The sequence below is a fragment of the Adiantum capillus-veneris genome, chromosome 13, assembly GCF_014529385.1.
Source record: "Adiantum capillus-veneris isolate H3 chromosome 13, ASM1452938v2, whole genome shotgun sequence".
Taxonomy (NCBI): Eukaryota; Viridiplantae; Streptophyta; class Polypodiopsida; order Polypodiales; family Pteridaceae; genus Adiantum; species Adiantum capillus-veneris.
The window spans coordinates 3,441,223-3,513,311 of NC_140943.1; the positions used below are offsets into that span (position 1 = coordinate 3,441,223).

Sequence of the window (72,089 nt, forward strand, 5' to 3'; positions counted from 1 at the left end):
TCATTTCTATATGCAATTGATGAACCAGTTGCATTCTTTCATGTACTAAAGGGAGAGAGCGGACTTCAAGGTTTTACAGAGCATCAAAAGCAACCAAGACTTGGCCCAAGACATTCTTGACAAGCCCCCGCAATCGAGCGCCATTGAAAATTGCAATATTAATATTTAGACAAATTTAAAGTGAATGATTTGTTGCAACAGATGAAGTACATAAATTTTTTAATGATTATGATTTTGGAATAAGCTTATATATTAATAATTGAAAAAATATATAATCAGTTTAGAAAATAGATGATTAAAATTTAACGTTATGAGAAAGTAGTCCAATTGTGTGAGTTAAAAACTCTAACACAAGTGTGGACAATACTAAACACAGAACTCTAGAAGTTTACATCACACAAAAGTAGTCCATTGAACTACAAAAAGTGTACGTTATGTATAAATAGCCCAACTTTGTGAGCTAATAGCTCTAACACAAGAGTGGTCACTATTATTTAATTGATTAAAAAATTAAATAATCAATCTGGTCACTATTGAAGTGTGAGAAAATCTCTAACACAATGCTACATTCAAATCATTAATCATCACATCTTGAAAAAGGCTATCTGTCATAGTTACAAAGAACACGTAGAGAGTATATCTATGTGAACTTTTCATTACCTATTGCAAGTACCAGACAATGATGAAAAGAGAAGCAAAGCTTCAACTTAGCACTCTCTATCTGGGACTATTGCTTAGGTGAGTTGGATACGTAAAACGAAATCATAAACAAAATTGCAAACAAAATATAAACATTGATACATTTGTAGATGAAGAGAAAGTTAAACTCAACTCTTCACTCTTCTAATTGTTGGAAATAGGGTTGCATTGAAACACACACAACTTACAGAAGATGACGAAGCTCAAGGCATACAACAGAGAGTATATTACTTAGTGCACAATGGAAAGATAAGTTAGCCCTAGAGTGATGGGTGTATATACAATGCACGGGGACAAAAACTCCTAGTGAGGGAAAGAATGCCTCGACAGTCCTAAGTGTGTTTTCACACATCACTACCACATATGTATGGTAACACAACCTACTCATGCAGGGGAAAGACCATATGACCATAACTTTCAAGAATGTTATTATCTTGATCTCCTTGCATAAACTCCTTAGAACGGCTCTTAAAGTCATCATAAGAGCTTGTGACAACATGCACCTGATCAAATAAACCATAAGTAGAGACACAGTCTTCAAGTATAAAAACATCTTGCATACCCTTGATGTCTTCATTGGCATGGAAAGAACCATCTTTGCATCATAAAACTCATCTTTATACTTCAAAGCATCATATTTAGCACAATGGTCTTTGGCATAAGCAACATCAATGGACATGCCATCAAACAAGCCATTTGTGGAAACATCACCTTCAAGAAGAATCACATCATGTGTACCAAAAGGCTTCTCAAAGACGTCAAGGGTATCAAATTCAACATAAAAAATCTCAAAAAAATATTCAGAAGACCTTGTAATAATTCCATGCAATGCATCTTCTTGCATACTTTCACATGTTATACCCTTCTCGTCAAACAAGCCATATATAGGGACATAATATTTATCCATCTTAATATAATTCATACAAATGGCTTCACATCATGCTCAAGATCATCCTTATTATCAAGAGGATAAACAATCAATTAATTTTCATCATTCAAAGGTACATGGCAAGTATCGATAGCATTTATGGAATCATCCTCCTCAGCATCATATGTAGCTTTAATCTGACACTTCAGTTCTTGGTACATAAGCCTACCTCAAGATTCCGTAATGCATACTCTACCATAGGAATACCCGCATGATCTTCTTCACATTGAAAGGTTAGTTTCACGATTTGCATAACCTCAACCCTTTTGCATGTGCTATCGAACCTAAGTTGCATTATACATTCAACAGAAAACAAATAATATGCATTAAATGCCCGTTTTAGATGATGACTTATATAAAATGGGCATATTATACAGTGCCACGTCAGATATTTGGTCGTTTTGTATAGTTTTTTTGTTTTTTGATCGAGAAACATTTTTCATCGAAAACCTTTTTGATTGGAAAACATTTCGGACGAAATTTTTTTTTGTTGAAAAATGTTGTTATATATTCCACCGCAGCAACACTATTCCCACAAACTCACTCATTTCATATTTTGAATTCATCCCAAGCTAAAGTGTCTAGAAGGTGATTTGTCAACTTAAAACTATTAAAAAAATTAGAGTTATTGAAATGATTTTTTTTTAAAATTATAAATTTGAATAGGTTAAATTATTGTCTTTCTATTTTGTGTTTTGCAGCATAACCTCACACTTAAAGAGAGACATTAAGAACTAAATAGAGGTTGTCTACCATTGTGTGGAGTGAAAGCTACTATCTAGCTACTATCTATCATTGTGTAGAGAGTAAACTCACACTTGGGAGATTATTTAGGTTTAATTTAATTTAAATATTACCTATTAATGTGTAGAGTTATTATCTCACACTTAGAGGTAATTTAAAGTTCATTTGTGATTTATTTATTCAAATTTTTTGTGTATAGTCTATGACTCACACTCCAAATTGAATATAGAAATAGAGTTTCTCTCCACGTCTCTGTGTTGGACCCATGGTCTCACACTTGGATAGAGATTTATAATGAGGTAAATGTTGCTTTGCATGAGAAACATTGTGCAAAGCGATAAATTAATACTTCAAAAATAATTTCTAATATGCTGTGGTTGAGTGTGAGAATATGCTCACACTTTGTATCGAATTGACATATCTATTCTATTGTGTTAGAGTACAAGCTCACACTTCAGCACGATAGTCATGAATTTTAACAAAATATTCAACAAAGCAAGGCTATCGACCTCTTTATTGGGGTAAACACAAGAAGCTCGTCAGAGTTTAAAATTGTGGTCCTTAGACCAAAATTCTTGCCTAAATCAACATGAGTTCGATAGCTTTGCTTTGCAAAAGCCAAGTTGTTAATAACTTAAAAATTGCAACATGTAAGATAGTAAATTGAATACGTTAGGTATTCAATAAGAACAAAAATTGTATTTATGATTACATGTCATTTGTTGTTCTTGCTCATCATGGTGAAAGGACCCGAGTGGAGTTACGTAAATGAGATGGTGGAGGGGAAAATACAATCACGCTTAAGATGTACATCCTGTGTGTATGTTTTAGCACGAATGCAAGTAGAGTAAAAGAAGATATATTTAAAGTGCTTGGAAATGTTGCATCTTGTAAGCATCCACAAAGATTTCTCGAAGATGCCAAGAAGACGGAGGCAATCATAGCGAGTAAAGGAAAGGGTGCGTCCAAGGGTGTGTCTCCATCAATGGTTGTGGAAGTGGAGGCTTCTCTTAGAAATGAAGAGAAGCGACCAATGAGTAATAAATGTTCACCATCAATGAGTCAAAACAATGTACACCTTGTTGGAGCATCGAGATCTACCCAGGTATCTCCATCAACATCAACATTTCCACATGGATCTATAAGAGTGTCAGGTAGTGGTGGTGCACAAATGCTACACCAAGCGTTCAATAAATAGTGGATGCCGGAGCTACATCTCAAGTGGATTCAAGTGTTTGTGGCATTCATGATTCCATTTAATGTATTACACAATCTAATTTTTTAAGATGCATTGATGAGCACTGCCAAAAAAGGGTTCATCATGCCAGATTATAATAAAATGCACATAGAATACCTTGACAAAGTGAAAGATAGTTGTGAGTCTATTGTTAAATGCACCATGCTGGATTTTTTACCACCATATGGTTATACAATAGCACTTTATGGATGGAAGTATTTTTAGAAGTAGCCATTGATCAACGTAATGTTGATTTTTCCTGAGGGAGACCATCTTTGTAGAGGCCATTGACACATCCTTGAAAGGGAAAACTAGAAATTTTCTATCAAGGATTTATGAGAGTACTGTGATAACAAAAGCTAGTGGTCCAAAAAATGTCACAACTATTGTTACAAACAATACGTATGACTATAAAGCAACTAGATATCAAATTTAGGTCAAATATCCCGAGATCACATGGGTTCCATGTGCGGTGCACACATTAAATTTGCTTCTAAAAAATATTGAAAAATTGAACTGTGTGAAACAAACTCTCCTAGATGCACATCACATAATGAAGTTTATTTAAGAGTATCAATTTTTGTATGCTCTGTTTAGAACAAAGTCTCCCAACAAGGCATTGCAACTTTTTTGTGCAACCAGATTTACGATAGCTTATTATGTGTTATCAACATTGCAAGATGTGAAGACCGCTCCGTGTGAAACAATTGCTGATTGTGAATGTGACAAAGTAAAGTATATTGGTATATACCTGAAGCCATTTGCAAAGTTACATAAAAAATTGGGTTGGTAGCAAGAAGATAAGGCATCGATTATTACTCTTGCGATGATGAAACGATGGGCACATATGCATACACCATTGCATAGTGATGGATCCAAAGTTTTAGTTACACCAATAAGCTACAAATAATGAAGCAATGAAATATTTTTAGAAAGTGTGTCAACAACTTCTGGATGAAGACGGTGGAAAGCTTGCATTCCATCAAAGAGCTGCATACGCTAACTGGGAGGGAATGTTTCAGGACCCTTGGCACATTGATGCAATTAATGTGATCAACGCCCCAATTTTTGGAAGGACTATGGTGGAGAGAAAGTGGAACTGCATCACATTGCATTGCAAGTGCTATCAGTTGCTATAAGCAGTGGTATTTGTGAACAAAATTGGTCAACTTTTGATTGCGTACACACCAAGAAACAAAACAGACTTCACACCAAGCGAGCATCTGATTGAGTGCACGTCATGTATAACATACGATTAATACATCAACCTATGAAGATTGCCACAAGAGCAACATACCAATGCTTTGGTATGTTGCAAATACATGACGCTATTGCAAATGAAATTAATAGTGGCAATGAGCCAGAGTGGGAGGTCACATCTCAATGTTCAGACATGAAAGATGTGGATGATATGGTCCTGATATTCAAGCGGGATGATGAGTAAGCAGCAAAGTGTAATCTTTAATCTTTAATATTTTATAATGAAATTATAGGATGTGCAATACATGTGCTATCAATTATATTTCGCAAACTCTGATGGTTCTAAGTATTGTAAATTTGTTTTCATTTCAATGTTTCCTGCATGTTATCAAATAAAAATTGAACTCTCTTTCCCTCTCTCTCTCTCTCTCTCTCTATGTGTGTGTGTGTGTGTGTGTGTGTGTGTTGTGCGAGTGTGGGGTGTTGATTGATCAAATGGATCGGATTATATTAAGATAAACAAACTTCAAAAGGTTTACATTTTTGTTTCAAAATGATATACAAAGTATCAATGTAGGTTGGAAACTAACATAAAGCATGATGTCTCATTTTAAGCTTTGAGAAAAGTTTCCCATGATGTTTGAGAGTCTAAATTCATCTGTCCCAAGCAAAGATCCACTAGGGCATGCTTTGAAGGTATGTGCTGCTGCATTGTCCTCCTTTGTCAAAACCCCGTACCGTGCAAAATAATGAGCAACCTTGTTTTCTAAAATTTGCAGCCATTTTTGTAGGTCTACAGTGGTTTCTTCAAGGCTTGTCACTATCTCACCTTGGCTTGCAATCTCTATACCTTGCATTTCCATGGTCTTGATCACTGCATGCTCTTCAAGATGTAAGACAATTGGACGTTTGCAAGGATGTTGGGGAGTGTTCTCCATTATGGCAACCACTTTGTCTGCAATTCAACCGCGACCAATGACGGCTGTGTGTGGATGATCATCCTAGTTCACTTGCCTTCTTAAGATGTACTGGACATAGCACCGTTGAACAAAGTAGATGGCTACTTGATTGTTGTTTGGTAACGATCGGTCTTGATGTATGAACTGGTGGTCAAGTCTTGAGAGCTACAATAAATTTCTTTTCTCAAAAGATGATTTGTGCTTTCTCATAATCTAATTATTCAACCATAATTGCAAAGCAAAAGAATGCATTCAAAATAGATTCTCTTTAGCACTTAAGTCAAGAACACCACACACATCACTTAATTCACTTGTACCACTAAATTCTCAAGTCATTAAAATCACTTTGTTTACTTCAATCACCCAATCACTCAAGTCATTGGTATCACCTAGTTCACTTGAATCACTTAATCACTCATCATAAAAAACACTTAATTCACTTGAATCACCTAATCACTCAAGTCATTAAAAACACTTAATTCACTTGAATCAATTAATGACTCAAGTCATTAAAACCATATGAATCACACAATCCACTTGCACCACTTAAATTTCATAATACACTGTAAAATATATGCGAAACATGAGATTGATATTCAATGATTGGCTGGTTGTAAAGCAGAATTGGGTACAATATCATAACCATGTCGATGGGCTCTAGACATACATAGAGATAGGTGAAATGTATTGAATCTACTCTCGGGAGCATAGCTTTTTCCGGAGATAAGGTGGCAATGTATATTTTTTACAAAAAGTTTTTTCAGGTTCTATAGGCTTTGGGAAACAATTTAGTATGCGACACAAAAAGTGTGGCATACATTTTATATATCAATTTCCCTAGAGAAAGGGGGAGGCTCGATTGATATGCATCCCGATGAGGGTAGTCTTTCTCCTGCTTCACCTTGACCTCAGGTGATAGGGATTTAAGCCTTGGGAATGTCTTGGTGGTGGGAAAAGTGGATGCCAACCCCCAATCACAGATGCTCACATAGATGCCTTTGTCTCCAAAACGCAACATTATGATGCAACCATGCAGATCATTTTGAAGGAAGTGATGGTGGTGGATAAACTTTACTATCTAGAAACTACATTGATGATGTGCAAAATATTGCTCTGGAATATTTCAATGGTGCCACATGTGTCCACATAGCCTCTGATAGCAAGTTTGGTACCATTTGAGTCGCACTCTTGGATCCACAGCTCAATATGGTCACCACTCTAGAGTTTGTATACAAGTGTAGGGCATAGACTGTGGAGAGATATGGCCATTGATAATATCATCCCTCGATGTTGGATGTCTACCACCGTGGCTTCTTCTAGAGCTCATTGCAGTGCCAACATACCATGAGGAAGGACTTTGAAACACTTCACTGCATAGATCGGCTCTGAGAAGTGAGGATTTTTTACTATAACCTACTTTACTACATCCCACCTACCCTCATCTAACTGCGACATCAAAAAATGAGAAATGGATTTGTCACAGGGAGAAGATACAACACTGGAGGCTGGGTGCTCATGTCAAGATTTTCTATCTCTAAAATAGAAAATTGTGGATTCATGGAAGTGATAGGATCCCTGTCTCCTCCAACTAGCATACTTGATGCTAGCTCATCTTTTGTACGCTTGTGTTTCAAAGAAGACCCAATCTTTTTCTTGGCCTTCAACTCTGCATGTAGCTGCTTCACAAATTGCATTCACTCTTGCATATCAAGAGGTGCTTAAATGGCCAAATCATGCAAACTATTGAAGTGTGGAAGGAGGTGGTTGGGTATGACTGCTGTAATTGGAAAAATGAGTGGTGGGGGATGTCTTGGATGAGACGGGTAAAATTTGCAGGCGTGGAAGGGTCAATATGACATCGTAGGTCATTCTCAGGCATCTGATGCAAAAAACCAATGCAACATCCCCCTATGTACTTGCGATGTGCTCACAAAATTTTTGTCACAGAGATGCCTATAAATACATAGTTGTGTCAATAACAAGCACGATAATAATAATAAAAAATGCTAGACATTAAAGATAGCCACATCAACTATCTTTAACGTCAGCACTATGTGAGACACAAAGAGCATGTAGTATAGACAAGCATGCTATTCATTTTTACAAGAAATAGAAATATACCAAAAGTGAGAGAGAGAGAGAGAGAGAGAGAGAGAGAGAGAGAGAGAGAGAGAGAGAGAGAGAGAGAGAGAGAGAGAGAGGAAGAAAAAAACATAGATACAAAAAGAAAACGAGAACAACATGTGTGCAATCCAATCGTGTGAGACGTTCGTCTCTGATACAAATATGGATGCTACAATGAAAGTGTTGATGGATTGTCTATCAATCAAGCCACTATTTGAGTGTGAGAACATGTCTCCAACACAAAGTAGCAATTGAATAATTTTGAAAATACAAATCTAGCATTTGGGATGCAAGTCAAATACGACAACTACGAGGATCTCAAAACGGAACACATATGTTGCATGTGATAACTCACACAAAGATTTGAGACAAAGAGATTTCAACTCAATGCTCATCTCATTGTTTAAGATATTAGATGAATAACATCTACACTTTGAGGCTACAATATCAGATATAGAGAGAAGATAAACTTCAACTCTATTCTTTTTACGTAGTTTGAGATAGAAGATGTATAACAAATGTGAATTGTTCTTTTGTCGCAAAGCGCTATGTTGTGCAAACTATTAATTGCAATCTAGAAATTTTAATCTAGTTTGTGAAGTGTGAGGAAAGCCTCCAACAGAGCACACACTAGACACCTACCTATGCCCATCTCTGAAATGTGAGGTCTTGCAAAGCCTCTAATATATCATTAGCTAAGCTCCATACCCACCCTGGAGCTCCCTAAAACCTCTTGCAAATGCAAATGCTAGAGTCTAACACAACACAAGATAGGGAGTCTATCCACCCCTCTAAACCCTGCCAAAAGTGTGACCCTAGAGGTCTAGCACAACGCAGGATAGGGCTCTAAGACTCCTAGCATTTGTACAATGTGACCATGGGTCTAACACAAGCTGTAAACCCTCTACCCACCTGCAAACCAACCTTGAAGGGCAAGGCATGCCTTTGCTCAGCAAGGCTAGCACCAAGACATACATTGCGTGAGATTAAAAAAATAATGGTGAGGCTAAAGTAGTTATCTAAATGCTACTAATATCGATAGGTAAACTACTATTATGCTATCTCTACTATCGCTACTAGTAGAACCTCTCCCACACAAGTCACAAGAATGAGCTTTGGATCGAAATCCCCTCCGTGTTTTATCAAAAAAATAAAATTGATCGAAATGTTTTTCATATAAAAGATTTTTCGATCGAAAAAATGTTTTGATCAAAATTCTTTTTGATAAAAAACAAACTTGAATTATACGGAAGGAACATGTATAATTTGGATAATCAATGATTAATCCCCATTTAAACATTTAGATTTTTTTATATGGCCGTATAAGTGCAACTTAATATCAAACACAATGTCTCCCTTATTCGACAAATATGCATACCCATCAGCATACTCTTCATTTCCATGTGAAAGGCCTTTGCTAAAATCCACAAGCATATCCTTTATCTTTGTCACACTAAAATTGTCTCATCCAAAACATACTTTTGAAGTGTCTGCAAGAACTGAAACCGCTAAGAAGAGCAAACCTGATTTCTTATCATCATTCAGCCCACATTTATCAAATACATGGTCACATGCATCCAAGTACTTCTTTAAGTGATCCAAGTCCTCCAAAATCATCTTAAAATGTAGACAACACAGGGCCTTGAGCTGGTCTGCAAATGGATGGAAATCTGTAGATCAACCCTGTCAAAAGGACTCTCTTCTCCCTAGTGGGGGCACCAATTGTGCGCTTATGTTGCACGTGTCAATGCAAGGAACTTGCCGATACACCGTGTGCGAGCCACAAATGGCTCCAAGCACACAACAAGCCTAAACTAGTAAGCTCAAAGAAGGTGATGGTGTGTCACTCACCGCCCTACTCTTGCTTCGTGGAGGATTCCTCGCCGCGAAGAAGAAGGAGCCGCCACTTCGCCACGCTCAACCGCTTCGCCGCCATCGTCGCAATGCTCGATTGCACATTCTCTCTCTCTCTCTCTCTCCCTCTCTCTCTCTCACATGCACACACACACAAGGAGATGAAGAAGAAGAAGATGGAGATGGAGCAAGAGCACTCTTCTATTGCACAAATGAGAGAATAAGTGAATTTTAGGTTTAGTTGACTTTGAATTAAATGTTTGATACTAAGCAAATGCGATGAATATTATGCTACCAATCATAATTAAAGCAAACAAACATGGATGCAAAAAAAGATAAGGGGCAATGCTAATGGACAAGAAACACCTGTTTGTGTTGATGGTCGTGCTTGATTTGAAGAGTGGATGAGAGAAAGATTCCATGAAGGTCCAAATCCTAACAACAGCAACATGCTCCTGTACACACTAGGAAACATAAGGAATACCTCTAGGAGGCACATCAATGGGAAAAGGTACCAACACTTATTGAACACAAAAAAAAAACCATAAGGAATCCTAACGTAATTATTTGCACTCCCCCTAGAGAGTCAAGGGAATAGGATATTGTAGAGATTGGGGGGAAACCCTAAGGCTAAACCCCTATCCTCGTCATCGAGATAAACAAAGTCATCATCCATGAGACCATATATGCCATCCGTGTAGTCATGTAAATCTTCTTCTTCATCATAGGTACCCATGTTTACTAAGAAAGTCACTAGACGCCTATAGTCATCTTGGTCAAAAGGATAGGCTTGTGCAATGGGAGAAACGCTCTCTACTAAGTATGGATCAGTCGTGGTCAAGAGATGTATCAACCATTCAAACTCCTCGAAGTTCCTCTCACATGCTAGCGTACTTACCAAATCCCATTCACATGCAAGCACCGGAAAGACCATGTGAAACATTTGTGAAAAGTAACGGTGGTACCTCTCACCCAAGGCAGGAGTGGATGACTCTAGAGTACTAGCCATATCTGTAAATGCAAATAGATGATGGTTAGAGTGCAAATATTACAAGGGTCGCGTTCTTGTGCATAATGTGTTTTTATGATTTTGTGTTATGGCTCTTGCTCTTTTACTTTTTTATCTTGTTTTTGTGAGTATAAGGATTTATATATACATTCCCTAAGATTGGAGATTAAGAGTTCAGGGAGAAAGGTTGAGAGGGAAGCAAGTGAATGATGGATGTCAACAAACACTCCCCCCTTCCTTGGGTAGATCATACCGTTTGAAATGATGTTGTCACCATTTGAAAACAGTTGTTCCAAGTTGTTATAGATGAAGGCTTTAACCAATAGTTTTCGACCTCTCTATGCGTTTCATCTAGTTTCAAGGGTGGTAAGGTACTCTCCCATGATTTTATTTTCCACATCGTTGTAGGTGGTGAACTTACAATGGGAGGTGTAAACTCTTTCTTGCTTGTATGGATATGTACAATGGTAGGTGGAGGTTGTGTCGAAGCTTCTATTTTCGTATAGGAACTACATGAAGAGAAAGAAGCTTCATTTGCTTTCCCTGTTCCCGAGCTAGGTGGAACAAATCGTTCTTTCTTTGGTACCCAAACTAGCTCTGGAGCGGGTGTGTCGCATTCCGTGATTTTTTCCTTTCCACGATCTTCAATTTGTTTTGGAGCCACACGATTGAGCTCACATGGACCCGGTGACAAGTAAGAGCACAATTTACGTTTTGGCACCCAGAGTTGATCATTTCCTTCATAGTAGCCTTGGGCTTCCAATAGTTTTTTAGGAATCCAACGCAACATTTCTTTACATTTCTTGGGGCGAATGGGAAGACTCTTACCACGCACCTGTCTTTTAGCATTGGCTATGGTTGCTAAAGAAGCTTTAGGGACCCACTTGTATGTTTTCTTTGTTATATTGGGATGGGTCTTATGTGTCTCAAGCTTTATTTCAGCTACATCAGTTGAAGCTCTAGAGACTTGGGCTATGGGGACATATGGTTCAACCTCTTGGAGATGCAATGTTTTGGGTTTTATTTCCTTAAGAGGCAATATCTCAGGGACTATGGCTTGCGTGGCAGGGCTAAGAGTTGGTTTCTGTGTTGTGACACCCCCTGTCCCCCAATCAATAGTGCATTTGGTGGCTATCATCCACGTGCGTCCTAGGTTTATATTACCCTCCATAGTTCCAACAGGCATGACCAAAAAGTATTGAGCTACAACCCCATTGTCATAACTGACAGAAGTGTGCCAAATTCCAAAAACTGCAGTTTTTTTCTTGTGGACACCCTTGACTTGGATAATACTCTCAGATAGAGGTGGCTTCCCTAACTGACACCACACCCCATATGATAGCATATTATATTTAGCACCCGTGTCCAATAAGGCGTTATATAACACTTTTCCATAGGTGTTTTTTAGCTCAATAGGGTATCGTAGAGGTGTGTCAGAGTCCAACCAATCCTCGTTGATTTCAACGTGGAATGCATGTGTGACTCCAAGGTTAGCCTCTCGTTTTCGTCTTATATGTTGGTGTCGCTCCTTAGCCTCAGCTTGAGCTTGTATCTTCTTCAATTCTATTTGTGCCTTGGCTTCCTTTTTTGTATGGATGGCACGCAACTCCTCTTGGCTTAAAGGATCATAGTATCTTTTAAATTTTCTCCCATTGAGGAATCCAATGGTTTCAACTCCATCAAGAGTCTCCACACGAATGGTTCCTTGTGGGGTGATCTCACATACTCTATATGGTCCTTTTCTCGTATATTTTAACTTTTTCTTTTCGTTACGCACACCATACATAAGGAATTTATCACCAAAATTGATATCTTTGTTCTTTAGATAATGGTCAAACCATTTCTTCCTCCTATCTTTCTCCACAAGTGCATTTTGCACAGCTAATTGCCTCTCTTCATCTAGCCTTTCAAGGATATATAATCGCTCAACTAAGGGGTTACCATCCCAACCTTCTTGAGAAGCTACTCGAAGACTAGGAACGACAAACTCCCATGGCATAACTGCTTCTTGGCCATACACCATCTTGAATGGTGTGCAGTTAATGGCAACTTTATACGCAGTATGATAAGCCCATAGAGCTGATGTAAGCTTTAAATCCCAATCTGTGCGATGAGCTTCCACCATTTTGGTTAAGATAGAGATTAAGGTCTTATTGGTGCTCTCAGCTTGGCCATTTGCTTGTGGATAATAAGGTGTGGATGTATGGTGAGCTATCATAAAGTTGGTAGTGAGTTCTTTTATTACTCCATTTATAAAATGAGTACCATTGTCACTCACAATCTCAAAGGGACAACCAAATCTTGTAATAATGTTCTCAAAGAGAAACTTGGCAGTTGACCTCGCATCGGCCTTACGTGTCGCCCTGGCTTCCGCCCACTTTGTCACATAGTCAGTGGCAACGATAATATATCGAGATTGAGTGCTTCGAGCTGCTGGACTAATTGGGCCTACAAAGTCTAAACCCCATTTTTCAAATGGTTGAGTCACTTTAACAGGATGTAAGGGCATCCTATCCTTTCGTTGTGTGATCTTGTAACGTTGGCATTCATCACATCCTTTTGCGAAAAGTGATGCATCCTTAAATAAGGTTGGCCACCAATAGCCTGATTGCAACACCTTTCTGGCAGTTAGTTCCCCTGAGAAATGTCCTCCGGCTATACCCATGTGGGCTTCTTGCAGTATGTATAAATACTCATCCTCACGGGCACAATGTCTAAGAATATCATCCTTCCCTAGCCTGTAGAGAGTTCCCGCAATGAGAGAGTAAGGTTCACATTCTTTTAACAGTTTTCGAGCTCTGTCTTTACGAAGCTCTTTGGGTGGAAAACCATTAACTAGAAAGTTCACAATCTTCTCACTCCATTCAGGTATGGTTTTGACTAGGAATAGAGAAGTATCAGGCAATTCATCATCGACTCCAGTAGGGGCTTCACCATTGGGTATGCGAGACAAATGATCAGCCATGACATGTCTTTTACCAGGTCTCACCACAATGGTAAAATCAAACTCAAGGAGAATTAACAACCATCGTGTAATTCTTCCCGTGGAACAAGGTTTATTTACTAGATACAACAAGGCTTGATGATCAACATAGAACACAAACTTGTTGGCCAGAAGGTAGTGGAAAAATTTCTTCACTGCATAAATCATACCTAAACCTTCTCGCTCTGTAGTGGTGTAGTTTCTTTCGGCATCATTCAACTGACAACTTGCAAAGCTAATGGGGTAGTCCAGTTTATGTTCTCCTGGTTGAGCTAGAACACACCCAATAGCAAAGTTCGATGCATCAATATGCACATGAAAAATTACATTCCAATCGGGCACTCGTAGAATAGGAGCACTATTCAAGGTCTTTTTCAATGACTCATAAGCATGGTTACGCTCCGCAGTCCATTGGAACTCAATAAGAAGCTTGTACAAAGGACGAGCTATCTCGGCAAAGTTTAAAATAAATCGTCGGTAATAACCAACATGGCCCATGAACCTTTGAACTCCTTTATAATTTGTAGGTGGTGGCAATTCAACAATGGCTTTAATGTTGCCCTCATCTGTGCAAATCCCATTTTTGGACACTATATGCCCTAAAATGACTCCATGTTTAACCCAAAATTGGCATTTGAAAGGGTTTAAGGAGATGGGATACTATCTACACTTCTCAAACACTTTTCGTAAGCATGATAGATGTTCTTTCCAAGAGAAATCAACACAAAGGTCATCTAAGAAAGCTTCACAAAACTCCCTCAAATATTCTCTAAAAGTAGTGTTTATTAATCTTTGAAAGGTAGCCAGGGCATTGGTTAAGCCAAAAGCCATAACATGAAATGCGAGCACTCCAAATTCGATTATAAAGGTTGTTTTAGCTTGTTCCTCTAGCGCAATTGTGATTTGATTGTAGCCAGAGTACCCATCTAAAAAGCTATAAGCTTCCTTCCCTGCAACTCTTTCAAGCACGTGTTCTGAATATGGCAAGGGGTAATGGTCCCTCCTAGTGGCAGCATTGAACTTCCTTAGATCCACGCACACTCTGAGTTTCCCATTCTTTTTTGGCACAATCACTATTGGAGACACCCATTCTGAGTGCTCAATAGGGTATATGAATCTGCATTCTACAAGATTTTCAATCTCTTCTTGAACGATTTTTGCATATTTAGGACTTATTGGGTAGGGTCGTTGCTGAACTGGTTTAGCCATGCTATTCATCGGGATTGTGTAATGCACCACGGAAGGTGGAACACCTTTCATGTCATGATATGTCCACGAAAATATATCCCTGAATTCCTTGAGAAGTTCTTTAAGTACACACTCCTCAGTCTCGGTCAGATCTTGGGCAATGAAAACGGGTTTAGACTCTTCTCCTGGGTCTGCTAACTCTATTTCCTTAACTATCGTTGGACCGTCATAGACTCCATTGCTCCCATCGATAGGTTTTCTTTGAGCCTTTGTATACAAAACCTTACGTTCCTCTGTGGTATAGGATTTGAAATGTTCAGGTGCAGGGTGTAAGTCTGTGGAGTCCTGTTGTTCTGTGGACTGTGATTTCACTTCTAATTCCTTTTGTTGTTGAGCTAACTCTCGATTTTGACGTCTCCTTACGGTACGGCTCAACTTTGGCTTCTCTGTAGCCTCTAGTTGTGGGATGTCAATGGGTTGTGGACTACACCACATAACCCTTTGAAGGTATTCACCCCAGTTATCTACCAACTTTCGATGAGCATCACATGCCCCTATATAATTAAGCCATTCTGCTCGATATCGTCGCCTCTTATATCTCTTACTCTTCTTGTTCAATTCTCGATTACGGCCGATCTCTAGTGAAGAGTCACTAGATGAATCACTACTTGTGTCTTTTGCTCCCTTGGATAGATTGTCATCTAGGTTACCATTGTACCCTGAATGGTTTGTCCCCACATTTGCACTAAGATTTAACTCAGATTCTTCGTCCTCAGAGTCAATTTCAATTGATGATTCTGTTAAGTATGGAGCCTGATTTACCATTAATCTTCTGTGGTAAAAGCGCACATTTGTAAGGCCCCCATTATGAGGAGAAGCCATCGTGCGTGAAGGAAAATCACTCTCCGAAAACCAAAAGTTTACTTTGTTTTCCTCGCCAAAATATTGCTTTTCGCCGGAATATTATGGCCGGACGGCGGCCGGAAAGTGGTCGGAAAACAACCGTCGGTTGGCCGGTGGTCGGAAGTCAATGGCCGGTGGCCGGTGGCCGAATTCAAAAGCGGACTTGTCTTCTCAAGGGCGAGGAGGCCATTTCAACACACATTTCATAGTGTGAAGTTGATGCAACAAGGTGGGTGTGAGGTGGTGAGAGTGAAGCAAGGCCGGAGCTCTATTAAGGGTATAATCCCTTTGTAAATTACTTCTTGTTTTGAAGTACTAAAGCCATTGAGTGGCTGCTTTTTCATGGATGTAGCTCACATTGGGTGAGCCACGTATATCGTGTGTACTCTCTCTCTCTACTCTATAATCTCGTGTATGTAAACCTGTCTCTCTCCATTAAGTAATCTACTCAATTATCTATTTAGCTACGTATTATTTCCTAACAACTAGTATCAGAGCAAGGTTTGCTCGTAGCTAAATTATCTCAAGGAAAGGATTCCTTGAATTGAGTGGGAGTTATGGGGGAGGAAGGGAAGCTCAAGATTGAGAAGTTCAATGGTAAAAACTACCAACATTGGAAGATGCAGATTGAAGACTATCTCTACCAAAAGGACCTCTATTTTCCACTAGGCGGTCTTGCAAAGAAGCCCGTAACGATGGAAGATGAAGCATGGATTGTCCTTGATCTAAAGGCACTAGGAACAATCCGATTAAGCTTGGCATCAACAGTGGCCTTCAATATTTCAGAGATGAAGACCACGGAGGACTTGATGAAGTCACCTGATGACTTCTACGAGAAACCATCGGCATCCAATAAGGTATTTCTTATGAAGCGCTTGTTCAATCTAAAGATGGCAGAGAATGGTTCAGTTGCAGAACACCTAAATGAATTTAACACAAACATAAGTCAACTTCGATCGGTGAAAATCAATTTCGATGATGAAGTGCGAGCTCTCCTTATACTATCATCTCTACCGGATAGTTGGGACAGCCTTGTGATGGCTGTAAGTAATTCTATTTCTGGCACAAATACTCTTAAGTTTGATGATGTTGTGGGTGTTATCCTAAGTGAGGAAATATGAAGGAGAAGCACATGAGAATCATCAAGTGCTGCATTGTCAGTGGAAACAAGAGGAAGGCCTAAGGAGAGGTTCAAAAACCAAAAGAGTCGTGATCGCTCAAGACGAAGCAAGTCACGCACAAAGTCAGTTCTTGAATGTTGGAACTGCGGCAAGAAGGGCCACATCAAGAAGGATTGCTGGTCCAAGAAGAAGAAGGAGACAGAGTCTCAAGACAAGAAGCCAACATCGGAGGCCAATGTGGCAGGTAAAGTAGATCAAGATGCTCTAATTCTCTCATTAGACAATGTGTCTAATTCCTGGATAGTAGATTCTGGGGCTTCATTCCATGCGACAACACACAAGCAACATTTCCAAGACTACACCAAAGGTAATTTTGGGTATGTATACTTGGGAGATGATGAAGCTTGTGAGATTGTTGGCAAAGGTACAGTTTCTATCAAAACTACTAACGGAGATGAATGGAAGCTTAAAGATGTTAGGCATGTTCCTTCTCTTCGTAAAAATTTGATCTCTACAGGACAATTGGACGATAAAGGTCACAACATTGCATTCGGAAACAAAGGGTGGAAGATCTCAAAGGGATCTTTGGTGGTTTCCAAGGGAGAAAAAGTCGGTACACTTTACTTGTGTACTGTTAGCACGCAACCTTCAGCTTGTGCAGCAACTACAGAAGTTGACAGTGCGGTGTGGCACTACCGACTTGGGCATATAAGTGCCAAAGGAATGCAAATCCTTCAAACAAAGAAGCTTCTACTAGGTTTGAAAGAAGTGGACTTAGATTTCTGTGAAGATTGTGTTTATGGTAAACAAAAGAGGGTAAATTTTCAAAAATCAGGAAATGAAAGAAAAAATAAAAAACTTGAGTTGGTTCATTCTAATGTTTTGGGGTCCTGCAAGTACACCATCACTTGGTGGCTCATTGTACTTTGTAACATTCATAGACGATGCGACTAGAAAAACATGGGTTTATGTCAAGAAGAATAAATACGATGTATTTTCCATATTTCAAAGGTGGAAAGCCTTTGTGGAGAATGAAACAGGTACCAAGGTTAAATGCCTCAGATCCGACAATGGAGGTGAATATTGCAGCCAAGCTTTTGAAAGCTTTTGTGCTAGCAATGGCATTCGGAGGCAAAGGACAACCCCAAGGACACCTCAACAAAATGGTATTTTGGAAAGGATGAACAGGACAATCATGGAGCGAGCACGAAGCATGCGGCTACATGCAGGCCTACCGCTTGAGCTTTGGGCGGAAGCTGTAAGTACGCCTGTGTACTTAATCAATCGGTCACCCTCAACGGCATTGGATGGGGGAGTTCCAGAAGAGGCATGGACAGGTAAACCGGGAATTATGCATTTCTCAAAGTGTTTGGGTGTGAGGCTTTCATGCACATAGATAGAAGCCTAAGATCAAATCTAGATGCAAAATCCAAAAAGTGTTTCTTCATTGGCTATGGAGAAGGTGACTTTGGGTATCGCCTATGGAATCCTGAAGATGGTAAAATCTTAAGGAGTAGGGATGTAATTTTTAACGAACAAAATATGTACAAAGATTACTTGGAAAGAAAACAAACAAAAGAAATAGGTGATGAGTACATGGAGCTTGAGGACGGTGAAGACTCAATGACTACAAACGGTGACAATGTTCAACAACGTCAACCAAATGAGGATCCTCAACCTATTCCCCGAAGATCTACAAGAGCAACTAGACCTCCAGAAAGGTTTGTTCCTTCCTTCAACCATCTCTTGATCTCAGATTCTGGTGAGCCAGAATCATACAAAGAAGCTATGCAACATGAATCCAAAGAAGAATGGACGAAGAGCATGCAACTGGAGATGGACTCACTACATCGCAACCAAACATGGGAGTTGGTTGAGTTGCCTAAAGGTAAGCAGGAACTTCAAAACAAATGGGTGTACAAGGTGAAGGAAGAAGAAGGTGGGAAGAAAAGGTACAAGTCTAGGCTTGTGGTAAAAGGTTTTTCTCAAAAGAAAGGTATTGACTTCAATGAAATATTTTCTCTTGTTGTAAAAATGAACTCAATTAGGCTTGTCTTAAGCCTTGTGGTTGCTCATGATCTAAATCTCGAGCAAATGGATGTAAATATGGCATTCCCTCACGGTGACTTAGAGGAGGAAATCTACATGCTTCAACCAAAGGGGTATGAAGTAAAAGGTAAGGAGAAAATGGTTTGCAAATAAAAGAAGAGCTTGTATGGTTTAAAGCAAGCATCAAGACAGTGGTACTTGAAGTTTGATTGATGGATGTTGGATCATGGATTCACAAGATGCAACTCGGATCAATGTGTCTACACGAAGAATTTGGGAGATGGGAAATTTATCATCCTAATGTTGTATGTTGATGACATGTTGATTGCAAGTGCTAACATGCAGGACATCAAAGACCTAAAAGAGGAGCTGTCTAAATCTTTTTCAATGAAAGATAAAAGATTTAGGTGCTGCAAAGAGGATACTTGGTATGAAAATATCAAGGGACAGGACTAAGAAGACAATAAAGCTATCTCAAGAAGATTACATCAAGAAGGTACTAGAAAGGTTTGCAATGCAAAATGCAAAACCAGTTTCTACACCTTTGGCTGGTCACTTTAAAGTAACAAAGGATATGTGTCCAAAGACACAAGAGGAGATAGCCTATATGTCTAAAGTTCCATATGCTGCAGCGGTAGGTTCTCTAATGTATGCTATGGTCTAGACAAGGCCAGACATTGCACATGCAGTGGGAGTTGTGAGTAGGTTCATGGACAACCCAGGTAAAGAGCATTGGCCAGCTGTGAAGTGGATACTTAGGTATCTAAAAGGGACAACAACAAATGCTTTGTATTTTGGAGGAAGTGATATTTTTCTAGAAGGGTATGCTGATGCAGATATGGCAGGTGACAAAGATACTCGAAGGAGCACTACTGGCTATGTGTTCACGGTTGGAGGCACAGCAGTAATCTGGGCTTCAAAGCTGCAGAAAGTGGTCTCTCTTTCTACCACGGAAGCAGAGTATGTAGCAATGACGGAGGCAAGCAAAGAAATTCTGTGGCTTCACAGATTCTTAGAAGAGCTTGGATTCAAACAAGACAATTGTGTCTTGTACAGTGATAGCCAAAGCGCTATCCATCTTGCAAAGAACTCAGCCTTTCATTCAAGGACAAAGCACATTGAGGTGAGATATCACTTCATACACACTCGTTTGGAAGAGGGACAACTAAAGCTAGGAAAGGTGCATACAAGTGAAAATCCTGCAGACATGTTTACAAAGGTGGTCAACAAGGAGAAGTTGAGCTTTTGCTCATCTTCAATTGACATTAAAGGATAAGAAGCCAGGATGGAAAGCAGTCACAGGTTTGGTTTTAAGATCAGTCTCTCCAAGTGGGAGATTGTTAAGTATGGAGCCTGATTTACCTTGTAATCTTCTGTGGTAAAAGGGCACATTTGTAAGGCCCCCATTATGAGGAGAAGCCATTGTGCGTGAAGGAAAATCACTCGCCGGAAACCAAAATTTTACTTTTTTTTCCTTTCCAGAATATTCCTTTTCGCCGGAATATTATGGCCGAACGGCGGACGGAAAGTGGTCGGAAAACAACCGTCGGTAGGCCGGTGGCCAGTAGTCAATGGCCGGTGGCCGGTGGCCGAATTCAAAAGCGGACTTGTCTTCTCAAGGGCGACCACACATGGGCGGATTGGAGGGTCCGATTCGGACTTATCTACACAAGGGCGGCTACACATGGCTGCCTCTCATGAGAGAGGGTAGTCCTTTTGGCCTATAACAGGAGGCCATTTCTACACACATTTCATAGTGTGAAGTTGATGCAACAAGGTGGGTGTGAGGTGGTGAGAGTGAAGCAAGGCCGGAGCTCTATTAAGGGTATAATCCCTTTGTAAATTACTTCTTGTTTTGAAGTACTAAAGCCATTGAGTGGCTGCTTTTTCATGGATGTAGCCCACATTGGGTGAACCACGTATATCGTGTGTACTCTCTCTCTCTACTCTATAATCTCGTGTATGTAAACCTGTCTCTCTCCATTAAGTAATCTACTCAATTATCTATTTAGCTACGTATTATTTCCTAATAGATTCTGACCCCAAATCGTGTGGGCTATAGTCTTATGAGGCGCTACTAGTTCCAATGCCAGTTAAACTTTCATCTTGTAGATCATCAGAAGCTATATGCATTGATTCTAGCATATTTAAGGGTACCAGTGGTGGTATTTCATCCCCCTCAAGTGTTACCCAGGTTGTCCCCCTATTTCCCCAAGTGTCTATGGTTGTTGCTAGGTGGAACCAATCCACATTGTCCGACTCAGTCATCCCAGGTAGTACATCCATATAAGGAGAATCTTCCCCAACATCAGTGTCCGCTTTACACGTGTAACAATACTACAACGGGGCTGAGTGAACTGTGGTGTCAGATCTATGATCAATTATAAACCTCTTTCCTAGAGAATGTGCTTGACCAGTCACAAGATCCACTCGAATGACAGAATCTTGGAACTACAAGTAGACATGGTTTTTAGACCAGTCATGCACCATTTTTGCTTCCCTCATGAAAGGACGTCCTAAGATCATCTCCGATGCCATAGTGTGTTTGGAGAAATCCATAACAATAAAGGTAATCCTTATTTTATGTCCAAAGACCTTGATCTTGAGATCTTCTAGCATCCTAATAGGTTTAACGATAGACCCATTGGCCATTTTCACTACTATGGTTGTGATTGCAAGGTGAGGTCTTCCCATAGTTTCCCATCAATTTTTAGTCACAATGCTAACCCCAACGCCACCATCAAGGATTCCCTTCATAGTTAATCCCTTAGTAGTGATTGGTATGTTCGCATTGGATTCATCACCCTCAAAGTATTGTTCCAACTTGTTAACAGGTATTTCTATAACAAGGTCCTCATCTAGGTTGGGTTGTGGATCTAAGTGTTTCTCCTCTATTGGAATCTCCCCAGCTCCATCCGTTTGTGCAAATTGTGGTAGCCCAAACTTCAGTTCTCCATTGAGGAAGGCTCGAAGAGCTGAGACTAGCTCGGGGTCTTTATATAGTTTGGACATGATGGTGGTTCTAACTTCTGAAGACATGAAATCCATCAATTTGGCAATGTTTAACGGTACCTTTTGGCCTTGAGTCCCTTGACGTGGGGAAGATGGGATCTCCATTTCTTCGATAGCATCAGGTAGTCCCTCTGTAAACATTCTTTCCATCAAGAAGTGAGTACGCCCACTTTCCCATGACTTTAAGTCACTTTCTTCTTGGATGACACTAGGTATGTCCAAGGGTCTATGGACTGGGTGAGGTTGTTGTTGCGTAGGGAACACGGTGTTTATAATCTGGATCTTCCTAGGTGCTCGTTCTAGATCCCTTTGGGTATCTTCTACCAAACTCCTTAATTGCTTGACTCGCTCAATTTCTGCTGTAGGGTTTGGGTAAGTTCCTATCTTCTTTTTGGATCCTGGCCATTGTGGCTCATGAAGATCTTCCTTGTCGGTTTCTATGTTAGTGGTCGTTTTGGTCTCCATGGTTTCACCTGAATCAGAATCTTCTTCAGCGTCGTTCATATATACGGGGTCGTCACCAGTCCCTATGTTGGTCTGTGAACTGGGGTTTGACTTCGCTGCTTTTTGCGATCTCTTTCTTCGTGTTTTCTTCTTTTTCTGAGATTGGGCAATTGATTCCGTGTCTCTTTCCTCAAGAATATAATTTTGTTTTTGGAGCATCGATCGTGTGAGTACGTTTACTGGTACCAGGGGTGTACTTGGTGATGGCTCCTCGGTAACTTCAATCAACCAGGACATTGGGCAATCAAATGATCTATGCCACATGGATTACACATGAGTATCGGCATTGTAGACGTTGATAGCCGTTTTTCGGCTCTCCGTAATTTCCATAGTGAGTTAACCCACCCTACCAAAATCATCCAAACACTGTGGCTATCCCTACCATTTCACTGTATATAGGTGTGTGTGAGTTATGAGACTTTTCCCATATCTTCTTAAAAACCCTTAATTAGCTAGTCATTGGGATAGTTGAGCCAAAAAAATAATAAAAATAAAAAATATAAGTATATTATGGCCCATTTGTGTGTAAATATTTCATTGTATATAGGGCCTAAATAAAAGGATTTTTCATAATTATTTTGGTATTTATTTAAATATTTTTACCTATGGTGTGTTATTTATGCTATGTACATTGACTCAACGTTACCATATTGTTTCTTACCATTTTGCGTACTCTTTATTCCATATAAAAATAATTTCATGCAAGCTTCTCTTATTTTTGGTGTAACTCCATCCCAACAAAAATCCAAAAAAACTAGTTCTATTTATGTGTATATTTTTTCACTATTGTGATTTTTTCCTTCCTGCATCTATTCTCTATTACTCTCATAAATTAGACCACCAAAAATATTCATCTTCTTATGGTAGATTTATAATGAGAGGGATTTATTTTGACCCCTTTATATTTTTTCCACCTATATTATTTATATTTGACATATACATATTTTTTTAGACCCCCCAATATTTGATTTTCTTAGTTGTACTATTCACTTATATCATGATCTCAACAATATCTTCAATGATAGACCTACCAAATAAGGTCAAGGGTATGTGGTATGATGCATGCACCATGGGGAGCTCACTCTTGGAGGTATTCAAAAGAATCATCCAAAGAAGGACCTCACAAGGACTTTGTGCAGTGGAAAAAACAGTCGGTTTTGCTGAATTTTTAAAGATCACATGCTCCCCGAATTTGAAAAGGTGATACAAACAAAAGTTGTAGCTTGTGAGCTGAACTTTTACCTCAAATGTTTTCATATTTTTTTGAGCTACGAGCTGTGAGCTATGATTTTATTGGTGGACCTTAGTTTGCCCATGCTATGCAGCCACACTCCCTCTTCCACTTTATCATTTTCCTCTTTCACACACACTTCTCCACTCATCATCCCTACCTCTCTCACCACTCCTCTCTGCACCCTACTCACCTTCTTCTCAACCTTGAAGAATAAGAGAAACCATGGTGAACTCATGTCTCCTACACACACTTCCATTCCAAAATTGACCACCTAGTCTCATTTTTCCTCATCCATATTACCCATATCTATCAAAAAAACCACAAAATTCAGCCTCTTCTCTTGAAAGACAGCATCATGGTGATTGATTACTCATGTTCACTTACCTTGGCTCTCAAGGAAGGTCAAGAGTGGAGAACAAACGTACCGTCAAAGCTAGTGGACCGTCAACAAGCGTCAAAATTGACTCTACTCAAGACACTTGGAACATCAACATTGTAAGAAATCCATATTTTCTTACCTATTAAGAGCTTTTTATTCCTTATTTGTATCCTATATGGATACTTTCATTGTAAATATCCAATTCCATTTGTAAATTAATAAAAATACTAACTCTACTAATTTACTAACACTAACCTACTATGAAAAGTCCTATCACCTCCACTTCTCTCCTTTCTCTCTTCTTCATCTATGCCCACCAACTTCTTTAAATCGAAGCAAAAAAAATTAGATAAGTGTTGAAAATCTAACCCAACCATGGTTAGAGGAGTAACCCTAGCCCTCAAAATTGCTATAAAAGGAGGGTGTGGCTAGCACAAAGAGGGGGAGCCATAAGCAAGAGCACTATGCTATAGCTTGAGAATCCAAGCTCAACCTCTCTAGAAGGAGCTCTTGAGTGGAATCTCATTGTCTTATGCATATGCATGTATTGTATTAGGGGTGATTAGCAAGGAAACTCTATTCCATTGTAAGAGAGAGTGATCATTCAATTGAGAGTAGGAAATCTATCATTTCTCCTACTAGTGTAAGCCCAACATTTGCTGAATCAAGGAGGGTGGATTTGGAGTAAGCTTGGATACTTTGTCTCTCTTCCAACGTGAAGTAATGGACAACAATGGTGTGTAAGTGTCTTGGTGTTTTTTAAAAAAAAAAGTTCTTGATAGCTTGTTTCTGGGTGTTGTCATCAATTTAGCCATAAATCCCACATACTGTAAGAGGGCGACAGGGTGGAGAGGACTCCACTAGCTTTAAGACAGTGATTGGGGTGGCTTTTCTTGTGATGTGTTATGGTGTAATTTACTCAAGCTATGTTGAACAAATACTAATTTCACTTTCATTGGTCATGACAGATTTGTAAGAAGGTATTAGTGCAACAATCACCCCCTCCCCCTTCCCTCTTTTTCTTACATATATAATTGTGTTTGCTTGATCACTATTGAACATTTCAAAGCAACCCGAGCACTATCTCTCTCCCTCTCTCTCTCTCTCTCTCTCTCTCTCTCTCTCTCTCTCTCTCTCTCTCTCTCTCTTTCTCTCTCTCTCCGCGTCCTAGTTCGCATCCAAAACTAGGTGGTGCCCCAAATTTTTGTAGGGTTAGGTTGCGGGTTTGTGTGTGTGTTTGCTGTTTTTTCCAACCCCAACTCAATTGAGAAGCACGGGAGCCTAGAAAAGTGCTTAGAGGCCACTCTTCTTGTTGCCCACCCCGGACCGCCTCAAATTGGTGCCCCCACGGAGGAGCCAACTTGTGTATGTTTTTGTGTAGGATCAATCTTTAGAATAGTCAAGTAGTTTGCATGAATCACGAGAATTTGTATGATCCTTTCATTCCGATTGCAAGGCAAAAGGTACACATAATTGTTAGTACTAAGTTGCAATTTCAACGCATAATTCGTAGAATTTTAGGTTCTCTTAGGTTAGCCGAAATAAATGCTTCGGTAAATCCTTTTATTTTGCCTCTCATTAGGTACAATCTTAGTTTCGATGTATATATCTTTTTTCTATTTTAGGCATTAGGTTATGTATAGAGCATGGATAATGGCCCAGAAATTTTCCCTTTTTACTTCACACCACATATTAGGACAAATATTGCACTTAGTAGAAAGATACATTTTCAGCAGCGTATGGTGTTTATGTTTGGGGCTGAAAGAACAAGGGAAATTCTTGCATCTCCACAACCTGTCATTCTACCTCTCATCAACTACCACACTTCTTTTGATGTACACGTGTTCATTTTATTTTAAAATGAAGTGCAGCCAAACAAAATAGTGTGTATGTTGGCTTTTTGTTTGTCCACGTTTGTTACAAAAACAAAAAAAACGATCATTTGTTCTAACAAAGAGTGTGTGTGCAGTGAAAATTCAATCCTTAGAGATCTAGTTCTATTACCGATTGAGTTGCAGGAGCAGGTAGTAACAAGAGGGTGGTGAAGCTAAGACGAAAGGTCCTGTATGTGGATTCCATTTTCCTCTTGTTGTTGGGCACTAAGAAGGACCGTACATTCATCCAAATAGTGTGTGCCCTAAGATTGGTAAATAGAGTGAAATTTGGTGTTTGGCGAGTGTATTTCACCATTGAGGAAGCCTCTTCAGGAAACTTGCGGCCAGAGTTCATGCTTCATAGACTCACATTTGGTGATTTTTCCCCTCATTTGCGTCTTATTAATAGTCTTCCTGTCACTTTCAACAAAGGAGATAGGGAGCTATTTAGGGCTTGTCTTAATAAAGAGAGCATAGAGAAGATTGCAAATTTGTATAAATTCTCATCCTTCTCTACTTTCTATGACACTTTGTTCATAGAGACATTGTAAATCTCTTGATGCTTATGAATGATTTAACCATAATCCTAAGGAGTTTTTGTCCAGGATTTTTGTAGCACAAGTGGAGTCTTTAAATCTTGCAAGCTTGATTGGACTTGAGGAGGATGTTATTTATGAAATTGTGAGAAGGTTGCCTCATTCCGACTATGTGGAACTCGAAGGAAAGGAGCTCCTAGTCAATAGCTACTTTCTCACAACCTTCGACGAGCATGAAGATCTAGTTTATACAAACCGCTTGTGCATTGGGAATTGTAGAGAAAGTGCAATTCATTACTTGGGACGTGGTTGCTCTTCTAGATCCAGAAAATGAAGTTTTAGATATTTTTGTATATTGCCTTAGCTTTGAAGAATTTCAACCCTTCTTAGAGCTCATAAATAGTCTACACTTTTGTTTTGATCAAACAAATCGAGACCTCATTGAAGCTTGGATAGCTGAAGAAGAAAACCTAAAGTGGTACTTTTTTACTTCTTCATTTGCAGGCGAGTGGTTATAAATTTCTATTGTATCCCTTGTTGCAACTCGTGTTGTAATCTTTCATAATAATGGAAAGCCAACGCCAAATTTCCGGATACCCTCTTTTCTTTGGAGAGCCTGGAGAGGATGCAGAATTAATACCCTCTTTTCCTCTTGCCGTATCAAGAGGAAAGTAATTGATCAAGAGTGGGTAGAAATGTTTGAGGTGGTCCTTAGGAAAGATGCTAGCACTTGGTTTGACTCTTTGCCTGAGGAAGTTAAGGGGAATTACAGAGAAGTTTTGAATCATTTCAAGAGATACTTCTTTGATCCCCAAAACACTCAAAAACTATGGCAAGACATTGTTTCTCATAAGCAAAAAGATTTAGATGACTACTACTTGTACAAGCAAGAGTTTCTACGTCTTTGGGCTCTATGGATATGAAATGTTGCTAACCCTGGTGATGGTGCATAATTTTTAAAGAAGGAGAGATTCATAGCTGGACTCTTTCCTGATCTAAAGGTAAAGGTGGAGGCGGATGCACCTGCCACCTATGATGCAACTGAAATTAGAGCTTCCAAGAACTATAGGAAACTCAAGTGCCTAAGGGGAGAGGTTCCAATAGAAGGTATTAGACCCAAAGGTAAGTCACAAGCATCAACATCTAAGGAGCTTCCTGAGGTAATAGCTGAAGTAATCGAGAAGTTGAATGAATCTTTAAGTAGCATGTCAATTCACCTTGCACAAGCTGTAGGTCCAAAGGGACAAGCAAATAAGTTTGAAGAGCGAGATTCATGACCTAGGAGAGTCTTGCAATGTTGGAATTGCGGTGAGTATGGACATGGGATGTATAATTGTCCTTGGCCCCGTGGGGAGCCAGGGAGACCTAACTTGAATTACCCAGTGATGAATGCAGGTGAAGGAACTAGTCAGCAACCACGTCTTCTACAAAGGCCAAATGGAGCAAGACCACCTCCACAAGGAGTGGAAGGAGTTCCATCTTTGCCAGACCCAAATGTGCATGTGGTAGAGGTGACAAACTCAAAAGAGGTTGACATGGAAGCAAATGGCATTAAGCGTGGCCGTGGAAAAGGGAAGGAGAAAGAAGGAGTCACGTCACAAAGTGATCATGGACGAGAAAAGAAGGCAAAGGAGACCAAGGAAACTAAGAGGACTCGACATCGTATCAATCTCCAAGACTTCCCTCTTGGACATGGTATGGCTCCATACAACCTATTGGAAGACATGAGAGGTAAGGGTCCGGATATCTCATGGCCTCAGTTTCTTGCATTATGCCCACAAGTTAGGAGGGATTTAACAAAGGCAGTAAGCACTAGGAGAAAGGTAAAAGAGAGTGTGCCTGTTGTAAAAATTGCACATGCCGAAATGAATGAGGATATTACATCTGTGCTAAATTTTTACATCAAAGGAAGATTGGTTAGGAAAGGTCTAGTGGATGGGGGTGCACAAATTTGCATCATGACAGAGGGACTCATGCAAAAACTAGGCATGCACATCCATGAGACACCTAAAATTAAAGTCAAGATGGCAAACAATAGCAAAGCTAGGTGTGTAGGCATTTGTAAAAATGTTTTTGTAGAGGCCTTTGGCATTAAGAAGGCAGTGGATTTTTATGTTATGTCTACGAAAGGAAATGGTTATCCATTTATCCTAGGGAGACCATGGCTAATGAAAATGCGAGCTTTGCAGGATTGGGAGAGTGGAAAGCTAATTTGCAGGAATGACAATCATAAGAAGGTTGTCTTTGACATGAAGGAGCAACGCCAAGAGGAGCTCTGAAGAATCATCTCAAAGTGAGACGGAGGAAGCTGGTTGGACCAATAGCACTTCAGAAGGAGAAAGTAGCGGTAGCATTACTGAAGAGGAGTCTTCCATCAAAGTCATGGGGGTAAGGTTTAAGCCAAACAACTAAGAGACCTCATGCCCAGGTTTGGAAGAGGTAGGTTCCCAAGAAAACCAAAAAGTGAAAGATGAAAGAATGCTAGAAGGTATGTTATCTACAACACTTACAAAGGATGAAAGAGAGAAGCTCAAAGGTGTGTTAAGGAAATTTCCTAGGATTTTTGCTAAGGACTACACCGATGTGCATGGAGTAGATGCTGTTCAACACAAAATTGAGTTGAAGCCAGAGGCCACACCTAAGGCTCAGAAGCTACGAAGGCTAGGAGTCATCAAGGAGCAGGCTTTACTCAAGGAGGTAAGAAAGCTTCTAGCAGTAGGTTTCATTTATCCATTGGAGAATTCAGAGTAGGTCTCTCCCGTTGTTGTCACTCCTAAGAAAAATGGCAAGTGGAGGGTGTGTGTGGATTACCGTCCACTCAATGAGGCAACAAAAAGAGATCACTTTCCCCTCCCATTTCAAGATGAGATACTAAATGAGGTAGCTGGTCATGAGAAGTACACTGTGTTGGATGGCTACTCGGGCTACTTTCAAATAGGTATCGCATTGGAAAATCAGTTGAAAACAACCTTCATCACTCCTTGGGGTTGTTATGCTTTTAGAGTCATGCCATTTGGACTGACAAATGCTCCTGCAACTTTCCAACGCTTCATGAACATGGTGTTTCAAGCATTCTTTGGAAAGTCCATTAGGGTTTTTATTGATGATTTTTGCATTTATAGCTCAAAATCATTGCATCTACAAAGGGTAGAAGAAGGTTTAAAGAAGCTCTACGACATGGGAGGTCAACTCAACCCGACAAGTGTCACATAGGTGAGGATGAAGTGATCTTGCTTGGTCACAAGGTTTCCTATAAAGGCATTGAGGTGGATCCTTCAAAGGCAAAAGATTTTATTGAGCTCCCATCACCCAAGAATCTCAAAGAGGTCATCTCATTCATTCAAAAGGTGAATTATATGTCACGCTTTATTCACTTCGCTTCGGAGTTGCTTCATCCTTTGCAAAAGTTGACACAACAAGTAGAATTTTCATGGTATTATGAGCTTGAAGAGTACTTTTGTAACATTAAAGTCATTTTGTTAGAGCTACCAATACACATGCCTCCTTGTTGGGGGTACACATTCTTTGTTAGATCTAGTGTTGGGAAGGAAACAATTGGTGCAGTTTTATTACAACAAGATCCCCACAGTACCAGGATGCGACCCATCTACTTTTCTAGTAGGGTCATGAATGCTTTGGAGAGAGGCTACACGGAGGCAGAACTCATGATGCTTTCTCTCATGTTTGCGGTGAGAAAGTTTAGATCCTACTTGCTACCAAAAACTTTTGTAATTCTCACTGCAGAAAATTTGTTTCCTTCGGTGTCATCTCAAATGAATCTTAGCACTAGGATCTCAAAGTGGATTATGGAATTGCAAGAGTTCCAATACTCTTTCAAGGTAGAAGATAGTGTTCGTGCACAATTGGCAGGGATCCTTACTTATAGGGTACATGAGAAGGAGATTAAGGTGCCTGAAGTAAAGACCCTACCATTGCCACCACCTAAAAGTATTCCTAATGCTTTTACCTTGTTCTTTGATGGAGCTTTTTGACGAGTCACAGGAAAAGCAGGGGGAGGGCTAGTATTGCTCAACCCAAGTGGAGAGGTGGTCATGAAAGAGAAGGTCAATCTACCAGGTTCAACTAGCAACAATGAAGCAGAATACGACACACTACTTCATGGTTTAAAGAGATGCATTGGCCAAGGTATACAACTTCTCATGGTAAAAGGGGATGCACTTCTCATTGTGAACCAAATTTTAGGCATTTGGGCATGCAAGAATGAAAGCTTAAGGACAAAAGTTCATGCCATTCATAGGATGTTTAATCAATTTGAAGAAGTGTAACTATATCATATTCCTAGGAAACAAAATGAAGATGCCGATTTACTTGCACAACAAGCAGTTACATGTGTTGAGAAAGAAGTGCAGGTCATCATGGTGGCATCTCTCTCTCTCTCTCTCTCTCTCTCTCTCTCTCTCTCTCTCTCTCTCTCTTTCAAAGACACAAGGTGTGTGTGTGTGTGAGAGAGAGAGAGAGAGAGAGAGGGAGAGAGAGAGAAAGAGGGGAAGGGAACATGAGAGAGAGGAGAGGGCTGAAGGAGCATACCTGGCTCTCCTTCCTCTCCTCGTGTATGTGTGTGTGTGTGGGTGGGGAAGAGAGAGAGAGAGAGAGAGAGAGAGAGAGAGAGAGAGAGAGAGAGAGAGAGAGAGAGAGAGAGAGAGAGAGCGGGGGTTACCTCTTCGCTTGAGTGTCGAAAACTCAGATCTGAGTTTTTGGGTGCTCTCGGTTTATTGTTTACACCTGTCAGAGTCGCTATGGGCATCGCTATAGGCTCGCTATGTAACAAATAAAATAGCGACGCTCATAGCGACGCCGTTGATTTTTACTTTTGAGAGTCGCACTGCAAGCGTCGCTAATGTGAAGTACCTCTTGTAGTGTTAGTAATTTAAATTTTCACGCAAAATTATTTAAGCCCACCATTTCTTAGAATGTTCATCTATGTCATTTGATCATACTTTGATGCCATTTAAATGTCTATATTAACTTTAAAATCCCAACCTGTATTGAAATAGTCACATTGGTTTCTTTACATAGTTCACTATAACATTTATCTTAAAAAGCAACAAACTAAACCTCCAAGTTAGGCCAAATTTGGTCACCAAGTAACTTCTCCATGTTACTGAAATAACTTGACCTATTAGTCACCTTTTGTTATATATCTATTACCCCCTTTATAATATACCCTCTTTGCAACCTTTCAAAGTGTTTGTTGTGTGAAAATAAATTCTATAAACAGAACTCTCATCTACTTTTGCATTACATTTCCTTATCAGGCCACCGTGATTCTTCACCTAGTTTTGTATTTTTTTGACAAGCCATCTTTTTTTAAGTTTTTTTTAAACAACATTACTCACAAACCACGAGTAGAAATATATTCAACACAAAAATAATTACATAATAAGCCATGCTCCAACTAAGCCATAACATTCACATAGCATAAGACATCAAAACAACTAGTTTGGCTAACAAAGGAGCAACCCTATTGAGCATGGCAAGACAACCCAAAAATTCTTGAACATATCTTATGCTTGTTCCCTTATTGATGCTTCTCAATACTTGCCTGTTTGTGAGTTTGGCAAAAAAGAAAATAGATTTATTAAAAAGAAAAAAGATCTTTTTTAATAAAAATAGTAATCTGGTGGTAAAAAAGGCTTGGTATATAGAAAGACTTACATAGTGAGTGGAAGTAGTGTATTCCCAAAATAAATGTACAAAAAACCTTTAGCTCATGTCGAGCCTTGAGGGATATTGTATTACATCGATAAGCTACCAGGCCGTATCAAGAGGTAAAAACTTATCCATATTCAGGCTAAACCATCAGAGCTGCATTAATGGCCCTATACCACTCATCCGAGTCGTTTCTTTTACCAATGGATATAATCAATTCCTTGCTTTCTTGCACGATCTCTATGAAGTTGGTAAAAGAAAGACTATTCTCAGAGAGTCGATAGTTCTTGGCCTTCCATCAATGCTTGAAGTAGTGATAGCCATTTTTTGGCTATTCAAAATTGTCATAGTGAGCTACCTCACCCGATCAAATCACTCAAACACTGTGGTTATCCTCACCCTTTCACTATACATAGACGTGTGTGAGTTAGGGGACTTCTCCTTAAAACCCCTCAATTAGCTAGTCACTAAGCTAGTTGAGCCAAAAAAATAAAAAATAAAAAATAAAACTATATTATGGCCTCTTTGTGTGTAAATATTTCATTGTATATAGAGCCTAAATATAAGGACTTTTTATAATTTTTAATATTTTTAATATTTATACCTAGGTGTTTTATTAGGCTATGTATGCCTTCTTTTATCCTCTTGCATCATAAGTATATTTTTGTTGCCAATGTACACATTCTCTAATCTCATAAATATTTTTTGCTTTTATACAAATCACCTCCACATTTTTATCATCACCCTTGTGAAAACAAAAAACCCAGCTCCTACTCTATTAGTCACTTTTATTATATAATTCTCATTTACTTGCATACTTTTCCTCTTTCACTCAAAATATTACGAAAGAGAGACCATATCATATGATTCCAATATCTTTTCTCATATCCATAATTTTTCCATATTTTGTCATTATGTACTCATTATTCTAACACCATGTGCTCATTGAGCTAAAATCCATGAATAGTCCATACACTAATCCCACCAGGTATATATTTCTTTATTCACCAATAATCCTCCTCCATTGCATGTGTAAAGATAACTTGGATGCTTTGTATCATGATATGACAAAGGAGGGGCTCACTCTTTGATGAATTGTGCAAATTCAACAAAGGAGGGGCTCACTCTTTGATGAATTGTGCAAATTCAACAAAGGAGGGGGCCACTAAAAGACTTTTGCAAGCATAAAAAACAGGCTTTTTGGTGAGATTTTTGGCATCTATCTTCGCTCAAAATTTGAAGAAGTGGCCAACAGAAAAAACGTAGTCTACAAGCTGAATAATCATCTCAATTTGTTGCATAATTTTTGGAGCTACCATCGATGAGATATGAATTTTATGGTGGACCCAAGTCTCACAAGTCACCATAGTCTTCTCTCACCTCCCTTCACACTTTTACACACACACACACACACACACACACACACACACACACACACACACACTCACTCATTCCTCTCCATCCCTCACTCAAACCTGCAAATTTCATGGTTTCTTTCACCCTCTTCACCCTCTCCCCTCTCACCTCCATTAGCTCCCATATGAACTTTACATGTATATACACTCTATCTATGTCTCTCTCTATTACCTCTAGCTTATTATTTCATCTTACCTCTTCTCTATATACATAAGATGCAGCATGTGGTCCATGCTTAACCTCTGCAAAATTGAAAAATCTTGTCACCAAATCATTATTTTCATAATTGGTGATCGACTTCGGCAAACAACGAAGGTGTAAAGACAAGAAAAGAAGAAGAAGAAGATTGACAGTCATTCTTGAAAATCTACACAAGGTAAGTCCAAGCTTCTTCAAGGCTTCACTATCTCAAGGATTCCCACTTCATTCACCATCTCCTTTTACCATCAAAATCATTCTACCCATTGTAAACTGTACCACTAACTTTTAGTGATCACTAACACTAACCACTAACCTTGTTGTAAAAAATGCACTCTCTACTATCCACTAAAGTAGGCACTCCCAAGTTATTCACTCAAACCTCTCTTATTTCAACCTTGATAATTCTCTCTCCTTGAGCCCACATTCATGTGACTCAAAGGAAAAGAGAGACCCACTTTTGAAATTTTAAAAAAATTTATAATCCATATTACTCTTAATAAAGTTGATTAGGTTTAATCCTAATCGAGGCTTCCAAAAACCTATAAATAGAGTCTTTGTCTTCTTTGTAATGGGAAATGGCACACATAACATAGCACTCTCCAACCCTAGTTGTGTAAGGAGATTGTAAGCTTTGGGAGCTCTCTATCACATTATACTCATATGTGCATAGAGATGCTTTGAGGCGCGCTATTGAGAGGAATTGAGTGATGTCCTACTCTCAATCACATTTGTAGCTTCCACTTGCTCATAAATAAGGTTGATAGTCTGGGGTGCAATTGTGTGCAACGGCTACGTGTCTTCTCTCCAAAATCAACTTGACAATTTGGCTCAATGGCTTGTATAAGGTGAGCTTGTCCTCAAGATTATTTGTATGCTTTCATGCTTTGTGGTTTCAAGGGGTTTGTTGAATTGTTTGCCTATGACTAATTGTAAGAGGGTGATATGGTGAGAAGGCTCCCATAACCTTAAGACAATGGTAAAATGGCAATAAGATCAAGCCTTGTGTTGTCTCTCTAATATTTCTAAGCTTGGAAGCATCTAATCTTTTATGCTAGGATCTAGCTGTTCAAGTTTATTTGTACTCTCTACCGTACTCTCTTCCAAATCCCTACGGTTGTGAAGGATTGTGTTTGGTGTATTTGTGTGGCAATTTTGCATTCTTCTTTTTGCACGTTGGGCTACATACTATTTGCATCCTGGTTTGCATCCATAACTAGGTGGTGCCCCTTTCTTTCGTTGGATTTGGCTATGGGTTTGTTGTTGTCTTGTGCACTTGTAGTCGCGCCAGGCCCAATTGAGTAGCACAGGAGCCTGGAGGAGTGTTCAGAGGTCGCTTCTCTTGTTGCCCTGCCCCGCACCGGCTCAGTAGCAGAATCTAACAATTTGCATGCACACCAGTAGTACTTGGTTTTTCATCACCATCCCTCCAAGGAACATGTCGTTCTTGAAGAATCCAATTTTCTAGGTCTTTTGTATCCATTTGCATATCTTCCTAGCCAAGCCACTTATAGCCGGGCGTTCCTTAAACAAGTGAAGGAGGTCCTCACAAGCCATTTTGCAACCTGAACATCTATCAGATCCAATTTCTCTAGCAAAAACCTTTACTCCTGTCGGCATAGCCCCCCATAATACCTTCCAGAGAAGAATCTTCATCGTCAGTGGCCAATGTGGCTTGCAAATGTTATTTGTTTTATTACCATCCACCTTGCCTCCGGCCATTGCTTTCCCCAAATCTTGTTCAGGGGGAGAACCAATCAGTCGAGATCATGAGCGTAAGCTAAATGTCCTTAGTTTTCACTTTACAGAAGAGTCTGCTCCTAGGCCATCGCTAGGCTTTCCACTCGAACCTGGACTCGCACACTGACATATAGTAATTGTCAAATCTTTCCAAAACTTTGATGACCAGCATTCTTCAGTACTATTGAGGTGGAATTAGGCAGCCAGCTGGCCTGCCCCTTTCCAGCTCCTGTTGTTGATGACCAGCATTCTTCAGTACCATTGAGGTGGAATTAGGCAGCCAGCTGGCCTGCCCCTTTCCAGCTCCTGTTGTTGCTGTCCTAGAAAAGACCTAGTTGTGTGAGCTCTTTATTATTGACCTTTCTCTTCAAAGGGTTAAGCTGGTTTCGACATTAGAGAGCCAAGGGGACCAATGAGTAAAGGAATTTTAAAAATATATTGCTACCTCTCTCCATTACAACGCCTGAGTTGAAGCTCTTGTACACTTCTGTACTATCTCACTTGTTGTGCCTCCCAGTTCAAGGCTAGACCAAGTCTTTCTATAAATGAAGGCCTGCTTTACTTATTTATTACACATGGTAGGGGTAACATTGAATTGCACGATATATGGTCTCCAAGGATAAGCTTATGGCTTTTAGAAGTAAAGGCAGGGGTAGAGAATTTTCACTTTGGTCATATTGGAAGGCATACATTGGCACAAGCATTCGTAAGGTGACAAATGATGGACACTAGTAAACATTGAGAGTGTGCTTTCAATCTTGGTGGATTCATAAGTAATGATCGGAGGATGTCACTTGTGTGCATGAAATGCGCCCCCCGCCCCCCCCCCCCCCCCCGGGAGAGCCATTCTTTGTGAAATGTATCTTTTTGCCTTTTTATAACTCCCCTACCTTACACTCGTGATTCAGTACGCTAAATGAGAGTTATCATCCGATAAATTCAATGAATCTCTTAGGTGTAGAGCACCTTTACATTGTTAGAAAAAAGAGGTTCAAGCACATTCGAGTTTATCAGTTTAGCACATGTAACCCTATCATCCACCCTTTAGTGAGATCTCTATCAGATTTGGCAAAGTTAGTTATACCCTACTTCCAAAAAAAATGTGCATGGAAACGTGGGAAGCCTTTCTTACTCAAAGTGAGACCACACACTTATTTTAGGCAAGCTCAAGTGTCTACCCCCCCCTCTCTATAAGTGTTTAGGGCTGAGTCGCACTGAGAGGTAGTGGGGGGAGTGGGGGGAGGAAGGAGCCAAATACAAAAAATCTGATTTTCCCTGCAGAATTCGTGAAGCCCTGTTAACATTGCGATAGCTTCTCCATTTTTCAAGAGATTAAGCTATATATACGGAAAACAATGCACAAGCGCTGTTCTCTGCAGGTCTGCCCCATGAGAAGCTTTCCTTTTTGCTGGTACCTTCTCCTCCTTTGTAGCACAAGCTGCATTTCTCTACTGGTGCGACCTGAGGTCAAAAATTTATCTCTTACCCCTGCAAGATTGGGTGCAACTCGGCCCTTATTTGAGTCCTCATCGGATAGATCTTTAAGGTCTCCTGGGATGGTTCCCTAGGACGTTAAAATTCTCTTCTTCTTCTGCAGCTTGCTCTCTCGTGGCCCACCTAATATTCCGGGTGTCTATTTTGATAATCGGTGTCCGTCAAAGGAATTTCTATTTTGGACCGTCGGTGGGCAGTTGCTATCTGTGAGTGGAAGTCCACGTTGTAGCTTGTCAACGGGACATACCTCCCTCGTTCTGAGGCTCTCCCCCCAAACCCGCCCCGCCCCCAAATCCCCCCCTTTTCTCTCTCTCTCTCTCTCTCTCTCTCTCTCTCTCTCACACACACACACACACACACACATACGCACGCACGCACACAGATTTCGTACAGATCAAATATACTCTGCATTGAGGCGACAGCAGGAGGGTTGGCGCAAAGTAAAATGAGAAGCTAGATGTTGGTGGTGGTGGTGGAGCGCAGTGATCATCTTCACAGATTTCGTACTCTCTGCATTGAGCCGACAGCAGGAGGGTTGGCGCAAAGTAAAATGAGAAGGTAGGTGTTGGCGGTGGTGGTGGAGAGCAGTGATCATCAGCAGAGCATGATGCAGCAGCAGCAGCAAAGCAAGTGGGAGTCGTCGACGGATTTGACGACCTTGCCTGGATCATCACCACCACGCTCACCCTCGACGCACTTCACCAGCACGAGAGTAGGGGCCGCCGGCAAGCACTCGTCCAGCCGGCCAAGCAACAGCTTCTACTACGTGCAGAGCCCCTCGCAATACGATGGCGACTCTATCTACAACTACAGGTCGGGGCAATCGAGCCCCACTGCATCGCCGGGCCATCCAATGGCGGGCGACTCCCGCCGCAGCGGGGGCGGCAAGCCGGGAGCCCATGGCAAAGCAGGACGCTTCTCCTCCAAGTGCAGCGTCATCGATGAAGAGAACGACGGCTTCCACCGCACCCACCCCTATCAGCACCCTACCGATCGCCTCTCTGCTCGTCTCCGCCTCTTCCTCTTCATCCTCGTCTGCTGCGGCGCTCTCCTCGGCCTCATCATCCTCCTCATCTGGCTCTCCACCAGGCCTTCCGCTCCTCAAGTTTCCGTCAAGGTACTACGTCTCCCTCTCCCATTTTGTTTCAAGTCGAGGGGTTTGGTTGGCAAGAGGTGTCATATTTTTGGGGTGCCCAAAGGTGGCAAGGCCTTAATGATGACTAGCCTTTTTGGCTTTGGCTAGCATATCAAAAATTTGGAACGGCAAACCGCTCATGAATACAGGTCTAAATCAAATTACTTAGTGCACAGGTCTAGAGAAATACATTTTCCCTAACCAGTGAAAATAAGGTCAAACTTGAAACTCTCCCGATTTTTAGGTCAAAATTTGAAGCTTTTGCCAGTAATTACACTAAAACTTGTGTAAACTTCTCCGTTTTCCTAAAGGCAAGCTGAAAATCTAACCCGGATTTTGCAATTTCAACCGGTTAAAATACAATGGACCCAATTTTTTTCCTAGCACTCTTAGTGCACGAGCATTAAGACTTTGATAATGGAACAAGTCCACTTGCAATGATGGTAACACGCCTTAATTTCACTTCTTGAATTTGCAAATGAAGCTTATAAAACATTCAATATTTAGCCACGGAAAGGGCATCGGTTAATAGGTAATGGAAATATTCAAACCACCATCCACTTGCCTTTGTCCCCCTCGTTCAACAACTTGGTGTCGTAGCTTCCCTTCTTTGCCATGGACAATAGCAATCACCCCTGATGCATCATGAAGCAATTTTCTTGCATCCCATCTTCCAAACCACTTCGAGATCACTTCTACATCTACCTCTCGTTATATAATTTTCTTCTATTAATTCTCTCTCTCTCTCTCTCTCTCTCTCTCTCTCACACACACACACACACACACACACACACACACACACACACACACACACACACACACACACACACACACACACACACACACACACACCCCGAGCTCTTTGACTATATAATTTTCTTCTATTAATTCTCTCTCTTTTTCTCTATGTCTCTCTCTCATCTCTTTGAATTTGGACTAGCTTTGCTCCAACTATCTAGCATCAAACTGCCAACTTTATCTGTGTTAGAGTGAGCCGTGAAGACGGAGCGCCTTTGTTTCATGTCTCTATCATCTATCTACATTTAGATTACTTTGAGGTAGAGTTAGCCATGAAAATCATTGTAATAGTAATGCATAGGTGCAATATGATGGATCATGGAAGGCCCAAGTTCATCCAAAAGATGAGAATATTTGGGGACACTACAACACTTCATGTGATTTTCATACTTTATGGGGTAGACTCATATATTTGAGGTGTGGGGTTTTATGCAGAGGTAGGGCAATTGATGGGAGTCTTAGCTCAAACTTATGATGTCAATGTACCTTTGACATTCGGAGAAGAAGAAATAAAACTCTTATCTCTCAAATGGTGCTGAATTGGACCTGCGTGTGAGACTTAAAAACATGCAAAACAAAAATCTAATTGACACCTTGCTCTGATACCATGTTGGTGAACATAAGGGAAGATGGAGATGGTGAAGAGAGTGTGGAGATGAAGGTGACTACGAGCACAAAGGAAGAGAGTCAAGAGAGACACATACAAGTTATTACACCCACTAAATCTCATGGTGCATGCTTTAAGAGTTCTAAGCCATGGTCTACCTCAAATGCAACTAGAGTGCTTCGTTAGCCGGATTTGTATTGAGTTGCAGTGAGTCTGAGGGTAAGAGAAAACAAGAACCTAGAAGAGAAAATTAGAGAGAGAGAGAGAGAGAGAGAGAGAGAGAGAGAGAGAGAGAGAGAGAGAGAGAGAGAGAACTTGTGCTTTGTTTTCCACAAATCCTATTACCTTGAGTTGACATAGTCCTATTTTGACAGCTCCATGAATTAAGTGACACTACCGAGAGGATGCCAATCAAGGCTTTTTCATGATTCCTTGATGGCACCACATTTGGCATTCATATAAACTAAAGCACTATCAAGCATGCCAACTTTCTTCAATAGACCTTGATTGGAGATCTCGTCGGTGAATTTTCTCACCCATGTTGATGTCTTGTGTAAGTAAGGCCACAAGGTTGAAAGGTGCAAGCATAGGTGATTTTCATTTAGAGAGAGCTCTTCCCTTCGTCGCATCCACAAATGAAAGCAACACAAAGTTTCCTTGCTCATCAAGAAATTTATGTGCTTGTCAATGCTTGTGATCGACGTGCAATTAAAAAAGCTTGTGACATGTGATGCTTGGATAGGTGATTGCATCTAGAGAGAGGCCTTCACTTCCCATAAAAGGATTCTACCTGCGGCATTAAAAAAAGGGTGACAGATCCGCATGCCTTCAAGATGCCTATGTAGGTGATTGCATCTGGAGAGAGGCCCTCGCTTTGCATCTACTGAAAACAGACTACATCTTTTTACCCTTGTCCCTATTGGGAAAATCTTGTGATCAGTGCAGTCCCAGCGTCCACACTCTCAACAGCGTGCTTTCTGCCCTGCTGCAATCAGTGCATTCCAAGAGTCCACACTCCGGCCTTGCTCCCTATGCGTGTCCGGAGAGAGGCCCTCGCATCACATCTACTGACATTCTGAATAGAACAGTGGACAATTGCAACTGAGAGGGACATTCAAAGACGATTCTAAGAGGAGACATTCGAGACAAGAAGATCCTCAAGCACTTTTTGTGCTTTCTCATCCGCACCACAGTTAGCATACTATTGACCATGACATTCCGAACGTAACACCTAACAGGGAGCATGATAGTTTTGAAATTTGTCAACGCTTGCGATCGACGTGCAATTAGAAAATCTTGTGACATGTGATGCTTGGATAGGTGATTGCATCTATGCCTGCATAGGTGACTGCATCTAGAGAGAGGCCTTCACTTCCCATCTGGATTCTGCCTGCGACAATTAATAAAGCGCGATAGAGCTGCATGCCTTCAAGATGCCTACATAGGTGATTGCATCTGGAGAGAGGCCCTCACTTCGCATCTGCTAAAAAAAGACTAGAGCCTTTTTCCATTGTCCCTATTGGGAAAATCTTGTGATCAGTGCATTCCAAGAGTCCACACTCTCAACAACGAGCTTTCTCGCCCTGCTTCTGTAGTGCGTATCCCACGACCAGTGCATTCCAAGCATTTACATCCGCCAAAAACAACCTAGAGCTTTATGGCTCTGCTCTTGTTATGCACATCCGACATTCAATGCATTCCAAGAGGCGACATTTCAGACAGGAAGCTCCTCAAGCAGTTTTTTGTGCTTTCTCAAGCGCACCACATTGGGCATACATATCGACCAAGGTAGTGCTAAGCACGAAATCTTTCTAGCCCTGCTCTTGTTGTGCATAGAGCCACATGCCTTCAAGATGCATGAGCAGGTGATTGCATCTGCTGAGAACAATCTAGAGCATTCTGAAATCACTACATTCCAAGAGTCCACCCTCCGGACTCTGGTGCTACTGTTGTTGTGCACATATCCAATCAGTGCATTCCGAGATGCGACATTCCAGACAAGAAGCTCCTCAAGCACTTTTTGTGCGTTTTAAAGTGCACCACATTTGGCATACATATCGACCAAGACAATGCCAAGCACGACATCTTTCTCAAGCGCACAAAATTTGACATACATATCAACCAAGATAGTGCCAAGGATGACAACTTTTTCCAACAAACTCTGACAAACAACATAATTGATTTTTGTGTCCATATCAGCATAACATCTTTTTGTGTCCATATCAGCATCTTGTGCCACATGCCTTCAAGATGCATGCATACGTGATTTCATAGGCTCTCCCATGAATATACACCCCATTTGGCACATGTCTTGCAACAATAAGTGCATACCAAGAGACGGCATCCCATCCCAATCTTGGAGGAAGCTCGCCAAGAATGTGTCGTGCTTTCGCGACTGCACCCAATGTGACAGGCATGTCGAGCAAAGCAGTTCCAAGCACAAAGTCTTTTTCCAAATTGTCCTGGGCTATCTCGTGAAATTTCCTTTGGAGAGAGAGAGAGAGAGAGAGAGAGAGAGAGAGAGAGAGAGAGAGAGAGAGAGAGAGAGAGAGAGAGAGAGAGAGAGAGAGAGAGAGAGAGAGAGAGATGACATCTTGGACGGGAAGTGCGGCACTCTGCAGGGCTCCAATCTGCACCAGCGAAGGGCATGAGAACCAACCAGATGGGCAGACAAAACAAATGCACGCATGGCTTCTTTTTGCCTAGCGTGCTTGGTGTCGGTTAGCCCCCGAGGCACACTGCGTGCAAAAAAGGTGGAGGACTGAGGTGTGCAAGAGCGGAGGCTGGAGGTTGATTGGAGGCTGCACGAGGGCAACGTTATTCTAGGAGAGCTTTTTTTTCCTGTGTTAGAAAAAGGGAAAATTACCAAAAAACCCCTCTAATTTGTGGAAATTCCCAAAATACCCTTCAAATTTCAAAAATTACCAAAATACCCTTGCATCTATTTTGGTTGGACTATTCAAGATTTTCTAATCTTTATTCCTTTTTTACAATTAAGATCCGTTTTTGAGTGCTTAGCATGTAATTTGTCACAAATTACCTCGGGAAAAGGGCAATTATGTCTAAAAATAATGAAGAAATTTATCTCCAAAGCCTACGTAACATACCCAAATTCTAGTTTCAACATCTTGTATTGATAGACAATCGGTCTTCTTATGAAAAGATACAAAAAATTTCTTCTTTCAAGAAATTTAATCTCACGACCAGGGATACTTTGGGAATTTTGGAAAAATTGAAGGGCATTTTGGGAATTTGTGACAAAATATTGGGGGTGTTTTGGGAAGTTTTGAAATTTGAAGGGTATTTGGGAATTTCGACAAGTTAGAGGGGTATTTTGGTAATTTTCCCTTTAAAAAATCTTGGGAATGAGCCACGTGAATGAACGTGCTTCCAGATTTGAGATTTTGCCCACTACGCTAACGAAGTAAACATTGTTGTGGATATCTGCAAAGAGAATTAAGGCTCCCATCCGATTGGCATGGAAGAAGACATCAAGAGGGTGGACATGTAGGAAAATCCCCCAGAAGTTGAAAACTTTTTCCTACTCTCCTAATGATGGAAGATATTATTGTTCAAACATGGAATGTAAAGGGAATTAAATCGGCAAAGAAGAGAGCTCTTTTTTGGGAGGTGGTAAGAAAGTCAAGTGCAAACTATTTGAGGATCTAAGAGCATCACTTGGACGACACTAGTTGGAAGAAACAAACAATAGGAAAAAATTTGGTGCTCTACCAGAAGGGCCCTCTAAGTTATAGTCGGGTTTTGACCATCGTTGCCCCATTGTTGATAGAGAGCTAGAACCGCAAGTGATGTTCAATCGTGATTCTAAGTGAGTGTTGGGAATAAAATTTAAGTGGGCACATCAACCCCTCACCATTGTTCATGTATATGACCCATGTGATGCCAAAGTAAGGGCCAAAATTTCGGTAGGTATGAGGGATATGCTTGATGAAGCGGATCGGTGTTTCATGGGAGAGTTTGATTTGGTGGAGGCTAGAAAGGACAAGATGGGCTTTTCTAGCATATTGGCAGGTTCCAAAAAATCAAATTGGAATTCTATATGTGAGAAACGGGCTTTTACCGAGCTTTGGACTATTGGCCCATGGAGTATCTCACATGGGTTTATAGACACTAGTCTCCAATATGCCAACACGGCCTCCTAACTAGATAGGTGCTACCTCTCACGCCATGTGGCTTCCATCCCTTAGTGGAGATGAGGGTGGATACCACCTGTAACGGAATTAACCTAATAACTTTGAGTGTAGCGGAAATAGATTAGCCATAGGTGAGCATTTCATTAATAGGATTCCTAATGAAGATAGAGAGAGTGTTAGGTTGGAGATAGCAACAATTTACACATTCCTAATTAACATGGCATGAGCAATAACTTGCAAAAGAGAGAGAAATAGAGAAATTGACAACAATTGAGGACTAGATTTACTTGGAGCCACTTACCCCTCCAATAGACTTTTGTATTATAGGTTCTCCCATGAAGAGAGACTTGGTACAATACAATCTTTGTGTTCCTTAAGACCTCTTTGGTGCCATGAAAATGAAAAGCTTCATGCACAAACTTATGCTTAAAGCAACAATTAATTACTTGCAATAAGCAAGAACTTGTCCCCGGCCTCAATCCCAAGACCTCAAACACCATCAAAGGTGGAGAGAGCTAGCAGGGAGTGAGGAACATGAAGAGAAGAAGATGTATCTCTACGAGAAAGAAGTAGTCTCCTCATATATAATCACTCTTAGAGCATAGCTTAGCATAGTGATAATGAAGATGGAGAGATTGATAAGCATTGCTTTGAGCATAACTCTTGGTTGGATTTGCTTTCTATAGCCAAGGGGTGTTGGTGTATGCTCTCCACTTCTCAATCTTGGAGAAGGAGATGACTTGTGTGCACAACACACAATGGGGGAGTGTGTGTGTCTTGTGGAGTATATGAAAGAGAGAGAGGATTTAATTTTGCTACTTTACTCTTGCTACAAGCCTATTGGCTCAAGCCTTGGGCTAGCCAATGAATGGCTCTAGTCATAACAAGCAAGGGTTGTAGCATTTGGAAAAGTGTCATCCTTTCCCCCTTTGAGAGAAAGATTTTAATTATTTAATTGTAGCATTTGGACAAGTGTCCTCCTTTCCCCCTTTGAGAGAAAGATCTTAATTATTTTATTGTAGCAATTGGACAAGTGTCCTCCTTGCCCCCTTTGAGAGAAAGATCTTGATTATTTAACTAAATCTAAAGTTTTATTGGACCTCCCTATAGGTCATCCAATAGGATTCAGGCACATTATGAGGACAATATTGCTAGGGGCATGACATGTGTCCTTTATGTCTCTTGACTCTTGGGCTTGCCTTGAGTGTGTGTGAGTATTCTCTCTCGTGCCCCTTCCTTTAAGGCTCATCTTTGACTTGAACAACTCAAGCACCTTGGTCATTAAGCATGATAAGCACCTCAAGAACCTCAGTCATTAAGCATGACAAGCACCTCAAGCACCTTAGTCATTAAGCACGACAAGAACCTCAAGCACATGCTTAGCTTCCCTAAGGTCTAAAGTACCTAATGGTCCTAGGTCTAGGGACTTTTAACACTAACCTTTGTAGGATTTAATGAAGCTAACCCTAAGGTCTTTTAAGCTCCATTAAATGCACGTTGCTCTTTGATAGACTATCTCCTTTTGGACCCCTATTGAGATATAACCATCTCTCCTCTTGGTCCCCTACTGAGATAAATCTAGAAGCACTTATTGCACATTGATCTTTGGTAGACCATCTCCTTTTGCATCCTTATTGAGATGCAACCATCTCTCCTTTTTTTCCCTGCTGAGACAGGTCTAGAAGCACATATCTATATCCTAACTCTTGTTCCCCTTTTATCTTTCCATATTAAATGACTAGTTTAATATGAGAAAATAATTTGGTAAAGTTAGATACTAGATTTTATGACACCACCCAATGCCTCTCAGACCACTTTTCCCTTGAATTGAAAATTTCAAAGGCTAAGAAGGCGGACTACTATCTAGAAGGGGAAAACAAAAAACTTGTTTTCAATGAGCAAGACCCACCATTCAGGTCCTTACTAAGTTAACATTTACTAAAAAGCTACAGAAAGATGGTTGCATATCCTTGCACTTGACCCACGTTAGTGCATAGCCTCTAGACAAAAATAAAAAGAACAAGGCCTCGGATAAAGAAATCTTGATTGGTGCAAAATAGTTAAAAAAAGAAGAAGTGGACAAGCTTTCAAAAGAAGGGAAAGAAGGCATTGTGTAGAAGAGGAGCATAGGATGTGGCTCATTGCAAAGGCTACGCTTGTTGAATTACAAGTCAAAGAGATAAAAAAGACTAGACTTCTGCCAGAGTGCTTGCCATTAAACCTGAGACTATCGACCGAGCACTTCTTTAGAGCCCTAATGATCAAAAGAAGGAGGGAACTTAGAACAACAATCACATATAAATTGGGAGTCATAATCCATGACCAGAATGCTATGCCAGACTCGATCACGTAGTCAAATTATAGGTCAACCAGAAGTTGGATCGCAAGTGGTTGAGGATGCGAGATACTTGCATCCTCAACCACTTAATGATCACCTAGTCAAATTATAGGTCAACCAAAAGCTGGCTCACAAGTGGTCGAGGATGAAAGATGTTTTCTGCTTATAAACGTAAAGGGCACTATATTGCCACAAGAAGGAGAAGCCTTGGAAAGACCCATATCTAAAGATGAATCTTAGGTTGTTGTTAAGGTAATGGGGAAGGAAAAAACCCCTAGGTGGAATGGCCTGATAGCAAAAGTTTTGAAAGAATTTGGGAGGATCTAAAAATCCCATTAACACATATGGGAAACAAGACTCTGTTTGAGGGAGGAACGAGCACTAGTGTGAAATAGGGGATGATCAAGCCTACTTGAGTAGGTGATCACTCCCCATTAGCAAAGGCAGATCAATATATGACAACATTCTGGTAGCAATGATGGGCAGTATGAAAAAATTTACTAAGCAAGAATGCATCGTCTAAAGAGATCAATCAAACAAGGCATCCCACCTGCCTTGCTCCTTTTTGCTATTGGTTCACATCCACTGCTGACTTCACTAGGGGACAATGAGCACTGCAAAAGGGGAAATCAAGGTCTTTCCGTGCCAGTGGCAACCAATTGTTGGTGAAGTTGTTTGTGGACGATTCTCTACTCTTCATAAAATCCAGCTTCCAAATGCTCAAAAGAACCCTCAAGATCATCCACTTGTTTCCCACTTCCTCAGGCTCTAAATGTAACATTGAAAAACCAAGATTGATTCCACTCACTGAAAACGACTCATTTGATCGCGCAAAATAGTCTGAGGAGATAATCAGCAAAGGGAAAGTGTTGAGACACCACACGGTGCCTCTTAGGATGGACATCATAGTCAAGAGAATATTTGGTTTGGTCCTAATCAAAATCAACAATAAGATGAGAAGGTGAGAATACTCTCTCCTCCCTTCCATAGGAGGGTGACTGCGATCAACTCTTTCTTGATTCCTTATATCTCCTTTGTCTTGGCTATCTTGAAATTATCCAAGTGCCATTGGAAAGAATTTATGAAACCCATCAAATGTTTCCTATGGAAAAATAACACAAAATACATGACACTGTGGAAACAGGGGAATGTGAATGGATGGCTAGACTAGAGGACCAAGGAGGCATTGGGATACTAGACCCAATAATACATGCCACAAGCTATGTGCACAGAATTGGTAGTTCTGTAATAAACCAAAGGGAGTATTGGGCGGTCATGTCTTGGGAAATGGATGAAAAAGAAAATATTTTCTCACAAGGAGGGCCATGGAGGCAGGCTAAGATACATAGAAAAATTGTAGCCCTAAAGTGGTTTTTTCTAAAGCTTGGGTGTTGCACAAGGGAAATTATTTAAAAGTGCAAAAAAAGAGGTTTTGTCATTGCTGTGGGGGGAGGATTTGATACTTCAAATGTGCCATCTTGCACTGGTTCCCTTGGTTCTTCAAGCCTGGAGGGGGGTCCTTGAATTCCTTATGTTGGGAAGTTGCAAGAAAGGTGAATAATAAAGGGACTTCCAAACAGGCTCACTTTTGGCCGATGCCAACTACTATTCGAAGGAAGTGGACTAGTTAGTGTTGCTGCATAATTTTAATCTAAATAAAAGGCTACTTATCAGTAGAGTTTTAGTAGTGTTATGCCATATCCCAATGCCTGCTGTTGAGATACACCGTGATTGGAAAGCTGTCACAAGATGGGCACCACTTGCCAATAAAAAAGAACAGACTGAACAGCCTTTTAGCACTTCAATAACAACTGAACTGAGAGGGAGAGAGAGAGACAACACACGACACAGAGTGGCGTAATTCCACCCCAGAGAGTATTGGATCCAAACCTTCTCTAGGAAGCTTGCCAGAGAATGAGCCCTTAGCACTTATTTAAAGGCCCTTGGCCTATGAAAAGTAGTTTACATGAAAATCCTTCAAACTCAAAAGGTTACCAACGTAAATCATGGAATTTCATACAACTGCCACGTCCGCACTCAGCACAAAATGCGGGAATCCGTATATCTTGCCACGTCATCATGTCAGTGCAATTTTCAAAAAATCTGCCACGTCGTTAGTTTGCGCAAGTCTTTTGTGTGTGTGAGAGAGTCTAGCTTTCTTTGCATCCTTTATGTCACTTGGGGCCCCATCGGACGGGGTCCCCATAAGCTGGTAGGACTTCTTCTTCTGTTACTTGTTCTTCTTAGGGTTTAGGCCCCTCGACCGACATCTGCAAGTTGGCTCCATTTTTCAGAGCTTTGACACGTCAGTAGTTGTTACAAAAGCCTAGCATTGGCCCATAGAAAGGATCTTTGGGTTTCTTTAAACCCTAGAAACTTATAGCAAGATGATATTCAAAGCATATTGGTTCAATTTTCTCATCAAATTGTGGAGGGTGAATTGGTGTGAGAAAAATGGAGGAAGTGCGCAAACAACACTTGGGAGGCAAAGTGGCCAAGGGTGACGAATATCTTCTCTTGGAAGGTATTGTGTGAGGCAACACAAGTGGGAACAAGATGCTTGTGTGAGGGCTTGACATTGACACTTTCTCTAGGTGAAAAGCTGCTTTGGAGAATCCCTAGCTTGCATCTCTTTAAAGACTACTCCTCCTCAGAAGGTCTTGCTGCCAAGGTATGCAAATGGGTACTGAAGACATGGTAGGTGTCATTTTTTAGGAATGACTTGGTTGTGGGAGGAGAAACATTCAAAACCAAGACATTCTAGTATGCACTCAGATAACCATGTACTACTTTTTGAATTAGGTTTGGAAATCTTGGAATATTCGTGTATTTGAGTAGTAGCATACGGTAGCTCAGGTCAAAGATATCATTTGAGGTTATCTAAGTTTATAGGATTCAAAGTAGGATCAGCTGCACAAACCAAAGAATGGCATCATGCTTTAAGATGTATCACCTACTCAGGTTTTGGTCCTAGGGGAGAATAAGCCATTGGGCTACAACACGAGCAGCTAGTTAAGTAAAATTCAATCTTTCTTGCTTATGTATTGTACAACCCCTTAGTAGAAAACTTGTGCCCTCAAGGTACGTGTAGTGCTTGAGGCTTTTTGTACATTCTTTGCGAAGTTAATATATAGCATCTCTATACACAATTGTGATTATAGAAAAAACAGAGAGTTCTAAACCATGGAGAAATTTTACTGCCAGAAATCAACTGGCCATAAAGGGTAAATCATTTTAGCACAGACATCAAAATCTAGTATTTGTTTTGTTTGGAAAACTTCTCATCGATGATATGGATAGAGAGGTGGATACTGCCTTCATTTATTGTGAGCTATATTGACCAAAGTTACTATCAAAAGATTTAGGACACTTTTAAGACTGCTAAAAGGAGAACATATGAGAAAAATATGATATGCTATAGTTTCATCAGAAGCTTCCTACGATTGTCCAAAGGAGCTAGCTTGGTTAGCTGGGTGCTCATCCTCCTTCATTGGGTCATGGGTTTGAGTGCAGCCAAGTGACCCTAGTAGCACTCATAGATGCGTCATTGTATCAGCTCCCATGGGAAAATGCAATCTGCTACAAGAGAAATGTATTGTGTATCTAAAATTACTTGAAAGCAAGGAAAATTTAATTTTCATTGTTAAAATAACCTTTCTGGTAGCTCAATTTTTATATTTTACTCTTTATGCCCTCACTCAAACTTTTAAAATAATATGTTTTTGGCAGTAAAAGAAAAGAAATCTCCGAGTATGTTGTTGTTTGGTTGATTTTAAAAGTATGTGGTAGTAGCTCCAAAGATGAGATAATCATTTTCTTTGTTTGGCATGAAGAATATGGTGTTCCACAACTTGTACATAGGGCCGGGCAAAGATGCATCAGGTGTGCCAACAAACATGCTCACACTAAATTGCACAGTGCAAATTGAGTTCAACAACACATCAAAGCATCTAAAAGCACATCTTCAACCATTGCACATTGATATCCTCTACTCCAAGCTCTCTATTGCTACAAGCAAGGTAACTAGAAATCAACATCTTTCATCTATTGTCTTTTGAGTGCAAATATTTATGTAACTTTTTGTTCTTGTTTTGCAAATGATGAACCATGTCTAGCTTAAGGACTATTCACAAGGAAAGAGAAGTCGAAAGGTGATTCCGATTCAAATGCAAGCTTCAAAGGTGGCATTGTACGGTGCCTCATATGAGTTGCCCACAAGTGAGGAGAGCACTAAACAAGGCTATGATCTCCCTCTCCAACTTTCTACTACAATTTGCTCCCGCTACTATGTTGTGTGGAAATTGGTAACCTCTCAATTTTGTACCCGAACAACTTGTAATGTGGCTGCTAACACAAAAACCCTTGCACTTCTTTCCCCGATCAACAAAAAGTCTTGCTCTCAAGCTTGATCATATTGACATCGACCAGACAAATTTTTTGTCCCTAATCAAGAGGTGTATTGCTAATAAGACTTGTTCATATCTCTATGTTCATGTATCCCTTTGCATATGGTCTCCTTGTCTAGGACCTGTTGTTTGCAAGAGGTATAGCGCTGAGTGAAGTTCATGAAAATCTAGTGTGCAACATCTAATAAAGAGAGCAAAGCCCATCAGATAATGTCCTTTTGGAAACTAGGAGATGGTCATTTTTCTTAAATGCACATGCACACACCACATATGTGTGTGAATGAGTGTGCCTCTCTCTCTCTCTCTCTCTCTCTCTCTCTCTCTCTCTCTCTCTCTCTCTCTCTCTCACACACACACACACACACACACACACACACACACACACACACACACACACACACACACACACACACACACACACACACACACACACACACACACGCACGCACACACACACAAAAAAAAGATGTCACGGGACAAAAAAAAGCTTAGCTAATGAGCTTTGCAGCTACATCTCTATTATGCCACCCATCACATGATCTCACAAACAGCTATCACAGTAGAAAGAAGTATTTGGCCTCTGTGCCAACGGCACGATACGAGTCGCCAAGGCTACCCCATACTCCCGAGTGTGGTGAGTACAGTTAAAATATCCTCGTAGCTCATGACCATAACTACAGTATAGGAAAATCTTATGAGGAGGTAGAAATTGGGCTAGCAGATATAGCCGATCTGAAAAACCAGGCTTTATGGAATGCTCGATATAATAATACTTAGGCCCTAGACCCACTGCTTCAGTAAGCATCGCCAATCGGATATTATTTTTGAAATGTTCACGACCCCAAAGTGTCACTCTGGTCACTCGATCCTGATATGTCCACCACTTTGTTTGAGAAACAGAGGTTCCTAACTGCGGGAATCGATGCTGTGCATAACGGAGTAATGTTGCTCGACGTATAGATTCATGTGACATAAAGAGATTTGCAGTTGCTATGAAAAAAACCTGGTCATGACAGTAGGCCATAATATACCAAGGATGCAAAATAGATGAAGAATGCCAAGCTCTGGAATGATACTCTATACTTGGGGCTTTATATTTGACCAACAATCTCTAATAATTTTTTTTAAAAAAATAGGAAAGTGTGCCTAATATGGTGTTGTCTCTCACACTTTAAAAGGTGGGTTTTTTCACATTATTGTGCCGGTGGAAGCCTTGCATAGGGCATGGATAGCATGTATAAATACCTATTGTATACTCGAGACCTGATACAGCTTACTTGCTATGGGTCTAGAGACCTTGGTATGAATATGGGAATCATTGATATTTAAATTTTACCTTGGGGTGATGTAGTCTGTCTGACCGGGCTTTACAATTAAATAGTTGAAAACCATTTACTCTGGAAATGATACTCGAGATTTGTTTGTTTAACCAACCATTTAGAATGAAAACAGGTTATTAACTCCTGTGACTTATTATGATTTGGAATGTTTTCCCAAAAATATATCATATACTCACAGTATAGAAAGGTGTTTTACACTAAGGAAATTCTAAAACCTAAGGTGAGTATGATAACTCACCTTAGAAGTCAAGTTTAAATAGTTGATGCTCCTCTGCAGCAGACGAGACAGTTGAGTTGGACCGGTTAAGCCCCCAATCGAGGACGTCAGTCCAGGCACGTACACCAGTATACCCCATAGCCTAAGATCCGGAGGCAGAATCCAGAGGTTTAGCAGGTAAGTTTCCACAAAATCAGCACCTACTACTCAAGAAAAAATGGCGGGGAAGTCTGTCATCGCCGGCCTTTCCACAAAAACCTAAGCGGTGGCGTGCAGTGGATGCAAGAAGGACCATAAGCCACACTTATAGAAAATTAAGGATTTGTACTGAGACCAAATAATGTGAAGCCAAGTCGGACAGTCACCTCCACAATGGTATAAGATAGCATATATTCCCATAGTAAAAAGCCCGGTATTATTCACTGGAAGCGATTATATACGGTGTCGGGTATTTACACCCCAGTAGGTATTTTTATCTGCTATCCTATAGCTGCGTCTCTGTTATCATTTTTTTGCGTGTGTTAGTTCAAAACCTTGCGCATTCCATCTATTGGTGGCTGTGGCTCAAACATGCCGAAAAAACCAGAGAAAGCCAGTGTGGAGGCGTCATCGTCTCCTAATCTTCAGGTTAACATAAATTTTCTATCTTGCTCTAGGAATTTCTTTAAACACTATGTAGCTTTGCTGAGATTGTTTTTTGGAATTTTTTTAAAAAAATGTGTTAAATAGTTTTCGGATACTGAGCTTTCATGTGAATGGTGTAAGAGGAGATATAAGATTGGCTTGCGTTGTCATCAATGCAAGTTATGGTTTTGCTTTGACTAATGTGGTATGGGTCCGTGAAATCAGTGGAAGGGGAAAGAAAAATCTGGTTTTTTATATCGTTTTTTGAGGGGATTAGTCTGACACTGTCGGCTATGGAATAAAATGACTTGAGGATGATGTCTAATGGCATGATTATGGAGCGGACTGCATTGGAAAATGTAAAGTTAAGCTGGGTTGATTCAACTATTTGATGTATGTCTCACTGGCCTTTACATAGAGCCAGAAATTCACAAAGTTTTTTTAAAAAATAATAAGCTAAAAATAGTGTGCATATAATGTCAGAAACTTATGTCTGCTGTAAAACTAATGAGTCGGAGTACAATTTTTTACATGTGCTGACCTCAGACTGAATAGACTCAGATTACAGGTATCGAATTTTTGGAATGAAGAAACTTTGAATAAATTAAAGGATGTTTTCTGATTTGCTATTGGATACTGACCTTTTTCTTGTGTCAAACTGAAATTATCTCTTACTCTAGAGACTGTCAAGTGTTATCCTTTTGACTGATGGTGTTTGTTTTCATAAAATAAACAAAAAAATATAATAGATATATAAACTGGTTCTGGAATCTGACTCTTACTGGTCAGGGAAGAAGCGTGAATGGCTCTGGTTAAACTAAGAATTACCTCCTAATCTTCAGGTTAACAGAAACTGTTTTTTGATTCCTATATTTTGCCTAAAAAAAACTAGGTAAGTAGATGGTTTTCTCTTGCTCCGGTGACTGTTCTTAAAAACTTCATAGGAAGAAAAGTATATGGTAAAGTATGAAAATTTTGATAAGATTGGAATGGGGTTTTTCTTCGACTAAAGATGTGTTTTTGATATGTAAAGTATTGGGAGACTTTCTCCGAAACATGGCTCTTCCTGGTTATGAAGAAAGCGTTAAAAAAAACCAGTATCTACTGAGTAAAGTTTGATGGAAATGATTTAAAAAAAAGGGGGGGGGTGGGGGACTGTCTAACTGGTTTTTTTGTGTCCTATATAAATTTTTTGAAAAAAAGCAGACGGCCAGGTGTATGTCTTATCTTTTGACTGCATAAAAATGGGGATGGTGGGGTATTAAAAAGACATGAAGGGTATATAATGTTGACTCTGGTAATATTGTTACTCAAATGGGTAATGTACTCTTGAACGGTGTACTGCAGATCTGAAAATAACGTGTCTTACACAAAAAAAAAGGGATATTTGTGAGTGGTTGGATAAATTTGGTGACTTTGCTGAGGTAATTTCGGAAAAAGGACTTACCCGGAATTGAATCTGTTACTAAATCTGGTGCCTAATTTAGTAAAAACTACTTGAGAGGATTTAGAGGTCATTCAAAACTGGTTTTTTTTGGAAATAGTGGCTAGGCATCTTAATTTACAGTAGGGTATGATAGGTTTTGCATACCCGATTATAAGATTAAATAATGTTTTTTCAATTTAACTCAACTTTTTTTACAAGTAAGATTGATCTTTTTTACCGGTGGCCTATTATACTGAATCGGCTAAAAAGGTTATTCTGAGTATTGGCTTCGGGTATGGTGCCCTTGATGCTGACTGCACATACCGGACTGAGGTTAAATAAAATGCAAGTGTATAATTTACTGTTTTTTTTCAGCATTGTCATATACTAAGAAGAATAGCGGTAGGTTCTGATTAACCTATCACTAAGTTCAAAGAGGTGACATATTTTTGATGGCAGAAGTTCGGTCGAACCTTGGCTTCTCAATTATTTTTTAACTTCTTCAGCTGGCTTCTTTTTCTCATTTAAAGTATATAGGCACTTGGCCTTACCTAACATCTTGCTAGTAGGTTTGATCTCGATACCATAAGGTAAATCATATAGCGACCTTAAGTGGATCCTGGCTGGTGAAATCTGATGTTTTTAAATAGCAGACGTTTTTTACGGTTTTAACTAAAATGATACTCTGAATTTACAGATTACTTCAGTGTTATTGCCCTAACTTCTGATAGTTGATAGGAAGGAATGCATGATATGGTAGTTGAGCATGGCATACAGTTCCCTCTATCTGGGAAGAACCTGAGATTGGAAAAAAAAATTCCGGACCGAGTCTAAGTTGGCTCACTATGACTAAGTGGTCCAATATATTGTAGTATACATTTGTTAGCTGGCATACGGCAGCAGTAGGAACGACATAACATAATAGTAAGGAATTTTGGGAATAACGGTTATGAAATTTCTCTAAAGAAGGGGTATCTCAGTTAGGTAATAAGGGGTATCTTAGTAGGAATGACATAACATAATAGTAAGGAATTTTGGGAATAACGGTTATGAAATTTCTCTCAAGAAGGGGTATCTCAGTTAGGTAATAAGTGGTAAAAACTAAAAGTTTTTTTTTCTTGGGGAATATCTCAACCCGATTATAAAATAAGTCCCGAATAAAAGGCTCTATTACAAATGTTGGTCATATACAAGGTAGTGGGTATTTTTGATCTGGCCTGAGACTACTTCAAATGGAATAATCTAGTTAAGGATGAAGTTCTGGAAATTTGTTTTGCTACTTAAGTTTTTTTTAAAAAAAACCTTAAGATTGGTAATATTACACTGTTTGAGAAAAAATAAAACAGAATTTATGGCTGCTATATGGGGGTGGGTACCGTCTGTATCAGATTGGCTAATAAGCCAAGGATCTTCGTTCTTACCATTTTTTTTCAAAAAAAGAACAAATATTCAAGTTAAGGACTATGTTTTTTTTATGGTGACATGGATAACAACCGGGATGCCCAGCATCACCTCCGTACAGTCACGTGCTAACGAACTGTTTTCTTGTGGCTATGGGTGCAGGTGAGGGCTACCTTCCTTGATTAAAACGTCCAGTTCTTAACAAATGGTGGATCTCGTAGTGTGATACAAGATTTCCCAGACTTTGGGTTTAAGGATACTTGAGCTGTATTTTGTTATCTTCATTACCTTGTACATAATTTATTTTCAACTGCAAATAAATTACTGTGCAAAGCCACTGTACTTTTCTAGAATTGTTGTCTGTGAACAGTTAGTGTTCGTTTGCATATAATTTTTTATATATTTAGAACTGCTACACACACAATAAACGCAAAAGAGAGATTGACTTAACAGTTTTTCTCTCTCAGACAATGACTCTAGAATTTTTCGCCTATGATAGTATAAAGTTTATACTCTAATAGGCAGGGGCACTATCACACAGTCTCTGTGGTTTTCTTTACCTGACTGGTGAAAAGGTTGATAGCACGACCATTCCACTTTATATTCATGCTTCTTACTTTACTTTAAAATACTATCATTTACATAATCTATTACTTCTGTTGACCAGGTCGTGGGAAAGCTCACTGCAAGAATGAAAGTATGCTCTGACCCTGAAAAAAGAGCTCTGATTTCAGAGAAATTATGTCTAGCTAAAGAAATAGAAAAGACCTTCCCTTATATCTCTCATAGGATTAGGCCTTATCTTCATATGGCTGTAAAATTCAAAAAATGTAACACTTTGTATTAGATCTTTGGGTCTATGCTCCTAGACTATGGAATTTTAACTAATGATAATTTTGCAGATTGTTCCCCTTTCCCAAGGACTGGCTCTTCCTGTGGAACCCCTTTCCCTAGCCTCGCTTCTTGTACTAAAATGTATACAAGATAGAGAAGCTTCTACCCTAATTTATGATGCTTCGAAGGAGTCTAGTCTTTCTCTTGTCCAACTAATTTCATTTGACCTATGGGTTAAAGTACTAGCTCTTCTTGTAAAAAATAAATCGGATGGTATCAACCTTTTGATGGAATTTACTTCAAATCTGGCTGGACTTTCCAAAGCACACATGCAAGACTTAGCGTCTTTTTCTTCCAAAAGTTCTGAACTGTCCAATCTTCTTAGAAAATTTTGTGGGCTTAGTCCCATCTTTATTATTGCTCCCTCTACGCCTATTGTCCCTCCACCGAATAGCCTCTTCTGTAGAGATGTAGCTGCTTTAGAAGCAGTAAAGGAATTTCAAAAAGACCTTTGTTCACTCAGTGAAGCCTCGCTTTTGGACATGGTACCGAAAGTCTCGAGGGCCTTTCCTTTTTTACCATCCCGACAAGTTGAGGTAGAATCCTTGGGAGTCGAGCATAGGTTGTGGTTGTTTCCAAATAAAGGATTTCTTGCACCCATATCCATGGAAACCTGGGTCTTCCTTGCCAACTTGGCCCCTGCTACTATTGAGGAATGCAAACTTAAAGTTCTAAAAGGGATCCAGCTCTTGGACAAAGGGGATCTGATTAAAGCTCCTTTCAATATGAGTTTCCTTGATGACAAAAAATGTAGTTCGAATACAGGGCTATATGCAAGGACTAAAGGAGTGATCAAGAGGTGTATTGCTAATAAGACTTGTTCATATCTCTATGTTCATGTATCCCTTTGCATATGGTCTCCTTGTCTAGGACCTATTGTTTGCAAGAGGTATAGCACTGAGTGAAGTTCATGAAAATCTAGTGTGCAACATCTAATAAAGAGAGCAAAGCCCATCAGATAATGTCCTTTTGGAAACTAGGAGATGGTCATTTTTCTTAAATGCACATGCACACACCACATATGTGTGTGAATGAGTGTGCCTCTCTCTCTCTCTCTCTCTCTCTCTCTCTCTCTCTCTCTCTCTCTCTCTCTCACACACACACACACACACACACACACACACACACACACACACACACACACACACACACAAAAGAAATAGTGAATAGGACATGATAATTAGCATTAAGTTTTGCACAAACTCTATTTTCCCTTTAGATAAAACAAGTGATAAAATCACAAATCCCACTCAGTTTATTCATAGCCGAAGTAAAATTATGAACTCCTCTCAACTCTTCCCCTCTTATTTTAGAGAGAGAGAGAGAGAGAGAGAGAGAGAGAGAGAGAGAGAGACTCATAATATACTTACATATAATATTTTACAAGAAAAGATGATTGCAAAAAAAAAAAACATACACTTTCATATCTTTACCTTCTGAATCTCTCTCTTCAAAATGTGGCTAGTCAATGTGCATGTAAGGACTTTTACAACCAATTAATATTTTTTGCCCTTCATGAAACAATGGCTTTGTTAGTTGGTCTCTCCCTCCGAACTCCTTAAGCAATGGATTAAGGAAATTGAAATAGTCGTGGAGGTAAGCTCAAAAGTATCCAATCACTACCAAAAGAACCCTTACCTTGTGTGGTTCATCGACGCATGTAGGTGTCTCATTTGCAGCTACTTCATTGACAATAATTAAGCACGTATTTTCTTGTTAATATACTAATCTCTTTGCTTGAGTGTGAATTAAAAGTGCAACTATTTGTGATTCTATAATCACTTGTAATTGAACTGAGTCATTGTTATGTATAAATAAGAGAGAACATATAGGATAATCAATGTTAGGATTAAAATCATAGCAAAAAGGCATACCAAGAATCATATCAATACCATGCAAAGGTGCCACAAGAAATGTTGTTTATGTACTTGGTGATTGAACATATACTTTTGGTTCTTGAACACAGTTTTCATTTTATACTTAGATTTGATTTGGGAAAGAGAGAGTTGATGTGCTAGACGTCAAGAAATAAGATCATGGTTTCTTCCATCATTGAGTAAAATAATAGTATATATGCCTTGTACTTTGCCTTTGACCTTTAACAATGCATAATGTGAAATATAAGTATGGGAATTTGCTTGCTTTTCATTACCATTGTCATTTGGATCGTATGCTTTTTCAAAATTAGCTAAGGTATCTTCATGTGGAAGTCCTTGCTCTATTATACTGGATGTAGTGGATTGAAAAGTGTTATCACAATTTTTGTTGTTGTTGAGAGGCTTACGATTGTTATGGTTATTGTTGTTGTTTCCCTTTGAATTTGGACGCTTATATGAAGAATGACCAAGGTGGTGATATTTATAACATTTAAAATTATTAAAATTATCTTTATTAGGTTTGGGTTTGCGGTTGATATAGGGAGTGAATCATTGAATGGAAATCATTGTGGTTACTTGGTTGAATAGTCATATGGTCTCGTTCTAATAGAATGGTTTATCGAAAGTTCTAGGCATGTCAAAATTAAAGGATTTTTGGAGCTTTTTTCTATGATTAGTATCTTGAAAACCATTGGATCGATGTCCACCATTCCTCTTTTCACTTTTAAGTACCAACAATGGAGTATTAAGACTATCACTAAGAGTCTAGGACTAATGAGCAATGATTCTACATTAACCTAAGGTCAAGGCCAATTACCTATGATTAGCACACATAAAACCAAATTTCTTATGAGTTTAAAATTCACAAAGCAAAGTGTTGAAACTTTAGTATGCCTAGCTTTTGAAAATGAAAGAACCATATCTTAGAAGAAGATTCACTTTATCCAAGCATGCAAAGAGTGTAAAATAAAAGAGTAATATCATGGAAGGATTTCACCTATTCATGCTCTTTGGGTATCCTTGAGCAAGCATCCACTTTTTTTGTAGAGAAGTCTCTTGATTGCTTTTATTGTCAATCCAAGCTTCTTGAAGCTAAGTGTAAACACAAGCTCCAAAAGCCATTTATTGAAAGCAAAAAAACGCACAAAAAACATTAGTGAAAACCTAAAGCTAGGGTCTCAAATACCCAAATATACCAAAGGGAAAAAACCCAAGGGAAAAAAATGCATTTGGTTAAGCACGTGATGCTCTTTAGTAGAAAATCTATGCATACACAACCAAAATGAGAGATACTACTTCTAAGTAAGCACATTTTGCAATGTTAAAACCTCTCCAGCATGATTCAAAAGTTGATTAATTTCTAGCTCAAATGAAAGTGAAGATTTAGAACAAGCCATGAGCTAGAAGTAACACAATTTTTGAATGAGTTTGAAGTGGCTCTTGAAAGACAAAATTTACATTTGTAAAGCTCTCAAAAAGTTGGCTAACAACTAGCTCACATGAAATTTTACAATTTAAGAGAAATCTATGAGCTAGAGATTAATGCAACTTTTGATGGAATGAAAGTTAATGGCTCTCAATAGCCAAATTTTGTACTTGAAAGCTCTCAAATACACAACATTAGCTCAAATGCAAACATTTTCACTTTAGACCAAGCTATGAGCTAGCATGTATACAACTTCTAAACCAAATAATTGGAATGGCTCTGAATAGCCAAGTTTTGTAATATTTTGCAATGATGATCCCTTCTTGGATCAGTGAAAGTTCTTGTTGTCCACAACCTTCAAAACAATTCAACCATTAGTGCTCTTAAGGTTATGATCATTCAATATAAAACCACTAAAAGAATGCACGTCAAACCACAAACCAAAAATTTATTGCTATCCCATGGTCATTCAAGAAGCCCAATTTAGTGCTATGCAGTGATTTTTCATTAAAATCAAGCATTAATCATTCTTCAAGCAATGAAAAGCCCAAAATTTAGTGCACGATCTTAACCAAGCATGAAAAAATTATCAACGTAGCTCTCCAAAATGAAGACATATGCATGCCTAAAAGAATTATCCATTTTGTGCAATGAAAATCATGAAAATCGAGCACTTGATCATGCACAAACCAAATAAATATGTCCAACGAAGTTTGTTGATGCATGGAAATGATCACACAATCATGGTACACACTTGATGCTGGCATTCTAGCTCTTAAACTAGCAAATATGGCATACATATCATTTGATGAAGTGACTATTCATCTCTCTCGATTGCTCAAGCAAGGCCATTCATCGTACCCCTTCAAAATGAATCTCAACCATTAGTGTTGAAAACATTTCATATACATAACATCACAAATCAAAAGTTTTATTCCGGCAACGAGTTTCATTACACAACTTTGAAATATTTTTTGGGTCTATTCTCTCAAATTAAGCTGCAGGTCGGCTCAATCCAAGCCCAAGAAGTCCTCCTATCCGAATTTGGTTTGGCTCAAGATTAGGCTCAAGCACATTTTGCTTCAATAAGATAGGTCACCTTTGTCCCGAGCTTGGAATTGTTGTATTACCATGAATTTGAGAAAGATATTTTGGTCAAAGTCTTTCGGTGGGAATCCCCTCCTCACAAGGAAATGTTTTCATTACCTTTGAAATGGTATTTTTACTTTTTAAAATAAAATTTCCAACACGGTGACTTTTGCAGGTCAACAAATAGTGAGCCAGAGGGTAGGGGAGCCATGGGACTATTTGACACCACTTTGTCAGGTGGGATCTACGGTCCAGCATCTTCGAACGATGTGGACCGTCCATTTATTCTCAAGAATAAAAGGATTCCGGCCAGTTGAGCCCCTGCAACTTGAACCCACCACCTACGCAACCGGAGGCCACAACTCTCCCATTAAGCTATCGCGCGCCACTTGAAATGGAGGTGTTTACATAGAATCATATAGCAAAAATGATGGGGTGGAGATCACATGGTGGTCACTTGGAGATCACTTTGGGATGGACGGGGTCACACTGCAATCACTTTGGGATAGTCGGGGTCACACTGTAATCACTTGGTAATGGGTGGGGTCACAAGGTGATCACATGTCGATTGGGATTCACATGGGGATCACTTGGCGGTCACTTGATGCTCACATAAAATTTACTTGGTGTTCACTTTAATTGTGATCACATGGTGATCACTTGGAGATTAAACCGCCATCGGACGGTGCAAAATCGATCCCGCTACCCCCAATTAATAAGGACCAAAGATCCCACCTGACAGAAGTGGTGTCAATTAGTCATGAGGGGAGCTAATGCGTTAGGGGGGATCGTGGACTGTGTGAATGGGTGTGTGTGTGTGTGTGTGTGTGAGTCTTTATGAGCCATAATCGGCAGTCTGTGTCAAAGCGAGCAAACCAGAGTAGGCAGAATGGGTTCATTCCGTATGTGGGCAAGGGAGAGAGTTTCACTTTGGCAGCTCTCTAGCGTAGACAGATGGAATGGGTATGATGGCTTCCATCAACAAGGGTGCAGTGGACCGAAAAGGAGGGCGGGCTAGGCTACCATGCTAACATGGCACGTTTGCGACCCTACAAGGACAGAGTTTTTGGATTCTTTTGGCTTGCACATAGGGCATGGGTTGGAACTAGCAGCCCCTCATTTATATATGACACGTGGTCCAACTGGTGGGATCGACGGCAGGGCCCATTCACGGCAGGGGCGCGCGATTTGGGCTGTCGGATCTCCGCAGCAGGGGGGGCAGGAATTATGTACGTCTGGAGTCGCATCATCTGCAGTGATGCGCGATAGGTGGGATGGATAGAGCTGTGGCGTGTGGTGGGGGAGGTCCTGGGTTCAATGTGCGACGGCCGGAGGGAAACCCTAATTTTTTGTCCACCTGGAGATTTAATCGAAGGTGGATCTCGTGGCGGCGGTTGATCCCTCGAGTTGGCCCCGTGTGCTTTATGGACGAGGCTAGCAGCCATGGCGAGTCTGGACTGGAGCGAGCTGGCGGGTATTCAGCAATGCCAAAATGGAGTGTGTGTGCGTGTGTGTGTGTGTTGTGTTTGAGAGCTACGAGCCAGGAACACGTGTGTGTGTGTGTGTGTGTGTGTGTGTGTGTGTGTGTGTGTGTGTGTTGTGAGCCAGCTTGGTGGGGGTGGGCCATGGTCAAGACTTTGTATGCATCATGCACCAGGCAAGTGAGTCATGAGCTTTGAATTCTTAAGGAATCTCCTTGAGGGGACGTTCCCATGTTGATGTGCAAGCATGGGTGTGTGCGAGACTACACACAGTTGGCTGTTAATCAATGAATGCATAATTCCATGCCTACACATAGGGTAAACACGAGCAGGTGGTTTTGATCTTTAATTTGAATGAGTCATATTTCCATCCTCATTCACCTAGCTTCCATTTGATGATACTTTAAACACACACAAATTGGTTTAAAGTTCATTTAGCATACATGATCACTTTATAACAATCATCCTCCAAGAAATCACACGTATCCAAGTGGACAGTTTAGTGAATGTCATTACATATGTGCGTCCCCCCTTGTCATCAACTAAGCCATCAAGCTTCCACACCAAGTCAATGGCTAATGCATGCAATAGATGTCAAAAAATAGAATTGAATCCAATACCTTATCAAAAAATTCTCATCAATTTGCGTACAATTTATTACCATATTGCCTTCAATTGAAGAAAGTCCGACTTGCATTTTGAGTTGGAAAATTTCATGCACAAAATTGGCTTTGGTTCCATCAATTGGCCAATCCATGCACACCGCCTCAGTGATCAATTTAGTCAATCTAAGCCCATTTTATCAATCATTGCAAACCAATTGCTCATATTCAATAACCCTAATCATCGAAACCCTGCCGAATTTGTCATCTTGGTTTGTATGTCTAAACTTGAGTGATTTTTAGGCACAATTAGGCACACAAATGAATGCAAAATTTCCATGTTCATCACATTGATCAATCATTACCATGGCAATACATTAAAATTTTCCACAATTGAGCATCATTAAGTGATCTATTTCAATCTCAAAGGAAATTTTTATTACACACATCAACTATTTGGCCAAACCATCATTATAATTGGTAAAAATTACCAATTATTCATTTACACATTGAATTGTGCATGCCATTGATTGGCATACACACCCAAATTTAGACCAAAAGTGTATGAAAATAATCCATCAATTTCTCATTGCAATGCTAAAATTGCAATCTCAATCAAGCATAAATGAATGCATGCATGCTTAATTTCTAAAACATTAACACTATTTTGACCCAATTGGGCAATGCACACACTAAACAATTAAGCACAAAAGTTCAAATTTGGCTCAATTGGCAATGAGTTTAAGCTTATACCTAATGATTGCACACACTTTTCATGCACATTTCACGATAAAAAATCATTTGGGTGCCCCAATTGACCATCACTCATTCAAAATCAAGTGGTCTTGGATGGACACACACACACACACACACTCAAATTTTGTCCAGTTTTTTTTGGCATTTAGGCTTATCCAATGATTGAATTAGCCTTACATACACATCAATTACATGATTGCACACTCATATATCATCAAGTATCTCAATTTTTATGCATGCACACACTCAAGATTAGGCGCACACACACTTGAATTTTATGGCAGTTTTTTCCCTCTTTGGTGCATTACACACACAATGATTTTTTATGCACACACATGAATTTTGTTGCAAATCAAGCTTAATCTTGACACAAAATCATTCATTAGTCAAAATCGACCACCAATTTTATTCCAAAACAATCAATTAGGCTCTCAAAGTATGTCAATTGATTTACACACCTAGTTTTAGCTATAAATTAGCAACACATCGGAGTCAAATTAATCCCAAAAATTAAATGGAGTAGACCAAGGCACTTACAATTGATTGCACTCAAGCTAATCCTTGCTACACGCAATGATTCCATCATGCACACACATGTTGTTGAGATGTCGAGCTCTACATCTTGAGCTGGCATCCACTACGGGTCTTGGCCGCTTACGACATTTACTCACTGGCGCGTTAGGTGACCGACACAGAGGATCTCTGCCAGTGATTCTACAGCTGGACTACACTTATAGTGCCAGCCTAGTACGCTTCTAGCGAGTTCACACTTAGTGACCGCATGTACATATGTACTACTTTTCAGCTTTAGCACTTAGTCATTTTGTACTCTCTTTTCTAGGAGAAGAAGAAGAAGCTTTCCATCTCTGTGTGCTTTGTGCTTGTCTTGTGTAGCTCTCTTGCATCCTCTTTCTTTACACATGTGTGGCTCTTCCAATTTTGGCCCAAAAATTGACTATTGTAGGCAAAACATCAACCACTCAAATCATCAAATCAGGCACAAATTAGCACAATTAACTTGATTAGAGTGATGATTCCACCTCTTGTAACGGGATTAAACATACATTACACTTCAAATGTTAGCGGTTAGGTTAGTAAAGTTAGTAAAAAATTAAAAAAAATTAGCATGGAAATGAAGAGAAATTAGCAATAGTTAGTGAGAAGTTAGTGACAGGGATTTAATATTTACGTAATTAGTTTAAATTTTGTGTGATCACAAGGTCTTATTGACACATTTATACGATTACACTAAACATAATCACACAGAATCCGGTTAAGGGCGACCTGTAGGCCCACTAAATTTCCTCCGGGCTTTTCAATTTTTTCGACGGGCCCACCGGGAATATTGAAAAGCCCGGCGGGCTCGCAGAATTATATATATGCGGGCCCGATCGGGACCGCTGGGTGTTATTTCTTGCTTTCATCTTGAGAGAGAGAGAGAGAGAGAGAGAGAGAGAGAGAGAGAGAGAGAGAGAGAGAGAGAGAGAGAGAGAGAGAGAGAGAGAGAGAGATCGTCGACCACCTTTGCAGGTACGTCGAGAGGAGAGAGGGAGTCGTCTGGGAGCGTGCTCTACGTCGCAGTGCACGGCAGCAGCATAGTACCTGACCACACGATCCGGATATGTGTTGTGTGTGTGTATATGCGTTGTGTGATAGCGTGCCTTTTATCGTATTGCGCGACAGTAGTAAGGTACCTTACCACACAATGGGAGTGTGTGTGTAAGCTGTTCTACGGAACAGTGCTTATCACGGGGACATCACCTCGGTGACGCGGGGAAGATGGTGTCCTTGTGTGTTAAGCCTAGGGAATTTTGGATGTTTTACCTTAGTGGAATTTGGAATGTTAAATTTTGTATTTTTGGGATTCCAAGGGGTGTTCTTGGGAAAGGGCGTTGCCAATTAGTATTCTCGAATTATGTAACTGTCGACCAGTGTCTTCTTGGGAACGTGAAAGCAAAATTTATGGCGGATTTAGTCTGTTGTCAGTTTCTGTGTTCTGTTCCAGTTCCAGTTCCATTCTAATTCTCGTGTTTGTCTATTCTGAATGTCTATGCCTTAAACACTTGGCGATCACGGTGTAAGTGTGATGTAACATGGACGGATTCAAGTTTCTCTTGTAGGAACGAATGCTGTGGGGTAGTGAAAGGTTTAGTTGAATGGAGGGAGGATTTTCAAAATAGTGTGAGTTGGTATGGGTGGTTGGCTGCACTCTGGAGGAAGCGGAAGAGGATACATTCCCATATTGGACAAGGTCAGTTGCTAGGCGGTTTCCATAGTTTTATGGGCGAGATGGTCAGCGTTCGGAACTGCAGGGAATTTTGGATTATACTGGGATGCATCGAGTTTCTATAGGGGAAGATTCAGATGATACTGTGGAGGATTTGGATGGCGCAGAGGATTATTTAAGTGATCGATGGAAAGAAGAAGTAGCGAATGAAGAACAAGATATATTTCCGCGGCTATTGGCGGTTTCAGTTGTTCAACATGCATTAGTAGCGAGAAGGAGATTGATTTTTGATCCGTTGGGAAGTACCAGTGCAGAAAATCTTGTACAACCAGGTGGACCTACAAATATGGCGGTGGCTAGGCAGGATATGCACGTCAAATTCCGGACCTTTTCTGGAAAGTCGAAAGAAGACCTAATTGCCACATATCTCAATTACGAGACAAGATGGCAGGCGAGAGGATTTTCCGGAGTGTACGATGTCCAAGCTAAGATGCGCTAGTTTGAGGCTACATTGGATGGGAAGGCTATGCAATGGTTCAGTAATTTTCCAGCAGGTCATTTTGTTGATTATGATGGTTTGAAAGCAGCATTTTTTAATAGGTTCAGAAGGGAAAAGACTCCACATGATGTGTTGACCAAGCTTAGGGAAGTGAAATAAAGGAAAATGTTTGTTGAGGATTATGCACAAAAGTTTAATCAATATGTGAGAAGGTTGACTGCTCAAGAAAGGCCAATTGATGAAATGCTTGCTGGATATTTTTTGAATGGATTAAGGAAGGAATTGAAGAATTTTGTTGCTGCCGTTGATCTTGCAGGTGGCTACAAGCATTAGTGGAAATAGCTCAAAGAGTAGAGAAAAGGTTTGGGGACTCTCATGGGAAAGCAGCCAAGAGGTCATCTAAAGAAAAGAAGAAAAGCAGGTCAAGAAAAAGAAGAGGTCAGATAATTCGGATTCGGACAGCGATTCGGATTCGGAAACTGATACGGATTTAGATACGGAAATGGATTCTGATAGTGAAGAGATTCCAGTGAGGATTCGGATTCAGAAGGAGATGAGGATAAGAAGAAGAAAAACAAGAAGAAGTGGAAGAAAAAGTCTAAAGAGAAAGAGGATAGAGTGGAGAAATTGGTGGCAAAGAAATTGAAGAAGTTGGGAGTGCAGAAAGTTGTGGAATCAAAAACCCCTCATTGTGAAATTTGTGTTAAGGATGGGCATTGGACAGAGGAATGTTGGTTTAATCCGAATTTCAGGGGCGTTGTACCAAAAAAGATTCAGCAGAAGATACAGCAACAAGGACCTCAAACTCATGGGGTGTTTCCAGAGACAGTAGGAAGGCAAAGGATGTTCAATAATCAAGGTTGGCAAAGGCAACAACCGTATTTTGGGTGGAGACCACAGTTTAATCAAGGGGGACCATCATTTAGAGGTAATTTCAATTCGGGAGGAGGACCGAGATAGGGAGGATCGAAAAATTCAAGACCCCCGTGGGGGGGAAATTGGGATCACCAGAGCAGCGTTGGCAGAATTGGTAGCCACAACCACAAGGATGGAATCAGTCGGTTTGGAATTATCAAGGGGGGAATTAGCAACAGCCTAGGGGGCAAGTGCCGCAGTTGCCAGCACCACCAGCACAGTCATCTGAAGCAAACAAAGATCCGGGAAGTAGTTTGATAGTGGTAGAATCATTTCAGGATCAAGGGGTGAATGAAGCCGCTATGGATTGTCAACCGGAATGTGATTGTTCTAAATGTTTGCAAGAGAAAGTAGATGTATTAGTGACAACAAGGTCAAAAGCAAGGTTGAAACCTCCACTGGACTAGGAGGAGCAGAAGGAGATTTGGGATGAGGTAGCTGAAGATTTGATAGAAAAGGATCAATAGCAGAGCAAACTTAAATCAAAGGAGAAAGGAATAAAAAAGGAGGAGAAGAGAAAGGACGGACGTCTTGTTTGAAGAGTTAACGAATTCCTCTATACATTTTACCTTGGATCAGTTGTTGTCATTAGTTCCAATTTTCAGAGATAAATTATATACAGTGATGCGAAGGTCAAAGACTGTTCCGAGTATGAAAGAGGTGCAACAGACAGTTCAGAGTTGCCAGATTAGCCCGGAGGATGTGGATTTTTCAGTACCAACACTGTCGTTGGAATTTAATAACCACAAATTTGGATGTTCTATTGGATGGTGGATTAGGGGTCAACATACTTTCGGAATCGGAATTTTTAAGGATGCAAGATGTCAGGCTGGAACCAGCTCCATTTCAGGTGTGTATGGTTGATTAGAGAAGAGTTCAACCAGTGGGGATGTTAAGGAGGCAAGGAATTATCATTCATGGATTGCAGTTTATGGTAAACTTTGTAGTCATCAGGATGACGGATTCAAAAAATACCTATTCTATGTTTTTGGGGAGGCCATTGTTTCGGACAGCTAAGCTAAAACAGGATTGGGGAAAAAATTAAGTGACGGTTAAGAAAGGAAGGAGAGAAGTTAGGTTACCAATGGGGCCGAAGAAGGAATTGTCAGAAGAGACGAAGCCAATATTGGCACAAGCAATTAACATGTCTGAAGGATTGGAGGATGATGAAGAAGCATATTTCCTAGCAGCAAATCCAACAATTGTTCCGGTATTTGAGGTAGATGTAGAGCGGATCATTGACAAATATGCAGAGAAAGAGAACATTTTGGAAATTGATCAGTTGTAGAGGAATACAGATGGTGGGGAACAGGACATTTTAGAAGAGAAGAAAATCCAAGAGGAAACTGTGGTGGAGGATTCGGAATTGGAGCCAAAGGAGGCCATTCAAAGAGCCAGGCTCTGTATGATAAGATGATAAAGAAAGTTTCTCGAGTTAAGGAGGATGATTTACAGGATCTCAATTTGGGGACGGAGGATCATCCAAATATGGTAAGAGTTAGTGTTCATTTGGAGGATGGCTTCAAGAAGGACTTGAAGGAATTACTATTGAAGTATATTGACGTCTTTGCATGGGATTATTCTGATTTGAAAGGCATGGATCCTCAAGTGTACAAGCATCATATAAATTTGAGAACGGATGATGTTCCATTGATTCAACAAAGATATAGGATGAATCCAAATTATGCCAAGCAGATGAAAGAGGAATTGGAAAAATTGCTGAATGCAGGATTCATAGTGCCAGTGGATCAGGCGGAATGGTTGTCACCAATTGTAGTGGTACCCAAGAAGTCGGGGAAATTAAGGGTTTGTGTGGATTACAGAAAATTGAATGCAACAATAGTTTCAAATCCATTTCCATTGCCTTTTATTGATTTAGTTCTCGATGATGTAGCGGGACATGAGATGTACACTTTTTTTTAATGGATTTTCAGGGTACAATCAAATACCAATGGTTGAGGAGAGTATTGAAAAAACTGCTTTTATCATAGAATGGGGAGCTTTTGCATATACAGTGATGAGCTTTGGATTGGAGAATGGACCACCATTGTTTTCGAAGGCAGCTTTTAAAACCTTTGAGCCACATTTGACAGATTTTATGAGGATTTTTATGGATGATTTTTCAGTTTTTGGGGAAAAAGTCAGGCATTTGGAATATTTGAGAAAGTGTTTTGAAAGATGTAGGATGTTTCGGATGTCACTTAATCCCTAGAAGTGTGCAATAGCAGTACAGAAGGGAAATTTGTTGGGACATATCATCTCTCAAGAAGGATTGTCGATTGATGGGGACAAGATTAGTGCAATTAAGAAAGTGATAGCTCCAAAAAATTTGAAGGAGTGATGCGGTTTGTTGGACAGATCAAATGGCATGGTAGGTATTTATGGTATTTGGCGGATGTGAGCACACCACTTAGTCATTTTACTAAGAAGGAAGTGGAATTCGTTTGGGGAGAAGCTCAAGAAAAGGCTTTTCAGATTATCAAAAAGATGTTGGTGGTTTCACCTATACTTCAACCACGGGCCAAGGAACATTTTTGTTGAAAGATGTTTTTGGAACAAAGATTTTGAAACCTGTGTTTTAGGACAAAGTACTCCACTGTTCATGCTCACAAGCACGACACAGACAACATACTTGTCATTTGGTGACACGACTAACCCGTAGGTGCACGGAGGCAATCTCGTTAGCTTGTCAGGCTGAGACCAACCTACACATACGCACTTCTATGATGCATCAATCACTAATCCTCGGGGGGTTCACTATGTGTAAAACTATCATATCATGTGTGTTCAAGACATGTTTGTAAAAACCCTTATCTGTGAATTTTTTAAGGAATAAAATGTACCCTTTTCTTTTAAAATCTATAATTTTTTTCAAATTTGAAAAATAGTATCCCTTTTGTATATATATTTTTGTAAGTTTCAAGAACTTTAAATACCCTTCTGTTGAACTCACGTGATAGGTTACATTTTTCTTAGGTGACCTACCCGGGCACTAATCCTTGTTAACTCCAATCCACTCTATCCCTAAACGCTCATAACACTGTTTACACATCAAATGAACTCGGAATCGCTTCAAAATTGCTAGGCACCATCCCCTCACTAGGATACACTTACCTATAAGTCCAATCTCACTAGATTATAACCCAAGCTACCTCAAATACAGTCGCGATAGACTCACAGGTCATAACCTAAAAGGGTGTGAAACCTAAGTCTATGAACATCTATGCGTAGCTAATCTCGCCCTCGTTCCATAAAGTACTTGATTGTTGAAAACAAACACCGTTTGTGCTACTTACAAGCAAAACAAGCTCGTAGGAAGATCGCTCGCAAACAACTCGAAGATGCGAATGCGTGGCATGGGCGCGTAGCTCTCGGAGAGGCTACTGCGATGGTGTGGTCGCTTCGTGAATCCGGGGAGGGAGATGCGCGTAGCAAAGAGGATAAGATCTCTCTCTCTCTCTCTCTCTCTCTCTCTCTCTCTCTCTCTCTCTCTCTCTCTCTCTCTCTCTCTCTCTCTCTGACTCGTACGACACCGAATTAATGATTCAAAATGTTATTAAAAAATGGTTCTAAGGTGACCTTTATACTTTAGTCACCTTAGCTCAAAATGTACATGGGATTTTAATTGAGTTCTACTCATCATAATTACAAAGTGGAAACGCATTGCGTCCCGGCCAACTAATAAATCTATACATAATCCAGACAATTGGATAAAGATGGTAGAAGTCATTGGCATTACAAAGGGAATTTGATAGTCATTACAAAGGGACTTTATACAACTGTTGGGATCCAACACTCCCCACCTCCTAGTTCATGTCTACCATGACATGACTGGCTTCGTCTTCAATGTCTTTGTCTTCTTTCCAGGTTTATTTGATGTAGAAAGGCATCGTATCTCGTAGATTCGCTTGCCATTAATGGGCCAAAAATTTGTGACTTGTACATGAAGAAGCTGGTGTAAAATGCTTTTTCGAATGTCTAGAGACGGTAGCTGGGCAAAAACATGAGCCGTCTGAAGTATGTGTACAAAACTGGCTCTGTAGGTGGTACACTAAGATCATATGATAGCTCCGATATGTTTCTTTCCGTATCCATGAACTCTGAACTCCAGCTCTCTGAAAACGTTGTGAGGCAAGCCAAAAATATCCTAGCTATTTTACAAAGCATTTTGCAGGACGGGTCGGGAGAGCCTCCGAATTCCACAATGGAGCCCTGAAGGGTTTTCACCCTGTAAGAACCGGATATTCTCTCTCCTTCGGCCGGTCCTAACAAAACTGGATAGTTCAGCCATGTGGGATTTCTACTTTGTAAGGATTTATGTTGGCTGTAAGTATAAGTTCTTGGTGTTGGGCAAAAAGTTCTATCATCTCTGAGCTCAGGTGGTGCATTCACTAAGTGGATTAGGTTGTTAGGATGATCCAATAGCCATTGACACCTCCACTTTGGCTGGCTATCTATGATTCTGCTTTGTTGTTCTTGAACCTGTAAATCTCCTTCAAATAGTGGCACTTGCTCTTCCTTTGCTAGCTGCTGTTGATGTGTCAATGTTTCATATTTTAGCGAAGCATAGGGTAACATATTTCAACAGAGCATAGGGTAACATCGAGCATTCCACTCTTCCCATAGCTCTGTTTTTGTCTTGCTTGATCTAGAGAGTTCTCATAGCATTTCCCTCTCTAGTTTCATGGCCTTGTGCCACATCATATCTGACTGCTTTTCCATCTCTTCGGCTAGCTTTTGGTCTTCAAGTTTTGTGATTGAATCTTCGTCTTCTTCTTGGTTGTTGGAGCCAACTTGATCATTTGAGTATCTGGGGGCCCTT

The 72,089-nt window shown here is 40.1% G+C and overlaps 1 protein-coding gene across 1 annotated transcript; it reads left to right on the forward strand.

Annotated features, from left to right (window-relative positions):
- Positions 1-37,398: 37,398 nt before the first annotated feature.
- LOC147443529 (uncharacterized) lies at positions 37,399-50,637 on the forward strand. The gene is made up of 3 exons (XM_086527675.1): positions 37,399-38,172; positions 49,921-50,106; positions 50,203-50,637. Exons 1-3 carry the CDS (start codon positions 37,660-37,662, stop codon positions 50,494-50,496), a joined length of 993 nt encoding a protein of 330 aa, XP_086383801.1. The 5' UTR covers positions 37,399-37,659; the 3' UTR covers positions 50,497-50,637.
- Positions 50,638-72,089: the final 21,452 nt, after the last annotated feature.

Bases quoted from the DNA above. Each gene is read 5' to 3' on its own strand.
- LOC147443529 (XM_086527675.1), top strand. From the start codon at position 37,660: ATGATGCAGCAGCAGCAGCAAAGCAAGTGGGAGTCGTCGACGGATTTG. The intron at 38,173-49,920 runs GTACTACGTCTC...TTTGGCATGAAG, and splicing joins CTCCTCAAGTTTCCGTCAAG to AATATGGTGTTCCACAACTT. The intron at 50,107-50,202 runs GTAACTAGAAAT...AACCATGTCTAG, and splicing joins TCTCTATTGCTACAAGCAAG to CTTAAGGACTATTCACAAGG.